At 42.2% G+C, this 72,089-nt stretch overlaps 1 long non-coding RNA gene across 1 annotated transcript; it reads left to right on the top strand.

Moving 5' to 3' along the window:
• Window positions 1–30,616: 30,616 nt before the first annotated feature.
• On the top strand, window positions 30,617–70,786 carry LOC130592609 (uncharacterized). Its single transcript, XR_008970592.1, has 3 exons — window positions 30,617–30,726; window positions 57,104–57,227; window positions 70,315–70,786. It is a non-coding gene; the product is annotated as an uncharacterized LOC130592609 (long non-coding RNA).
• The last annotated feature ends 1,303 nt before the right edge of the window (window positions 70,787–72,089 follow it).

Below are 72,089 nucleotides of genomic sequence, written 5' to 3'. Positions count from 1 at the left end.
AGCTCTTTATTTCTAGCAGAGTGATATTGGGGGGAGCTGACCTTTGTTGTCATTGTAATACATGGGCACTGAACTTTGCATAGATCTGTTGGAAGAAGGTTTAATTAGGAAATACTGTAGCAGTAGATAGGCTACCAAAGATAAATTGTGTCACATTGCAGTGGTATCTTTCTCTGAGTTTGTGACCAAGAGAAATATAGTCGCTCTAATTCATCAAGATTTCTGTAAAGTGTTTATTGCAGGGGTTTAAAACGTGAAAGGAAAGAATTCAGGCTGGAGAACATAGGGCACAATAAATGTAAAGAAATGGCTATAGGAGGATTCCTGAGAACTGAGCTGAAAGGACTGTCAGGGGAAAGCAACAGTAACGAGCAGAGTATATTAATGATCAGTCTTGTGACCCATCTGAACAGTTTTATTTGTGGCCACAGCAGAAAATGTGTGCAAATGCAAAGTCTGTAAGAGACAGAAAGCTGTGAGGCCTTGACAATTGAGAGGAGGACTGACCCTGACAAGAGGAGAAATGGAAAATGGATAAAATTAAGTACTAATAAACCACAAGGTCATGCAGATGTTTTTTTGCTCTGAGCAGGAGGCTCATCAGCTGGAAGAAACACAGAAGTGTTTTGCTGAGTCTCACAATGACTGACAACTGCTGGAGCTCAGCGACAGCAGGGAAGGGAAACATTCCCTGAGATGTTCCCCTGGATGTTGCATCAGGGGAAGCATATCCAGGAAGCACGTGGGATTCCTGAGTACTTTTGTACAAGGCACTGGGGAGATCCAGAAAAAGAGAGTCCAGAAAAAGGGATATTACATTGAAACAGGAAATGGGGAGTAAAAGACTGTGTCTTAAGTTTAGCAAAACTAAAACTGAGTAGGGGTATGTTGCTCTCTATAAATATATCATCAGGGTAATTAGTTCTCTCTAACTGATTAAATTAGGGGTGAACTGAATGCCTTATGAACAATTGAAGGGAGCCAACTGAACAAATGTTCTTTGGAAAAAGGCTGAAGATTTTTAATATCATGAAGTTTTGGAACAGCTTTCCAATAGGAGTCACAGGGGCAAGAAGACTACCTGGTTTCAAGAAAAAACTCGAGGAATTTATCAATAAGATTGTGATGTTCTGATATCAATGAGATATGATGCATCAAACGTAGCAGGGGATGACCTGGGAGGACTCTTCCAGCCCTATTTCTTATGTAAAACTATCCAGTAGAGCCCCTGGTCTCCAGAGTATTTTCCTGTAAGAACACTTCAATAGCAAGCTAGGGAAAATGGCTTTTCCTTTGGATTCTTTCTTTGCCCTTATCTATACAGAAGACATAGATCCAATCAAAGTGCCGATGAATCTTGTGGTAGGTTGGATGCAGATCTCTATTATCTGTATGACAATACCTCTCAGAGGTCCTGCTCATTACTGGGGCCCAGCTATTTTCCATGACCTGACTTTTATGATCCCTGTTCATCTCTTAGCTAAATCCATCTGAAGCTGTTTCCTTGATAGCCCCTTTAATATTTTGCAGGTTTCTTACAGTTCTTGTATTCATACAATCTTCTGAGGTCCTTCAAAGCAAGCCAAACAATCTTCTGCCTTTCAGGGTGCCATCAGCTAGCCAAACCCATGAGTAGATCCCTAATTCTCCAAGACAAGATCAATAGCAAATCGCCCTCCACTATCCTGAAAAGATCTGACAACTCAGCCTGGTTGTAGCAACTGAAAGAACTGTTAATAATGGATGACGACTGACAAAATTCATAGGTGTTAAAGGAGATATACCGGGAGCACGGTGCTCATGCGTGCTGCTCATTGATTGACAGCCCCGCCAGGTTAGAGGTTACCCATGGAATACAGCCTTGATGGCCTAGGATGAAATGTTCCTTCTGACCCTTCTGTAAGCGAGTGATATAAAGCACTGGCTAACGTATCATTAACTTGCAACACCATGATGATGGGATTAAGACCCAGAGGGCTTTATCTCTACCTTATTAATGGCAATTAAAAGCTGCGTGACCGTTTTAAAACTTGTTGATGTAAGGAAAGTTAGTACCTGTCTTCCAGCAGCACAGTAAATAATTGTCTGGTTGCTTTGCTTTTCGTAATCTGCCCGTGCAGCTGTATATTATCATTATTTTGCTGCAAATACAGCTTTTCGATTTATCAACAGAAGAGCAGGTAAGGCTCTATGTAAATAATAATGAAGGACACTTCCAGGTTGGATTTTTTCCCATTCAGACTGCTGAGCATGAAAGAAGCAGAGGATTTTCAAAACTAATGACTATATCTGTTAGAGCTGGGTTTCAACACCTGATTCCCCCCAGAAGTTTTAAACCCAATTTTAGTTACTGCAGACTTCTCCTGGCTAATTCAGAGAGGAGGTATTAAAAACTCTCCCCAACCCTCTTTAGATGGAAGTGAGTGTTTATCCCTTGTTGGGTGTTAACCATTGGTGGAGCTATACTGGTTTCACGGCAGGAAGTTTCATACCTCTTGTCCTACATACACAAGGAAATGTGACTACTGACACAGCAGTGCTGAGTGCTATGAGCTAGAACCAGCTCTTTACATGCTTCTTCTGTTAAAATCTCAGTCTACGTTAGAAAGAAATGATCAAACCTAAATGTGTGCTCTCTCTGGGAAGTCCCCTCCCTCTCAAACATTTGGTGGCTGTCCTTGTGAACTACATAACTGAGTATTTAACTACTCTGGTTGTGGCATCTCATTTCTGGAATCGCCTTACTTACTCCTGTTTCTCTGTCTGAATGTGCTTTGGGTGCTGTTTCGTGAGAACTGGCTGTCATGGTATTGGGGGATCTCACGTCCTGTGAATCCTTCTTGTTCCCTTGGGAAGCACAGGTTTTGTGCTCCCAAAAGCTGGTCTTAACTCTGCAGAGTGACAGAGGAGCAAAAGCATCCATGCAGCCCCCAGAGATACTTGTCCCCACTTGTTCCTCAGTGAGCTGGGACAGAGAAGCTAGCCCTTCCTTGTTCTGTATTAAGATTTGCTGTGTCTTTGCCTCAGTACTACAGAGGCTGGAGAACCTTTATGTATTTGGTATTGCTCTGTTGCTTTCTGACTAGAGAAAAGGAGGCTTTGCTTTTGCCACTGCTGTTCTTTCAGAGGTATTGGTGGATTGGTGGCTGTGGCAGCCTCATTGGCCTGTGCCTGGTTGTGCCAAGGCAGCTTCAGGACTCCCACTGGGTGCTTTCTCCCCCCGGCTGCCCAGAAGCTGTGGGACTGGGAGATGGTGCCTGTCATTGTACCCTCTTGCCACTCTGAGACAGAGATTGCCTTACGCTCGTAGTTTATACAGCCCCAAGCACAATGTCAGCATTACACATTAATTAATAATAGTGGCTTATATTGCTAATCACTTAATTATAAATTATGTGTGCTGGTTATGCCTGCCATCACATATTACTTTGTAGTTACATAGATACACACATAGTGTATCGGGGCTTTTGTAAATCAGCTTGTAGTTGTTCAGTGATACAAAGGCTATGCCAGCACATAAATCCGATGTAAACTGCTAATCATTTTTAACTGAAGACAAAGCAATCTGAGTTTTAAATCCATAATGCAAGAGAATTACAGTGCATGGGCCTGAAATTTAGGGAGAGAACTTGCTTTGCAGACGTTTCAATTGTAAGCAAAATTGTGACGTTATGCACATTACATGGTATTTTACTGAAATCGCACTCAGTGTCAGATTTGCATAAATGAATGTATTGTATTTTTTATAACTGTGAAAGCTTTAATTACCTAAACTCTAATTAGGCTTGCATTTTTCAGAAAACACAAGATATTAGCTTATTTTGTAGTTGGCTCAACTTTAATGTTTTCGTGCATTTGTAACTCATATGCAACAATATACTCTAAAACCACAGGGAAAACACAGAGATGAAGGCAGCCCCGGAATTCTGAAGCTGATTGGTTGTTTCTCCTCTTGGTGGATTTAAGCCTCAATTGCGAAGAGCAATTTTTCTTGGAAAGAAATTTCCTAAATTTCCTAGGGTCAAAATCACTCCTGATGTAAATTTGCCACAGCCAAATTCGGTATCATCTCAATGAGTATATTTTAGTAATTTCTAGGCATAAGGGTGGTGTGTAAAAGGGAGTTATAGATGATATGTCTTCTAGTGGAACTCTTGCGAAGTTCCACAGATACTTTTTGTACAGGGGGTAACAGTGCTCCCCGAGTACTTGACCTGCTGTGATTGCAACAAAGATTAAGGCACAAAACACAGACTCCCACAACAGGGCTCTCGCTTGGCACCTAGTTACTGTGCCAAGTCACTGCGGTGCCCTTCGTAAGTGGGGAAAAATGAATTGTATAAATAAAACTAGCATTAACCATTACTCCCCTTTTTGCCTAACCTATGAAGGAAGAAGTGCTAATGCATCTAGTGCTAATTCTGCTGAATTTTCTCATTTGCTTCCATATCAACACGCCTGCTTGTGCCTCTGTTGAGCTGTCTCGATTTTGCCCTTTCCTCTGACACAAAGCTGTGACAATTATCTATGCTTTTGTCACCGTGTAGCTAGGTTGCTGTAACATGCTCAAACAAGAGCTACTTTGAAAGGCAATTCAGAAACCTGTGCTGGAGCAGAGCATACTGCCCAGCGTTCACTGAGGGCACGCTGCTGAGAGCATGCTGCACCTGAGTTCTGCACTTGCTGTTAATGCAGCCCTACATGCTGTTGACGTGCTAGCTGCGGTGTGTAGCCATCCAGATGCTCAGGAGTTTGGCTTTTCTAAGTCAAAGGGAGGTGAGAATATCTCACCTCTTGAAGGTCTGTGGGTAAATCTTCCAGCTTTACTCTAGATGTTGCTTGTAAGTTTCTGTCAGGTGCAGTCAAACAGCACCACAGCCCTAGCATTGCCTGAACTGAAAAGAGAGACTGATAATATTTCACCTATTCTTATTAATGAGGGTTTCAACTGCATTTTGTCAGTAGGAAAGAAAAAAGGCAAAAGAGCATCATATGCATTTCCGTATTTTCTCCCTTTACTGCTTTTAACCCTTGCACGACTTGCAGCAGAAAGGTTTGCACCTTTCACTTAATTCATCATTGTGCTCTGGGAGGCATTTCTCCTTTGCAGTGCAGGACTGGTGGGAAGATACTGCAGTTTGAGGTGTGTTACTGTATTTGTGCTAATAACACCAACCAGAGTGGTGGACAGAACATTATTAAAAGTGCCCTTCTGATTTTCTTACACATCATAATAGTGCCCTAAAAATGTTATTTTGAACTCATGCATACGTGTGAGACTGCAAGGTAACGCTCAAAATTCTATACCAGAGTGGACCTGTGAGTGGATTCAGTGATTGTGTCGCACCTGCTAAGAGCAAACAGTCTTTAGAGGGGCTCTAAATCCAGAAGCCTCTGTGTCATGCTCCCAGCCGCCTACATCATAGCTCTGGATATTCTGCAGGCTCTGTGTGTGTGTCTGAAGCTCCTGACCTGTTCCTGTATGGAAGCACATGTCCATGCTTGAGCTCTGAAAAGTCTGGCCTTCAGATGATGTAGATACAGCTACTGGGAGAGATGATCCTGGATGGCACGGGGTACACAGGTAGATCCATCTCCTGTTACTCCTCCTAAAGGACTGTGAACGTAGACTTGGATCCACAAGAGGTGCTGTACGTGACTGCTATGGACCTGGACAAGGACAAGGAGCAAAACTTCAGCAAACTCAAATGAGGATTGGTAAGTTGCTGTCTATATTTGAGGTTCTTAGTCCCTGAGAAAATAAGTCTTTTTTGGGGATATCCTCTGGGATTAAAGTACTAAACAGCATGGATGAAGGTTGGGGAAGCGGTCAGGCCTTATGCTATATTATTTGGCATTGATACTGCATATGTTGCTGTTCTCAGTCATTTTCAGACAGGCTTAAGGGAATGGGGAGACCTTTTACTCCAGGATACATTAAACGTATATTTTGAAGAATTAGAAGTAATACTGACATTTTGTGCTTAAGTGGGGTCTTAATTTTCTTAAAACCAGAAATTAATGCCAAATGACACCATCAGCTTGAAATCTGGTCAGTATAAACCAATGAACTCAACCAGATTCAGTTCCTGGACCTGCTTCTTAGGCCTTCCAGTAACTGTTGGGTATTGCGGTTGCCAACTCTTCTTGTCTTTAAGTAGTTTTCTTTTCCATGTGGTGTGAAAAGAACCCAGAAAATGCAGTTCTGTAATGAGAAAGCATTAAGTGGACCAGGAGGTAGTCCATCAAACGCATAGACACATATTTGGAGAAGAATGAGTTAGTCACTTCACACACTTATAAGTAAACTTTTATTTATATTTGTGTGTACAAGAAAAAGCAGTAAGTTCCGGGAGGGAGAGACTGATCCAGTGTTTAAGTCTCAGCCATGGCACTGGGAAGTTTGGGTTCAGATCCCTGAGAACATTTTCTGCAATACTTTTGGCAACAAAACAACAAAAAGTTGTTTTGATACAACACCACGGATTGCCACAACACCAAAGCATCGCAACACCTACCTGCAGTGGCCTAGTGCCTGCAGTGAAATTAGCAGCGGGGGGGGGGGGAGAGGTAGATACATAAATACATGAAATCTACATGGAGTTCAGAAGCTGGTCAGCAAGACACCATTGCAAGCTGCTTCCCTCCAGGCACTATTTGTTGCCTCTCCATACTTGGGTTTTGCAGCCTGAAAGACTCCCTTGAACCTCAATGTCTGACTTTTCTCTCATGAGCCAAACAGAAGACAGCAGTACTTTATCTGACACTTTACTGCTTAGCACATTCATCCAAGACACCTGAGTTCACTATGCTTTTCTCCTGCCTTGATTCCTGCATCTCTTTTCTGGCAGGATTAGATCCTACACATCAAGCTATTAGATAATCTTAGGCAGGATGAGGGGAGAAGACCCTCACTCTTCATGCTTCTTATAACAGTACTTTTAAAATTCAGGATTAATGGGGACAGAAAAGGGGTGTAAGAATAGCTTGACTCTGTAGCACAGCAGTTAGCACACCCATTTAGGAAAGGAAGGCTGTGTGGCAGAGACTGTGAAGCAGGTAGTATAAATCAAATGCTGCCATTACTGTTAGCTATGCCTTCCTCCTGTAGCCGTGGTACATAGGAAATGGAAAGCAATGATGGTTTTGTAGGGAGCCCCTTCCAGTAGACATGTTCCAACTAAGTACCATGTAGCTGCACACTCATGGCCCCCTTCCTTCCCACCTGGTGGGATGGGAGAAGAATCAGAAAAAGTAAGGTCTGCAGGCTGAGATAAGAACAGTTTAATAACTGAAATAAAATAAAGTAGTAATAATAATAATAATAGGAAAAAGGGAAGGAATAAACCCAAAGAAACACGTGATGCACAATACAGTTGCTCACTGCCTGCTGACCGATGCTCAGCCCGTCCCTGAACAGCAATCCACGGCTTCCAGCCTGTTTCTATACTAAGTATGACATTCTGTGGTATGGAATATCCCTTTGGCTAGTTTGGGTCAGCTGTCCTGGCTCTGTTCCTTCCCAGCTCCTTGTGCACTTGCTCACTGGCAGATCATGGGAAACCAAAGTCTTTGATTTAGAGTAAGTGCTACTTAGCAACAGCTAAAACATCGGTGTGTTATCAACATTACTCTCAGACTAAAGCCAAAACACAGCACTGCACCATCTACTAGGAAGAAAAATAACTCTATTCCAGCCGAAACCAGGACGCTGGGGAAATGTAATGCAAACGATTGATGTGCCAGAAGACTCCTGGGTGTTCCGAGGATTATATCATTTCCATGCAGGCTGGCTATAGCTGCCCAAGCGCTGCTGTGGGTCTGGTCCAGAACCTCTGTGCATTGGTGTTTTCCACCAGTAAAATGCAGATAGTGTCCTTATCTACACAAGGAGTTCAAGTATTAAGCCCCATTGTCAGATAAATATCTAGCATAAAAAGGACAAACAAAAGTTAACAGTGTCCCTTTCAGTCTGCAAGCTGGTAGGTAAATCCCTTTCCAACTCAATGGGGGATGTTTTGAAGGGCAGAGAGACAAAAGGGCAACATTTCAAAATCGCAGGTAATTTGTGGGGAGACAAAGTTGTGATTTTTTCAAACTTGGTTCCAAGAGGGCCTGAGAAGCTGCTTCCAGGATTCCCAGGCTTTCTAAGACCAGACCCTAGGAGCTGCACCTGAGTCCCCTAAAGATGGAAGCATCTGAGATCAGTGTGAGAAAGATTTTGGCGGAGTACCCTATGTCACACAGTAGGCTTGTGCTGAAGCCAGGGCCCAGCATCCTTTCTCCAAGTTCTCCTAACAATAAGAACAACCTCCTCAGCAATTGCCTTACAAAAGGTTTAAACATCAGGTTACCCAGAGACATGAGCAGATAGTACAGCAGTGATGTACAAATGAAAGTCCTACACTTTGACCTCCAACCACATGAAGCCCTATTACAATAAATATCCAACAACACATCCCTTTCCACACCACACGGATGCTGCCTTAGGTACAAAGGTACTAAAACGACTGTTCCATGTAATAAAACATGGTGGGAGAAATTATGAAGTATAAAGTGAGGTTATTGCCTTCACTGCTAATTAAAGTTTACTGTATCTTCTTGCAGCTTTGTTTAATGGGCTCCTACGTATCATGGGGTGTTTCTTTAAAGAATTAAAAGAAAGCTCTTTTTAGGGTCACTCACTTGACCTTGATTCATTGTGTTGTGAATGCGGTATTGTAGTAGCACATATTGTATGGGGTACAACACCATGTGCTGCTCCAAGACTCCCGTGGTAGCTAAGCACAAAGGGCTGCGTTAACGATGGTGTGTCAGCCGTAGCTTTGAATTTCCTTGCTCCAGTGCTAGTTTTCATTACTGACATGTAATATATGGTGTTAACCATTTCACCACTGAGCTGTGCACCAGGGACACACCACTGCTTGTGCTTGGGAATGGCCATTTCTGAAGTGCCAGTGGGTTGAGGAACAATTATTATTGTATTAATGACACCAATTAGGGCAACTGTTGTCAACTCCCACACAATGATCTCAACACCATAGTGTGATATAACTACTACAGTGAGCATCATAGCCTAATACTTTGGCCATATAGGGAATAAAAAAGCCTTCAGGTTTTTTTTCCTCTGATTTAGCCAAAAATTCTGTGTTCTTTGCTCCTTCATTTCCTCCTTGGGTAAATTCTGCAAACCTCTTTGAATATTATCAGTACTTTAACATGTTTCCTCCCACAGAAATTCTTCTGAGTAGTAACCCATGTGGCACTGCCTTTTGATGGCTAAATCCTTGCTTATATTCAGTTTTCTCTTGCATCCTTTTACCAGTGTGTGAACTGAGTCTAGGTCTGTGTTTACATCATGCATCTCAAGCTGCAGCTGCTGTGGACCCTCTTGTTCAGTGGAACTCTGTTACTTTGGTATCTTGGCTCTTTATCTGGCTCGGGTTGCTTCCTCCTCAATGCATGTTCCACTCATGAGGCGGGTGATCCAAAGCCCATTGAAGTAAATGGAAAAATTGCTGTTGATTAAATTATTTCACATCTGCACTCCCTGGCTCTACCAGCTTCTTCCATTGTCCACACATCCTGATTCACAAATGTTTTAAATGACAGCTTTAGGAACATGAAAGCCTTTGGGGCAATGGCCTAAAGAGACAGCAGAGGGTAAAATCTGTGAGTATTATAGTGCTGTAGCTGTAGTACTTCCATTAATCAACACTGAGCATCTAACTGAAAAGCCTGCTTCAGTCATGCAAGGAAGGCTTGTATTTCACACACTCAGACACGCAGGCAGCCCCTATCTCAGTGTAGTTCATCAGGAGGATTATTTCCTTCCAAATGCAAACAGCATCACTATGTTTCGCCGGGGGGGGGGGGTTGGTTTGCTTTGCTTTGCTATTTCCGTTTCCATTCTGCTTTCATGTGAATGAAGGGCAGCAATAACACTGACTGCCGAAGAACCTGGTTAAGGGTGTTGCACTGTAGGAATATGTGACAAACACAGACTTGAAGGGGCGTGGAGAAGAGATGCCAAAGCAGCTCTGTCACCCTCCTGAGCTCCTGCAGGGACCATCACTGCTGGGGACCAGCTCTGGTGCTAGCAAATATGTCTAAACTTTGGAACTGATGGATGCTGCCCAGCGGCATCTTGATGGCAAGTCTGAATGAAACCTGGAGGGTTTCTTTGCCTCCCTTATCCCCAGGTCCTGGTATTCACTGGGGAAAAATCTGGGAACAGGGGGAGAGAGGAAGCCAGGTCTTGTACATGGCCTGCTTTCAGGATCAGAGATCCGTGACAGCAGGGTACACACCTCTCATTCAGGTGCTGCCCCCACTTGCTTCTTCAGAGTGACTCCCTTGGAGACCTTTCGTAGGGTGGAGTGTAACTAACTTATACATAGATATCAATGGGCTCCCCAGACCAGTTACAACGGCAGAGAGCTATCAGTAGATGTCGTTTTCAGGTGTTAATAGTGGAAATTCAAGTGAATTTTCAAAAAGAAGGGGCTGTTCACAAGAGTAATTTTTGGAAGCAGTCAGGATGCAACGTGCAATTATGGCAGCTGTGCACATGCATTTGGTAAAGGTCACATGCATTTATAGACTCAACAACTCAAACATCACCCCTGAGATTTTCTAATTTGGTCTTCTTCTCTCCTTTGCTCCCGTGTCCATCCTCTCTCCTATCTGGAGTGTTACTCCAGGCTCAAAGATTGTGAGGCAACTACATACAGCCAAGCAGAGATGAGTAGAAACCCAGTGCTATGAGCTCACCTGTCCTTAGGAATAGCTTTGCAACCATTTAGAGGCTGTTTAAAAGCATTTACAAGTCTTCTGAGGCTTGTCATCTTTCATTACGACATGGATTCAGCTTTACCAACAGAACAGATGCTGGTTTGTACACCGGAATGATATAACTTTGCATCAGACCTTTCTGTTCATCATTAAAAGAATAGCAACGTCATTACAGTTATAAATATAGTTACCAAGGAAACCAGTTTATCATAATTGACTATTTATCCTTGTATCCTTGTTTCATTCTTTATCCCAGTTCTTTCTGTTTTCTATCCCACTGAACCTGAGCTTTTTTTCTCCCTCCCAGTTAAAAAACAAAGTAAACTGCTGTCAGACTGGTTAACTTGCTGATCCACATCTTAACAGACGTGGATACATATCACCTGCAAATATTAAACCTGGATTTTCTTTCTTTTCCCTCTTTAGTCTGGGGGCTAGCAGAGGAGTCTGTCAGTTTATTCTTTCATATTATTGAAAGGTGACTTGGATTTCTAGTATTTCCAAATGTGTATGCTTCCACTGAAAACATAATGAAGGAAAGAGGAAGCAATTCTTGGCTACCAGTTGGAATTGGCTCCCCTGAAATGTCTAAAATAATCAAGGAATGTCACATCCCATGCTAGAGGAAGGAAAGCACTTGGCTTTCTCTGCCAGGACCTTGAAGCATTTCTTTTTTACAGCAATTGTCTGGGCATGACTTTGTTGTGTGTCTTTGGTCCTGATGTCTTACCTGCATGGCAGGTGTAAGCTGTGACACTGTTTGTCAAGATCAGTGGCATTACTTGCCCGAACTGAGTGAACCACTTTGTTGTGTGAGCAATGACGAGGACAGCCCCTTTCCTTAAATTCCCCTGCATTGTCATTTTAAGGTAGGTGAAAGCTTTTTATAAGTGAATATCACATCAATTTTATTATGTCTGAAGGCATCTTTGTTTTTAAAATTCATGACAAGTTCCTTGCAATGCATTTTTACTATGTTAGAGCCACCTGCTTTACCTTGGTGGGTGGCTGTAAATCTGGGACTGTCCTTTAGTGTGCATGTACATGAATGGCTGTTTCTTTATACAGTGTATTAGGAGCTTCCAAAATGTATTCATAGCCTGGACCATCCTGGGGCAACACATGTGCATTCTGTGGATGAGCCTTCCTGTTCTGCCACCACAAAAGGCTCACCTGGGGTCCCAAAGCAAAATCTTCTTGTCCTTCCCATGGGCATCTTTTATCTTGGTCCAACATATGCATAGATAATGCCAAAGTCAGTTCTCTTGTACTGTATGCTGCCATTAAAAACTGTTTGCTCCCAGATCAGCTTCAAACAAATAATTCAGATTCATGTGGCTCTTGACATGCTTTACATTTATTTGTCCATGTCTGATGTACCTGAAGAATGTTGATTATAGCTACTGTGTGTTAGGAAAATAGGCAAGCACCTCCCTAGCATCCCTTTGGTGCTTCTGGAGTTGGATTTAGCCCATTGTGTTCAGCTTAAGCCCTTGGCTCTTGTGGAGCTGCAGGCAGGTTGAGTCACAAAGTCATTTCTGCTCCCTGCAGGGGAGCCCACTGCACCCCGTGAGTCAGGGGTAAAAATGGCCTGTGGGGTGAGGTGTTGAATGTGAACCCAGGATGACAGACGTTCACTTCTGGCCCTGTCCCCATTGTCTGGGTCAAGCTTGGAGCAGCCATCTCACCTCCACATGCCTGAGATTCCTGTTTTCCAAATGAAGATAATGATATTTGCTGTCTGCTTTTTGCTTTCTGTTAGCTTAATTGCTGCTCTTCCTGGTGGTGTTACACCTGAAAAACCTTGTAAAGCTCTTTGTCTCAATTCTGTAACTTTTTGATGCCTGTTAAAGCGCTAGAAGTCTAAGAGATAAGTGCAATCATTTTATTGGATGAGTTGCAAATAAACTAACTCAATACATTATTAGAACCCTTGCTGACTTCAGGTAGAGGTTTATGGACTTGCTTTGCTCATAGCCAATGCAAGCTCCTGGGAGCAGAGTCTTCTCTCTCTGTACATTTGTTTTTAAGAGCTGTATGATAATATCATTATGCAGAGGCTGTCCAGTTCCTTGTACAATATTGTAACCCAAATCGTGGGCCACATAGAAGGCTCGAGTTGATAGAAAGTGGTCTCAGGAGTCGATGCTGCAGGCTAGTCTTTTATTAATCTCCTGCAAAATGAGGTCCCAGGGCAGCAAATCACCCAGCGCTGACACATTTAGTGCTCGTCTTCCCCAGTTCACATAAGGGGAAGAGCTCTGCGTCCCCATTTCTGAGAGAACGAGGTGCAGCCTGCGCTGTGTCTAAGGAAGAGGTTGGGTTTGCCAAGAGCACCAGATGAGACATTGATGAAATCCTGGGAGCGCCTGTGTACTTCTGGTGGTGTGGATTGTAAATCACAGTAAGGGATGTCGATGCTTTAATTATGTGTATGTGATGGTCTATGTGTTTGTGCTTGTGGGTTTTTTATAAGGACGGTAAATGGGGAAGAGAATCTGGCCTGGCTCTGAGGCTGCTGCTGCTACTGGCGAGGCAGGAAAGCATTTTGGCAAAGCAGTATATTTATTTTTTTAAGCCTCCCTCTGCAGCCCCTCCTGCTGTACTATCTTTTTCTTTTTGTTTTTAAGGATATTTTTTGTGTGTGTTCCTTATCTGAGGTGCTGCTGGGACTGGCCGTGTGTTCCAGCCCACTGAGCTCTTTCCTATTTATCTGGTGTGGTTCCCAACCTGTGATTTAACAGTGGTGTGTGCACCAGAAAGGGAAAAACAATCTTTGATCTGCTAAAACGTACCTTAAGAGCAAACACATACACATTGATGAAGGTATCAGCTGGGTTCTGCCTACAGTTATGTCAAACAAAGTATGCTAGGAAGTGCCAACTTTCCTTTTGTGCTGTGACACCAAGCGCTGCCAAAAGATATTAAAAAGCTTGCGTGAACTAGGTGATGGCAGCTGTAACTATCTAAGTTATTGCCTGGCAGCTGTAATGCTTCTTCAGTGCTGCTGGCTGCTTTTTATATTTGGTTCCCCATTTGTTTGCCCTTATTCTAGCAACCGATACCACCAAAGCAGGCAATCAGTGTGTTACAGCACATGGCCACTTGCTACTGCAAAATAGGCAGCTTAGTAGTGGCAATTGAGAGACTCTCATGCAGCAGCTGATATAAGTCATATTTCTTTTGGAAGAGAACCAACCTAGTGGTTTTGGGTTGTTGGTTTTTTTTGTTATGTGTCAGCGTGAATCCAAGAAACCTTTGCTGAGTCGATGGCAAAAGGCAAACACACACACATGCACGTACGCGCACACATTCACATGCACACACACACAAAAATGCAGCTTTCCGTGTTCTTTCCGCGTTGGCTCTCAATATGCTAGGACAATATAGCCAGCTCCCAGCCCCTGCCAATCCTACATCTGCTCTCTAAAACCTCCAGCAAATAAGAATTACTGTGGGGTTGTTTAACCAACGCTTACAATATACACACTTTTCATTTTTCCGTCGCTTCTATCTGTACGCTGGTGGCAAAGGTTTGAGGGATAATGGAGAATGATACCCACTGGGCACGTGCTTTTTCAGTGCTGTGAGGTGGGCAGCAGGCACCTCGATCTCTCTGCTGGCAACTCTTGGGGCAATAGAAAATGTTTTTCATTGCCATGGGCTTTTGGGAGATTGTCTGTGCTGGGGGGGGGGGGCGGGCAGGTTTCTGCTGCTTTTAGGGTGGTTTTTTTTTGTGATGGGAAGGCTTTGTATTCTGTGCTCTTCTTTTGAATTCCCTCTTTTCAGTCGTCTCTTCAGTAATTCCTACAGTTCATGAATGTCATATTTCTGGGAGATGCGTTTCTCCTTTTCTCCTTTCTCTTCCTTGTTTCTAACCCAGACTAGTTTTGAGAGAGCTGTAATACGATAACAATTTTGCAGCGTGATACAGGCTCAGAATGACTCCTCCAGCATGGAAAATGGACTGAAGTAGGAGCTGCATCTTGCAGAGGACAGGGCAGAAGATCTCACTTGAGCTTTTAGATTTTTTCTCCTTTAGTGTTTAGGCTCAGCTGTTACAGAGACCTGAGACAATTGCATGTTGTCTCATAGTAATAAGACACCATAATAATTCTTTCCACCAAAGAGTCCCAAAGCATTCATGAGTGTTTAATTACCTATTCCATTTCACAGATGAGGATGCTGAAATGCAGAGCAGTTAAGTGATGTGACAAAGGACACCTAGGTATTTGATCATGCAACTTGAAAAAGAAGCAGCATGTTATTAATCCATTTCTCATCACAATGACTGGACTGGACTGATGTGCTTAACCATCAATGGGACTGAAGAAGTTTGCATGGCTTTGGAGCCTTGCTTCCAAACTTATTGCTTAACTGTTTTTTGTGGGTTTATTCCTTTATTTATTTCTTTATTCTAGTATGCTGTGAGTTTGAAAATCCCCAGTTACCTCTGAATCTCTTTTGTCTGCCTATTTTTCAAGAAGACAAACACACAACTGTTATTTCAACGTGTTGAAGAGATTTACACATCGTGCTGTACATGGTAGTGTGTTGGTAGGACTGGAGGCAAATTTGAATTCACCCATATAAGGCTCACATCTGGTATTACAGATTATGTCAATCCTATGCCCCTATGTCAGTTTTGGCCCTCCAAATTGTCTGTGAATTTCTCTCTGTAAGAAGAGATTGCTGGAAGAGTGTAATTCCTTCCTTCTGTTGCATCCCTCCCTGCAATAGTGAAGCATACCGAGCAGAGGGGGCACTTTGAGAATTCAGATGGGATATGCTAGCCCAAAGTTCCCTTGGACAAGGTGATAGCCTGCACATGCAAAATAAGTTCATGTGGAAAGGCTGGAATAACTTGAAGAGACAAATCCCCTGCGGAGTTCGTGAAGCAGCCCAGTGTTGGTCAACCTGATACCTGTCATCTCCCAGAGGGTTTGCACTGCAGAAGTAAGCTGACCTGTTCTCTAATTGCTCCAGAACTTGCTTTTTTGCTATCTATTTTTTTGTGGACATGATGCTCGGATGTGCTCATAAGCAACATCTCCCACAGAGCAGCAGTGGCATGAGCCCGTGTCACACAGACTGCAGTGAGTGTTACTCGTTACATGTTAGCAGGGCTGGGAGCACGTACCCATAGGCTCCCAAACCACTTCTGGCAGCAGAGAAGATCTTTACCTCTTGGTATGTTTGACTGCCTGCAGAAAACCATGCTCCTCTCCTTGCTGTTGCTTTCAATTTAGAGGGCTGAGGCTCCTGTTATGTATTTAGAGTTGCTCACCCACAATCAACAGCCTGTTCATCAAATCTCACCTGGGAAGCTTTTAAAGTAATATCCTAGCATCTAAATTAGTTACCTAGAAACTAATAAAAGAAGGTATTTGGTAGGGAACAGTTACCTGGTTTAGGTTTTTCCCCTGTTTTCCTAGTTTACCTGTTTGTTTTTTTTTGGCATGGTTGCATTCTCTAAGGTCATAGAACAATCTGAATCAATGTTCACCATTACTTTCTATTAATAAATGCAAATAGGTTGCATGGAACCGCTTGTATCTTATTTTTTATTTTCTCAAATAATACCATAGACTTACATATAAATGCATTCTTCCAAGTCTCTTATACCATTCAGCCCCAATGAATGAATTCTCTTTTATTTTCTTTTTCTCCTGGAGGTTGACTTTAGCTGTCCCTTCCCTCAAGATGTGTGTGTCTGTGTGTGGAATGGAAATGCTGACAGACCCTTAACTATAACAGCACGAAAGGCGCCACTAAAATAACAGTGGAACAGATGCTGTCACCACTGCCCCTGGTGGGGAAAGAAGATGAAACAGAAGGGCATTAGAGTTGGTAGATGGCAAATTAATCCTATTGTACTAGCAGCTGCAACCACCAAGATGCTAGCATTCATGCTTAGACACTTCCAGTACACCAAGCTCTAGTAGGGGTGATTGGAAAGGATGAGGCAGTGAAAGGTCACTGGAGCTGTTTTCAGCTGAAGAATAGTAATGATAAAGAATGTTGGCGTATGTTTTCTATTATGACCAGGCTTTATTTTTTCAGTGTGGCAACTGAGGATCTTGCTGGTATTTTAAGACTCTCAGTATTTCCCAAATGTTGAAAGAAAATCCTAATTAATTTTGTTTTCCTGTTCATTACTCCCTCCCCCCACCCCCAAGATTTGATGCCGAAACTCTGATTTTTGAACATGGCAATGGAAGTTCAGGTCTCTTTCTTATGCTTATATTAGCAGGTAAAAACACCCTAAATCACTGTTATTTTTAAACAGTGAGTAAGGAAGTTATTATTGTCATTCCTAAGACAATCTGGGTGATTCTGTGGGGGTGTTGTGGAAATAGAAACCCAGAAGGACCTGTGACCTGAAATGGTTGGATTAAAAAAGGAATCTTGTTTCCAATGCAGGCCGAGTGGAGGGTGTAAATCAGAATTTTAGGGGCTCAATTTATCCCTACAGGATTTTCTTTTTGGGGGGGGGGGAACTTGTTGAAGAGATCTGTGCAAACAATGGCTTGTGCAAGCCAAAGCTGGCATCTAGCAATTCTTAATGTCTGAATGAAAGTGCTCGCTTCCCCCCCCCCTTCATAGTACATGTTGCCAAGAAAACAAGGAGTAGTTGCTTTAAGCATTTACAAATGGTAATGCACCAACAGCTGGTCTCAATCCAACTGAGCTATTGTAGGGGTATTAAAAAGACAGGCCAGAGTTTGAGATCTACTGCCAACCTCCCTTGCAGAGTTAGGGAACATTTTACTTGGAAAAAAAAGGTCTTCTCTTCCTGCAGAGATCCACGGCTGTATTCTCCTGCAGAGCCTGAGCCCTGCCTGGCAGAGGAGGCAAAACTACATCGGTAGGCCAAATGCTTCATTGACATGAAAGTGTGCAATCCAATAGGTCTCCAGCTAGATTATTTATCTCAGTCTAATATTGTAGTCTTCATCTGTGATTTTCACATGCTGTTCGGTAGAGGAACAGTTGTCTCATGTGACTGGGTTTTTATAAATATTCTTTATATCTTTATAAATTTTCCTGGAAAAATCACTGAATGAATATAATGCCAGTATTAAAGACATTAATTTTTGCGAAGGGAAGGATTGTTCTGAAGGGGGCTTAATCTAAAAGACTTTTCCACTTTCTGCAAAAAGTGCTCACACTCTTTTCCCCATCCAGCAGGAACTGTAAAATATTCTTTTGGTCATCTAGGTTTGTAGGTAACCGTAATACTAAGTAGTGCTCCTTTTTGAATGCAATTACAGATGAAGCATGTTTACAGCAAATGTCCTAAAGAATGAGCAAGAAAAATTATTATTTTCCATTCTAAAGGCCTCTGTTATTAGTGCATTTTATATATGCTGCCTTTTCTGAATAGAAATGCATTGCTTGGCTTTTCCCTGAGAGCGAAATGAACCTATTTGCTGATGTGCCACACTTGGGCTGGACATTTATGTGAAATAAAAAGGGCCGAATTGATTTTAAACCAAAACAAAGCACTCCTCCACCCTCCTGCAACAACAAAACCCCAGCAACGCAGCATCACGCCATCCCGCAGGCAAACGTGGAAAGTACCTTTTTGTTCCTTGCTAGGGATATTTGTATTTCTTGGGTGTTCACAGATAGTGGCCCAATGCCCGCTTGTTTAGGTTGGGGTGTGTGTGTATTTATGTACTTTTTTTTACAATCATATGGCTTGCTTCTGTTTTCCAGATCTTGTCCGAGAGCTGCTATTTGAAATAAAAATGTTTGTATCCATTTCCTCATTAATCATTGTAATACAACCTGCTGCAGCTAAATGACAAAACAGATGCAACGATGAAAATTAAAAGTGATGGATACTTATCTTTGGCTATAAAAGCTGCTAACAATTTAGAGAGCTAGAGTGCCTTTTGGAGCTAGAATGTGGCAAATGAGAGAAGCAATAATAGGGGTAAAGAGTTTGCTGTTTGTAAACCAGATAACTATGGGGAGGCTGCGTCGCTGTCTAGCACCTGTTTTATGTGGTTTGCCTTTTCTATTGAGTAAGATCAAGTGAGGTATTATTTTAATGTCTGATATGCCTTGTATAGCATTGTTGGAACTGGATGTAACCCAACCCCAACAAAACTGCTGGAAACATGACCTTGCTTTTGTGTGATGTTTTGAACTTGAAAATAGGCCTCTTTCTTTTTCTCCACCACACGTACTGGCATGGCTTGTGAATTTTTCTCTGTAAAATGGGTTCCTTTCCCCTAATGAGAGCAGATCTATCCTGATATGAAGCATGATTTTGAACCGCAACACTCTAAATCTGACTTTCTTATGTTTTCTTTGCCAAAATGACATTTTTTTCTCAATGCATTTTGCGGGGATACTGACCCTGAAAGGTGCAAAAATACAAGGGTCAGACTCTTACAGTGGAAATATTTATGGCAGCTCACTTGGGAACACCATCCCTGTGTGTAGTAAGAAGTATTCTCTCATCCATCTCTAGTTGCTCTCCTGCTGCAGCTGGGATTCAGTAGCTGTGTTGTTCTGTGTCTGTGATCTGGCTTATGCTTCCAAAATGCTACTATACAGCTCTGCAGTTGCCAACCAAAACCTTCAGGTGCTTGCAATGATTGTCCAGATGAAGCTTTTGAAAAATGCATGGTAATACCTATGCCCATGCTTCAAACCTGTACTGTGAATATTCTTAGATTGGTCCGGTATGAATATTGTTTGCATGCTCTGTTTATGCACAAGAAAGTACTCCCCATTCACCCATGGTTGAGAGACTTGGAAAGGGGGGTCTCTGGTATGTGGGATTTGAGGTAAATGAGGAAGCAGAGTGAAAGAGGGAGCTGTTGGGCAGGTACAGGGGTTGTTAGGCTAAATCATGGAGTGGGAGGTAATGCTTTCCTCCATCCTTCCATGGAGGAAATTCATCTTCTTTGGTTTCCCTTCTCACCCCACACCTGGGACTCTTCTTTCAGTGAGACTCAAGGTGCTGTTGGTAGTTGTTACACACCCTGTGGCATTTTTGACAGATGTCAGGTATGTTTTGGACCAAGTTAATGAAGGGTAATTGCAATTTGAGCTGAATGGATGCTTCTCTTGTCTTGAACCAAAACCATTCTCCTGTGCTGTTGCAGGCAAATGTGAGGCCCACAGGTGGTCAACCCCAGAGGCAGCAACACATCAGTTGAAGAGAAACTGATGTTTCATTTATTTACTTGTTTATTTACTTATTTTGCTTATGAGACAGTCCCTGCTGACAGGGGATGACAGGCAGCGCGGCAATGCAAGTTCTCCTGCTCACTGATCATGCTCTGTTTCAGATGCAGTTTATCTCAAGACATTGCTTCTATCCATAAGAACTCAAGTTTCTCTTGCAAATGTAAAGGGTCCTGAGATTCAAAAAACATTCTAATTTCTCCATGGTTTCCTAATATGATTTATTTGTTTGCTGACTTTAATGATTCCCATGTTTGAAAATAGAGCAACATTGCCTTGCAATGCAGACAAACTGAATAGAGGAAGGGCAAAGTAGCTTAGGGTGTTTTTAACAGGCTTAAAAACCTTTTTCTCCAGGTCATTAGTTGGAATCCACCCTGGGGAATCTAAGGTGGTGAATGTTTACCTGTCAGTAAGGAAGAAGTGATACCAGATACTGAGCAAGGAAGTAAGAGGATGATGTGCATGGGAAATGATTAATAGGAGAGGGCAAGAGGTGACAAGATGTGACTCAAAGCAGGAGGCTCCTTCTTTTACTTCCCCATCTGTCGCTAGGTAGTTTACACTGTTCAGATTCCTTTCACATCAGTTCCTAAGTTGCTTATTTCTCCATGCATCACCTGTGGTCTGTTTGAAACATGCTGATGGTCTTACTCCTGGCTACAAAACCAGAAAATCCTCCCTGGGAGCAGGGAACAGAGCATCCCTCAGGATGTGCAGCAACTGTACCTGTGAATGCTGAGGCTCTCGTTAACATTGTCATTCTATTACCTTCTGTGAGTGCCCTGCCTCCCATGGCAATGTGTGAATAAGAGAGGTCCCAACATGAGGCTGCTTCTCCATTCCCCTTGCATCAAATCATGCCTGCAGCACTGTGTCAGCAAGCACCTGCAGTCCTACAGCCTGGGGGTATGCTCAAGCTTGGTTCCAGTATCTCTCCAGGAAAAGAGTGCCTGTTCCTTTCCTTAGCAGCACCGATTTCACTCAGGTGAAGGCAGTGAGAGAAAATGCCTGTGCTCAGTGAAGCCAGTCCAGTGTTAGTTGATGGTGGGTAGGAGTGTCCCTGCTGGAAGCTACTCTGCTCAGATCCTGCCATTTAGAGCTGATGGTGTTAAGACTTACTAAGCATGAGAAGCTCCCACTGAGTACTGCTTTATTTATGCTTTCAAAGCAGATCTTAAAAAAGGGTTGCCAAAATACAAGCCCCTTCCCTTTTCAGCCTCTGCTCGTTTTAAACTTCTAAGCAATTTGGGGTTTGTGTTCAGTCACTGTAACTCCCTCAGTGTAAATGGAGAAAGTCAAGGTGCTAAGCGGATGTAAATCCAAAGTTATGCTTTCTCAGATTCAGCAGCAAGTTGGGGTTATCCTGGCTTCTAGAGCTTTGGCCCCAGTAATCAGTACAGAGAGCATATATTTTTCAGGGCAGAGAACACCTCTTTGTTATGTGAGTAAATGCTTAGAATAAGAGATACCCTGCTTATGACCTTTGAGGGACAACCATAATAGAAAGCAATAACAGCAACGCCTTTGAAATCTCAAAGAGGCACCCCAAAGTTTTGCGTTCCAAGCTTTCAACAATCAGGACTTTAGGGACTTCCTGAACTGCTGGCTGCATTGTATTTAATAGTTCCCAATAACCTTATTTCTCCATTAATTTGCCTAATTCCTTTTTGAATGCCTTTATACTTCTAGATGTCACAACATCACGTGACAGCAAATATCACGTGACAGCAAATATCACAACTTGATGGAATTGAGGAAGAAAATGAAGAATTTCCTTTTGTTTGTTTTAATTTTGCCACCTGATATTTTCATTGCGTGCCTCCAACTCTGTGTATTACAGTCGTTCCCCATTCACCTTCTTAATAGCATTCCTGCTTTTGTAAATGCTCTTACATCTTTTGCTGTTTTCTTTTCCCAGCCTGAGAAGTTACAGGCTTGTTCCTCACTGCAGAATAGCTCTTCTGTGTCTATGGTCAGCTTTTCCACCCCTCTTTATCACCTTTCTATGCATTCTGTGCTCTGAGATAGAGACGAGAAGTATTCAAGGTGCAGGTGCCTCGTAGATTTATCCAGCAAGATGGCAGGTTTTTTCCCCATTCTGTTTTTCTCTCATCTTCTTTCCTAGCAGTTCCTAAAAGCCCCTCTGGGTATTTCTGACAGCAGCTGAACACTGAGGTGACCTTTCCTAATTATTCAAAGTGACTCCAAGATTTCTCTCCTGAGCAGTGCTGATCATCATGTTCATACAGTTAGTGTCATTTTTCCCCACATGCATTAGTTGGCATTCACAACCACCGAGTTCCATCTTGGTTCACGACTTCCTTCTGCAGCTCTTCACAATTAGTTTCAGCTTTGACTGTTCTGAGCAATTCTTTATCATCAGCTAACTTTGTCCCCTCACCCATACTGCTTACCCAGGTTGTTTATGAAGATAGCAAACAACGTATTTGAAGCCTTTTTTTCACTGGGGAAACTAACTGTACATTTTATTTCCTGCTACTATGTTCTTCTTACTCTGGGAATGCTTAGCTTCATTGTAAGGAGGGATGTTCACACCGTATTAACCAGTAGTGTCCTAGGCCATGTGCTCACTGAATACTTTAAACCCGTGAGACATGGCTACCTTTTGCAGAAACTGTTGGATCCTTCCCCAGCATAACATATTTATATGCGTAGTCTGATTTTACTCTTTCTTTTGGTTTCTAGGAATTTATCTGCTGCAGGAGTCAGGTTTATTGATCCAACATTTCCTCAGGTTTTTTACGGAGCCCTTAGGAAAAAACAGTGTTTTCATTCATTTTCCACTTCTTCTTTCTCAAGATACTGAGGCAGAATTGAGGACTTGGTTACAGGCCTCCATCAGTAACTCGGTAACGTCCTTGTTTTAGAGCTCTTGAATATGTATTTTCCAAACACAGTGACTGGTTACTATTAATCTATTGATTTATTTTAAACACTTTTCAACTCACTTTGAGTTTAATCGTTTTTCATTTTCTTCAATCATTTCACATGAGATTGGCTGAGGTAACAGCTACTGATGGTCTTCTGCAGGCCTAGAAAACAAGAGGTGCTGTCCCCAGTATGCTGGGAATGTTTTAGACCTTTTCTAGACATCTATGCTTTAAGAGTAGTGATTATTACAAACACTTTATTACGCTTAGCAACATCTCCTGTTAGCCTTTCCATATTCCCTGGGGGATTTCATAACCTCACACTCTGCTTGTGCTGTTTGGGAGCAATTACATGTATCACAAAGTGCTATTTTGTCTGTTATCTAAACACTTCATCTCAGGCGAGAACATAATCTCTTGCTTTTTGCTTACATTTTTCATCACGTTGAATATTGCTTTTTATTTTAATGCCCATGTGTTTTTCCAGCACTGCTGGAGAAAGCAGCCTCTTGTTTTCAGCAAACATTTCCCCAATAAGTGAGGAGTGCATCTTGTTTTGGAGTTTAATTCTGTTGCTTCTCTACGCTGTCTTTGCAAAATTATTACCTACCTCTCTGTGCTTTCTAAGGCAGCCCATTTGAATAAGCAAGAGGTCTGCACTGTTACGTGTTTTGTATTTGTATACACTGCATTGATGGAAGATGGATCCCTCTCCAAATGTGCAAGGGGTATTTTTACACCCCACTAGGATTTCATGCTTGGACTGTATCTTCGCATATTTAGCATCAATTTTTGAAACAAACTCTCCATTACTTTCACATTGGCTTCTACAGTTATTTTCACTCCTCGAGCACATGCTATGAGGATTTAAATCAGCTGTGCACAATTTCTAGCATCATAATCTTAATCTTCATGCTTCATTTAGGGACCTTAATGAAAACACAGCTGGCTGCTCCTCTTGCATATGGACAGCACCTAATCATTCTGAGTTTTGAAGGCACAACTTTTGGCAGTGCAACTGGTTTAAGTCATGATGCGTCTGATGCTGGTGGATCAACAGTCCGTCTTTACGTTGTCCAAATATCTGCTATAACTGTACCTTCCATCAAGCAAAAGCACTTTGTAACATATCCTTAGAAGAGTGATGAATCTTGCCAAATAATTTAATGTTATTATGAAGTGCTATAGATACCCCCTACTTTTTTACGTACATTGATTACCAGTTCAGATGTTCTCTATGTCAGGTAAAGTTCGCATCTCTTAGGCCAGCCTTTGCCAAGGTAAAAATGGACAGTGGTTGACAAGCTTGCCTTTTTTATGAAACTTTTTCTTTGGTTTTGTTTCATTCTGCAAACTTTTGAGCTCAAATTAAGCTTGCACAGCTTGTCATGTCACAGGCCATGCATTAACTTCTTGGCATATCCCATGAGAGTTAAAGAATAAGCATGTGTCATGGTTTAAACCCAGTATTGTCCAACATTGAGCCTCGTTTAGTATTTCTGATTAGGGATAAAGCCCTATGTAAAGAACTGAAATATTTCAATTTCTTAGGACTTTTCCACTAAACATTTCCTATATTTCTCAGTGCCAAAAGAATGTTCTGACAGTTGAGTGAACAATTTTCCATGAAACTATTCTTGCACACCCAAATGACAGAAAGGAGATGTTTCCAGCTTTGCTGCAGTGATGCACGTAAGAACAGAAATCTCAAGCTAGTAAGAGAAGGGCTTCCCTGCCTACAAGATCGAGTTTGAGCTTGTCCAGACTTGTGTGAAACATCTTCAGAGCCTGAGAACAGGTCTCTTTTTGCCTGAAATTCCTCTTTTTAATCTCAGTACTTTACATACTGAACTCCTGACAAGTGCTGAAGAATCAAATTTGCACTTTGACCTAAGGATTACTCTGGGAATTATTGAAGAGTAAATAAGTCTGCCTGTCTTCATAGAGACAGAGGAATGAGGAGGCATTGAAATTAAGTGATTTACAAGGGAAAATTCCGGTGATAGTATTGATATTCATGCTTTCCTGGCTCTCAGTCCTGTAACTGGATCCTTAGGCAATTCTTCTTCTGTCCTGTAATTGTGCTATCCTAGCTAAAGATGAAGCCAAACCATGAGTCTGAATCTTAGCATCCCCAGAAGTCAGGAAGTAGCCTGTAGGTTCTCTTTTAAATAGCTTCAGCGTGAAGCAGAATGTCTTCAGATCTCTGAAGGGTAGCTTGGGTTTTTATTTTCTCTACTAGATTTTAGTTACAGTACTATTTCAGATCAATGTCTAAGCTGTTCGATGATTGCAAACTGGGGGAGGTGCTGGAAGAAGTGAATAACAGGTTGGTACCAACCAGTGACATTAGCAATTGCAATGAGAAAAATCCTGATGATAACTCTTCAGCTGGGCAGCCTTGGAGGAAAAACAGATGAAATCACTTTGGCTAAAATGGACGTCTGCAGCTTCATCAAATCTCTCACAAAGAAACAACCCCTTGCCTAATAGTTTTTACAAAGGCAGGAGCAGCCAGTATGCCAAGAGAAAGCTCAGTTCAGACAAACACTCCAGTGGTATTTCAGTGCAGAAACCTTGCTTTCCTCCTCATGCTGCAAGAATCAAGAACAACACAAAGTCTCAGGCTTAGAATTCGGTTTGGAGTATCTTTTTGCCCATGTAACAGTCAGCTTAAACTCAGACATGAGGCAAATGCTGGATTTGAAAATGCAGCTTTCAGTGAGCAATGAATCTGGCATCCACACGCTGCATTGTGCTGCCAGTCCTTTTTTATATACCAACTCGTGTGCTTCCTACTGCCTTATGAGCTGGGGCTGCCTGTGCCATGATGTCGCTGTTATGACAATGATATCGCCAGTTGTCTGCACCATCCCATCCCTTTAGATTTGGAATTCTAAGAAACAGCAGATTGGGGAAAAACAAGTAAATGTCAACTCTCTGGACTTAAAATTAGTCCTTTCTTCTGAGGATCTCATGGCACTTTATATACCCAGGCCAATATTCCTGAGAATTATGGAATTAGATGTTCTCATCTCACATGCATGAGGTACCACAAAGTTGAGCAGCTTGCCTGGGAAAATACCTGGAGCATGTTACCTCCAAGAACAGATTCACTGCTCCTTATTCCCATGCTGTGTGCTGGCCAAATAGCTGTTCTTGTCTAGCAGTCCTTCAAGCTGAGGCCTAATGCATCCAATTAATGAATAAAAATCCAGTCTGAAAGTTATTCTTTCAGACAGAGTGATGCAGGACAGCTTTTCCTTGGAAAGCAGGTGCCTTTGATAGCTGTAAGAGTTACGATTGGGATCTCGGGACCTCTGGAAATCAGAATGTCTGCTGAGATATAATGTCCTGTTCTGAAATACAGATTGCACTGGCTTGGAATCTCCAGCTCAGCTGTGGAACAATTCTCGTGTGCTATCATCTGCCTGTTCTAACAGTGACAAAGGCTCTAACAGGGAGAAAGGAAAAGAAATATACTACATACCCTTTGCTGCTGTTTTTCTGAACCTGAAGAGCTCATTCAACTCTCCTGATCTTCACGGGCTTCACGATTCCATGGGGCCATCTCTTCCTCTTGTTATTTGCAGGCTTTGTTCTTCCATAACCTGCTGGTTACCCACAGTTACATCTAACTTACCTGTCAGTTTTTGGTTTTCTGTTTTTCTCCTTCTCTGCTAGTTCCCCTCTCTCCATCTTTCTCTCTGCATGGTTTCCCTGTCTCTTCCTTCATTTGCTTTTATATTTTTCCATCTCTTCTATGTGCTATGCAGCTCCCTAATCCCCTCTGACTTCACCCTGGGTACCTCCTCTTATATCCTGGGCCTTCAACCTGTCTCCTGAGGAGAGCAGAACTGTGGTGATGGGACGTCCTTTGCACAACCTCCCAGCTACTTAGATGCCTGTCAGGGTCTCTTCAAATGCCCCTGGGAAAACTTAGGAAGTAACTGGAGCAGGGGGAGATCTCTGTGAGCACATAGTTGGGGGTCAACAAGCTAACATCTGTAGTCATGTGGTAACGGGGTGCTGCAAGCACTGTAAATGGTGAGAGCACTCCCTGAACCCTAGTTAGCCATGTTGTATTTGCAGACTTTCAATGTGCATCAGCTGAAAGTGGGTTATGCAAGGTATTTTGCAAAATGCTCTGAACAAATGAACTTGTATGATTAGCAAATAAACTTTTCCACTGACTTTCCAATAATCCATTTCATTTCCCTCCAGTTGTTTCGGAGGTTAGGTGCAAAAGTAGTCATTTCACTTGAACCTGCTCCTGATAAGCTATGGTTTCTGATTCGTGATACAGTCTACCTATTCACATGTGTTGTTCTCACCTTTCCCCCTGTCTTTTCTCTGGTCCCTGGTCACTGTTTTTTCTCAGGACAGGATGTTGGCTCGGGTGTTATTTGCAGGGCTGCAGGAAGACACCTGAGTTAGCCTGGTAGCTCAGGTAGTGAAAGCAGTTTTTACAGGTAGATTCATAGAATGGTTTGGGTTGGAAAAGACCTGAAGGTCATCCAGTTCCAACCCCCCTGCCATGGGCAGGGACACCTTCCACCACACCAGGCTGCTCCAAGCCCTGTTCAACCTGGCCTTGAATGCTGTCATCGATGGAGATGTTGCCTTTCCTGGGCTAACAAATTCTCTCTCTCTTTTTCTCTTCACAGGGTGTGCTAACCTGGTAAGGCGGTTTCCTGTCCCTGTGCTTCATCGCAGAGTTATCTCAGGTATTGCTCTGTTCTCTGTACAGGACTATCCCAATAGCTGGCTTCATCTTCTTCCTTCCATACTCTTTTGAAACTTCAAAGACCCTCATAAGTGATAGTTTCAGTGATAGGAAAGTCATTAACCTGTTGATAAAATTAATCACTAAAAAAAGAAACCATGTTCTATATCCTGAAAACAAGCCCATAATTTGCTGCTTTTCTTCCTGTATTTCTATGTTGTCCACTCTTTCTAGTCCACACCACGGCTGAATCTGTGTTTATTTCTGTGTATTTTTGTGTATTATTGATGTGCATGGGAGTCCTGATAATGCAGCATGATTTAGAGAATATATGCATGTGAATATTGCCTTCCAACTGAACTATATCCAGCCAGAGAGGCTAGAAGGCAGATCTTCTGCTCCCTCAGCTAGGGTGCATATGCAAAGCACCAGACTGAAGGAGCATCTATATTACTGCTGCTCAAAGCAGCAGAGACTCTGTCATACATAATACAGAGACATCATTACTAATATAAAACACTGCTGGGGAGAAGGGACACATGGGCGGGCCAAGATGGCAGATGGCTTTTAGCAGCATGCTGCTTTCAGTCCTTCTACCTTTGTAATTTGTGCAATTTAAAGCCTTTGGTTACTGTTTTTAGTCTGCTGTCCATTGGCCCTGGTGGGAGTTTTTGTTGTTGTGCAAGAGTGCAGTGTATTTTTAGTGAGGGCCACAGCCAATAGTATGTGCTGTGTTCTCCTGGCGACTGGTGTTACAAAGGCAGGCTAGTCAAGAATAGCTTTTATGATCAGCTGGTTTGCTGAAGAATTGATGAAAATAGCAGTTGTCTTGGCTATATAACCTCTGCTCTGCTGTACTGCAGGATTTTGTGGTTGCTCTTTAAGGCACTGATATTGAGCTAGAAAGCTTTTTGGCAGCCAAAGAGGGAGGATGGAATTAAGAAATACCTCAAAGAGAGGCAGTTTGTAAGTGGGGATAGGGATCTATGGGAATAGCTTCCCTGATTTGCATAGCGATGGTAGAATTCTTTGTGGGGGTGAGGAAAGTTGAAGGAGCCAAGTGGCTCTTCCTGTGCTTCAGGAATGGTGTTCAGGAAATCTGAGGTTACTTCTGGCCCTGTTGTGTGGGCCAAAGTCACACAGGCTCCTTCAGCCTCAGCCTCCCATCTGTAAAGTGAGAATAACATTTTGCTATTTGAAAAGGCATCAAGTCATTCTCCATCCCTTCACTGAGACTCCCTCATGGATGATGCTGGAGGAGGGCAAGGCGCTGGAATACTTGGTGTCAGTGATAGTTCCAATGGGTAAGCCTGTGAATGCTCTGTGCATAGCTGAGGAAAGTTTACCTTCCTTTGCACAGGGGCAATCACAGCCATAAATTCAGCCCTTCAGATCAGTGCCTGCAGGCAGATGCAGCAAACGAGGTTGACTCATTTCCTATCCCCAAACTCCTTTTTGGCTCACTTCAGAACCATAAAATTTAGCATCTTATGTGGAGTGGGCTGCTCTCCTCTAGCTGCTACAGTGGATTTAATTCTTCAGGTGGCTGAACTGCCTTGCTGTGGCTTGGCCTAAAAGTGGAAGCACAGGAGAGCTTTGAAGGAACCCACTGCAAATGGGAGAAGCAGGAAATGGTGGAAATCTCATAAGGCACCTTTTTTCTTGTGGATAGATACCTGCTTTAATTTCTAGACTGAAGAAACGGAAAGAAGCAACCCTTCTTTCAAGTTCAAGTTTTCATGGATGCTTCTGAACTAGAAAGAAGCCCAAGATGCAAAGCCTGAAATTTCTCTGTTTTTCCTGCTTTTTCACAACCCTTCTCAATTTTCTGATGCTTTGCTTCCGTATCTCAGTATTTGTTCCTTTGTTTGCTGAGACCCTGTCTAATTAAGCAGGTAAAACCAGCCCTGCTAAGCCCAAGCTTTATTGTGCTGCAATAAGTACCAGATAAATTCCTAAAATAAGTTTAGGAATTTCCTACATATGCTTTTGGATTAATTTTTAGATTCCCGCTTCCTGTATTTTTATCCATTTCCCTATGCTCTGAAACATACATTGTAACTGGATTTTTTTATCAGAATTTGAGTGAACATGAAGCATGAATGTAATAGCCTATTTTCAACTCTATTTTCAGGAGCTGTTTTCATTCACAATGCGTACAGTAGCTATAAAAAGACATATTATATTTTCAAGGTCTGTCACATTATTTACAATGTGAGAGCATAAAAACCTCTCTGATGTTTCCTGATAAACAGTCAGAGCCAGTAGCACAGCTGAACAACAGGTTAGGTACATCAGGTGCACCACCAACGTCAGGTGGAGTAAAGAAGCCAAGGGTATAGGAACACATGCTTTCTAGAGGACAAGGGTGTACTCTGATAGCTGCACTTTCAAATGCTGGAGCATGTGGGTTAACACAAATGTTTCTGGTGTTTTGTGGCTTAGCACTGCTACCTTCCAGGCAGGCAGTCATCTAAGCAAACTTTCCACATGGGTGGCTGCTGAAAAACACAATGCCCCTTACCCTGGGGTGAATCCTAGTTTCGTTAAAGTCAATGACAAAGCTGCCTTTGACTTCAGTGGGGTCAGGACTGGTGATGTCTATTTTCCATTCAAGCTTTGGATTGGAGATATGCAGTAAAAATAGGCTACCACTCAGGGGGTGGAAATTCTCCATGGGTTTGCAGATCTTTCTCCTTTATGGCCTCAGATTTTTCACCTTTATGGCCAAAGAGGGTTTATTTTCCTTTGTATCTAGTGTGCCAATAGAAGAAATTACTGTCCTTCTTCTCAAAGATTGCTTCTTCCTGACTCTTTAAATTGATTAAGGGAAAATTAGCCAGGTTAGTTTATACAACCAGAAATTGTGCTTTCAGATGGGATATTTGACCTCAAGTGAATTGGGGAGTGCTCACAGATGCTATGTAGCCCTCATCAGGGTAAAGCAAAAAACAGGAGGTAAACAGTTGGGTGTGAGTGTTAAACCCTGGGTCAGGAAAAGGCCATGTGCACATGGTTTAGGTCATTAGAAGAGTGTGGCTCCTTCATATGCTTGATGTGGCTAAAGGGCACTACCTGCCAGAGCTGTGTGCCCATGAAGTGAAGGTACAATGGTCTAATTATTCTCAGGAAGAACCTTAGAAGGATAGGGTGCTATATGGGGTGCAATAGCTTGCCTGAACCAAATCTTATTCCTAAGGATAAGTGAAGAACTTTGATTTCTGGGGCTTACATTCATGTTGGAAAAGCTTTTCTTTGTGTTCCTTCCCTGATAGTCCTGGTGTTCCCAGAATTGCTGCCACAGGCTGGGGCTGTGAGGCTGTTGCTGTGAGGTCTGCTTGTGGGATGGGTTGTCAGCCAGTGATATGTTCTTGAGCTGTGGGCTTAGTGCACCTTCAGAGGGTGTGAGGTACTTCTCAAGCAAAGGCCATATAAAGTTCTTTTAATCTTAATGTAGCTTTTATGGTCTGCTTGGTTTTCGTAGTGCTCCAAAATGACATTTCAGACCTTTGATGCTGGCTTTCCACATTTACATTTAAAAGCCACCCTCAGACTTACAAGGTGCTTGCAGAAAAATGTGGTTTCGTACATCCAATGAAAACAGGAGCAGCACTTACAGTGAGGTGTTTTCCACAGGTACGTGCAAGGCCCTAGTGGGCGTAGCTGGGTTTAGGTATGCCTTTCGGTGCTGGTGAATGCTCTTGTGATGGTTCTAACCGAACTGATAGGTTGGTATTTGCTGTCTGCCATTTTAGTGTCCCTGCCATATTTTGGTTTTCTCTAATGGATGCTGCTGGGCTAAATCTTTTGGAGAATGGTATAAATCAGACAAACCCAAAAGAAACAGAAAGTATCAAGAAGATGCTGGAACAACACCAAAGGACTCCTTCAGCAGGGATCAGAGCTTTAATTTACTTCACAAGAAACTGATTCATTTGGGCAATACACTCTCTGGATCTCTTACATGTGCAGATGGATGACAAAGGCAGGCTTCTTGATTTTCAAGTGATGGAAGTGGTTTTGTTATACAGTGTGAGGTGCAGGACTTTGTGCTCAGCTGTGCTTTACAAAAAGAGAAGGCTTCCCTTAATTTTTTATTATATAGTGCTTCCACACTTGAACAGCATCTTTTGCTGTGTGCCGCATACCTATGTACAAAGTGAACAGTCCTAGATTGCTGACCACAAACAGCATTGGGTACCTAGGATCTGTGTCTCCTTGTCTGTGGAAGAATTCTAACTTTATTTACAGAAAGAATTATGTGAACATTTATGCATCCTACAGTTTACTTTTGAAATTATTCCATAACTCCATAATTCACAGACTGCGCCACTTTGGTGCCAGCATTTCTTTTGCATCTTGTTTGTTTGCAAGAAGGTTCTTCTGGCATTTTTTGAATTATAAGTTGGCAAACAAGATTTTTTTTCCTCTTGACTTCAAAGCAAACACAACAATAAAGACTTAACAGCTAGATCCTCGTGGGAAGCCTCCTGACACCTTATTAAGTATATTTAATGTCTGATTTTAAATTATGTTTAGAAATGAAGAGTCAACTTGTTCAATATACTTTGTGCCATTCAGATTCTGACTGTGAAGTCCTGTATCCTATGAGAGCAATGGAACTGCAGCCCTCGTGCAGTTCAAGGCAGCCGGGATCTTAGGGTTGGGATGATGGTGAGTGCACCACAGCCCTACAGTGTGAAGCTGCTGACCCCTGTGTACCCAGGAAAGACTTAGGGCTTCAACAGAGCGATTTGCTGAGGACACAAGGTGGCAGAGGGGGCAGGAGTGATGCTACACCTTGTTTTGTTGTAGCTTTTACGCAGAGTGGGTAGATCTGCAGGCTAATTTCCCAGACAAACAACTGAAAGAGCAAACTCACAAGGGATGTTTTGGACTCTTCAGTGATGGTTTTCAAGTCCAAGTTGAATGGCTAAGCATCAGAGAAGGTCTAGGTGTAGCTGATCCTGCCCAGCTGCAAGGAGCTGGGCCAGCAGATCTCTTAAGGCTCTTTTTGGCTGTAAACTTGCCTAATTTTGTTATTATAATGATGAAATTCAGGGTAAGAACAACTGAAAAGGAGACAAGAAATTCTATTAGCTGGGCAATAACAGAAAAGGGAAATGCTTCTCATTTTTCCTTTTTCTGTCAGGCGATCACTCTGAAAACGAGCAGTTGCTGTAACACTGTCATCCTTTCCGTTATAATTTCCTTTCTTACTTATTGCTGCTGGGTCAAAAGGTGGCCCAAAAGGCTAGTGGAAATAGGTGACTTACAGATGGCTTCACTGGGGACTCAACTTCTCAGCCTTGAGTAATTCAAGGGGGTTGTTTTGCATTACTTGTTACAGTTGTGCAGCTGTGATTAAAGTGCATCAGAGGGCTGGGCAGCCCATCTTTTGATTTGATCAGTTTTTGCGCTGGTCTGTGCTACCATACTAGGTTGCTGCATATTTTTGGTAGAGAAAGCTTTATTGCTGTCCCTTTCCTGCCCAATTTGATTGTTAGATGCAGGTCAAGGCAGTTGAGTTGTCTTGAAGGTTGGATGGATATGCCACAGCTAAAGTGTCTGGATCCTGCCTGTTTGTTGGAGCAGAGGGTCAGAGGAGGTGGACTTGAAGGCTGCAGGGTACTATTGCTAACATGGAGGCTGAACTTTGCCTGGGGAGTGCCCTTAAACTCTCAAAGTGCAGCATGCCCAAGACACACCAGCCTCCCGCCTCACTTGCCGTCTGGGACGAATAGTTCATATGGAAGACAAAAAAGCAACTAGTGGAAGGAGGTGTTCCACCCCATATGGATGCAAGGTCAGCCTGCCCTATTATCTATTTCTGTCTGAGGTAAGCAAAATCACTTATTACCAAATGGCAGCATCCATATGGGTGATCAATATGGGGACCTCTGCAGCTTGTTCCTTTCATGAGCGTAATAGTGTCTTCTGTTTTCTCTCCTTTGATATTTTTATCAGGGTAATTCAGTCTGACAATGTTTTTAAGTTAGGGAGAACAACCAAAGGATAAACAGTTCAGTCACCTTGGCCTCTTTCTTCTCCTACTATTAAAAGTGAGGCTAGCTGTTATTATGATATAGTATTTTACTCATTGACTTTCTTTTGAAGGTTCATAATGTGGAAGCTGTTTCGAAAAATCAATTTGCATAAATGCTTTTTAATAACAAAAATGTGTTTACTCTTCCTTGACTCATTAATAATTTTTCTGCATAGCAATTATATACAAAAGCTTGTGTGTATGTGTAGATACATGGATCTATATTCACACGCACACATATGTATACACAAAAGTTGTCTCCTGTAGCTGGAAAGAGCTCAACTGAGAAAAATAATGTGCCCACCAAAACAATTGCAATTTTTCAACAAGATCCCAGTGTTTTCTTTGTAAAAAACTAGGATTGGAAAAACATGAGGTTTTCCTGCCAGATTCCATTCATTTTCAGCAGGAACAATCTGCTCCTCTCAGCTGAACATTTTACAGCAAGAATGGCTGGAACTGAGGAACCAGCTCCTGTTTGGAAATAGTAATTGTTTTTAATGAAAATGCCTGCCTACCATTTGGAGCTAATACTAGAACCGCGATTCCAGTAGGACAAAGCATCAGCTGGACAAAAATATACAATGCAAGAGGGCAAGATGTCACTTTACCAGGAAAGCGAAGGAGAAGCTTGCTCTTTTTTCCTGCTTTTTCTTTTTCTCTCCTTTTCTATTGGTTTCATCTGTGGTTCCCTAAGAGATACCAGATAATAAAAAGGGCAAGGGCCAAAAATCACCTGGTGGTGATTGGAGTCATGCCAAACCATTGTATGTCTGAAAACAAAGCTGATGGTAAAGGAGCAATGTGTTAGACTTCCCTGATAGTTAGGGTTTGCTTGGGAAAAAATATAACCAGCTTGGCAGAAATAATCTGATGTAGAAGGAGATAGATGTGATTGAGAGAACCTGGGAGCTCTGCCTTGTACAACCATGTCCACTCACTGCAGAAACAAACATCTGAGGACACAGTGACATTTTCTGAGCAGAGGCAGAGATTCAGTGATGTCTTAAATGTCTCTATTTAGAACGAGGTTTTGCTGGGTTCTTATGATGGGACGCAGACTAGGAAATCAGAAAAGCACAGTATGTCTGGCTGCATTTAAAGCCAAATGAATATTTGCAGGAAAAGTAACTCCCAAACTCAAAAATCTATGATGGTGCAAACCCATTAATGGCAATACCTGGCTTTCACATAACATATGTGCTTGTCAATCTCAGCTTCCTACCCTCTACAGCAATGAACTCTGGTAAGGTATCTAATGCATTTCTTGCCATCACTTTAATGGTGTGAGTTGCCGTCACTAAATATGAAAGACATCTCCCGGTTAACATGAGGAAGTTAAAGCCTACCCTTTCACCTACCCTTGCTGTTAATAAGATTTTCAGCATTTACTGGCTTTGCTGGCTCAAGCTTGGTTTGGAACACTTGCTACCCCTCTTTGACATAACTTTTCTGTAATTCAGTTTATGCCAAATTGTTGACAAGCTCAGAATGTGGTCTATTAGCATAACAAGAGCAGATTCTTTTCAATTATTTATTTAGGTTTATTTTAAATGAGAGGAGTATATTAGTTGAAAAGACAAGAAGTATAGAGTTATATCTGTGATAGTCTAAAAATATGAGAGAGAACTGAGGGATTCATAGAGAGATTTGTCTTAGATGAGCTGATATAATAAAAAATAATAGATAAGGTTTCGGACACACCAAACTTGCTGTTTGACCAAGCCAGTGAAATGGAGTGTCTAGAATTTAGACTTTGATTCTGTCTATTAGGGGAAATATCTATTTAGATACTTTTAAAATGCCAAATACAATCATCACACTATTTATTTTCACAGCAGATGCAGGATGGCTTTTCATATCAACGACCATTGGAAACAAAGGCAACCAGGAGTGTGAACTCATTCTCACCCCAATAATTCCACTGTGATAACACAGGTTAATGCTGAAAATAATTCAGGTCACTGTGTGAATCTACCAGACCATAGCAGGTTCTTTACAGGCGTTTCAGTTTATCATGCTGTGTTTTAAGAAGTCAAAAATATGCCCCTTAATCTGTAGCTGCAGCAGAAAGCTGTCCCACTGACAAATTTGAGTTTCACTTACAAATCTTCAGCTTGTCTTCCTATATGATCAGTGGGGCTTGGAATAGCAGAGAAGGAAATAAAGGTTGCAGCCAGCTTTGCAAATGCCCAAATTTCATAGTGCCAAGGGTCGGTCTGGTCTTGTTGAGGACCTGTCTGTATTCTTGGGATGTTCCAGGGGCCACAGTATAGCTTGGATGGTTGCAACTCAGGCTTCAGGTGCGTGGTGGAGGTCTGAATGGGTGCATGTACTGGAGCATTAAAATACATTCTAGGTTGCCCAATTTGCTCAGCAGTTGACCATCTTTTAGTGATTGGGATTAAAATCTGTTGCCAAAGTAGATATTCATAGCTATTTTTACAAGATTGCTGCTTGGTAATATAAAACCTTAGTCATACTCAGGGGGGAATCCTGAAGCTAGTAAGACAAACTGATGCTTGGCACTGTAGATCTAAGCCATAAATCCTTTGAAGAATCAATCATCTCCTCTTTCCTGAGTCTGCTAGCAACACAGAAAACTCTGGGGGCAACAATATATACACTGAAGCATTTGTGACTGCATTTTCATAGGGACTTACAGAACAAGCTCAACTACAGTTTGGTGCTTACTGTTGCTTACAAATCTGACTTGTTGATTGAGAATGCAGGGTTTTGCGATTTAAGCCCACATCTACAGAAAGCTGCTCCTAGAAATCTTTAGTTGAAGCTACTGGTGCACCAGACGTGCTGGGCTCAGATGAATAGCACACTGTCCTGCAGAGAACTGCCGTGTCTTGGATTCGGAAGGAAGACCTTTCAGCCCAGATTGCATCTTCAGCCCTGTGCAAATGTCAGCCAATGAATTTGTTTCTGTGAGAGCTAGATGCTGCGTTCAAATAGGATCTGGCGTTATGGAACATGTATTTTAGTCTGGATGCTTGAGGTAGATCCTTGAGTTTCTGATCACTACAAGAGTACAAACTTGCAGATCATCTTGTGGTCAAACAGTAGATAATAGTTTTCTTAGTTTTAGTGAATGCTGGTCATCTGGAAAGGAGTTGTTCTGCTGCTCATACGCAGGTCTGCCATTCAAGGAGGATGAAGAACATGAAATACGGCTTTTCTAACATTTCCCTGTATGTTTTGTTCATAAATCCCGATTTATTAGTCACTTCCTGTTTTGCTCTAGAAGGATCTATTAAAAGCCTCTCCATTAATTTCTAAATGGGAATTGGAAAAGGCGGTAAACTGTGCAATTGCTTCTTTGAGTTGGAAGAATTAGATCTGACACTATATTCTTGTTTGTGGGGCTTACTGGAAATGGGTGTTTCTCCACTGAGTGCTTAGAGATCTGACACAGCTGAGCATGTTCAGATCCATTCATAGCTTTGAGCATGGAGCAGTTTTATTATGTGAAACAGAGTAATCTTAGATTTCAAAAGCTTGAAGTAGATTTTAAGGGAAATAATGGTGCAAAATGACACGGTTTTATGCATAGTATTTGTGCGTGTTCTTTGAGTTGTGTTTGCTTCTGACATTCTCACACCAGTTTTGAGCATTTATTGCTGCATCACTTAGGTCTGCTTTGATACTTCTCTTCCATGAGCTCTCTGAAAGATCCAAGCAACTGAGCTTTAACCAAAAAGACTTTCCAGATCCCAGCTATTTCCTTGAAAGGGAATAGAGTAAGGCAGCGTCTCTGTATCAATCCAAATCTTACCCATAAGGTTTGATATATATTAGATGTTACATACAGGAGAGCATGTAATGGGGCCATTGCATTCACATCTAGAAACCTCAGTAAGATTTGTGGAAGAAGTAGCTTTTGCATGACTTCCGAAATCGGGTACCATGTCATCACTGTTGTATATAACTTTTGCTTTGTTGCATAGCTTGACTGGACTTTTCCTGACCGTCTTTTCAATATTCCATGACTACAGAATTTTTGAATTCTCATTATTCTGCTGTTTAACATGCCTGAAAATTCTGTCTTATTTCACTTCTTTTAATTTACATTTCTACATTTTGGGGTATGAAATCAGTTTTCTCGTTGTTTCATGTGGTTATTAGAACTTAACTATATTTCAATCAATTCCTTGGTCCTCTGTGTTACCTGAAGCAGTAATAAAAATGTTCAGCCATATACATATATATATATATGTATTTATATATGTACTGAATACCAACATTTATCATAGGAAAATATGTTTAATTACTAGGCAGAATTAATGTTTATTTTCCTTAGACTTCATTGGAATTTAAATTTGAATTTAAACTTAAAGTGTAAATTTTAATAGTTTTCAATTTTCCTTCCTTTTATTTTAATTTTTAAATGCAGTTTGAAAATTGCAAAAGGAAAAAGAGAACCAAAATTTAAAAATAATGACAGGAATTAGAGGTAATTGTGGAACATTGGAGTTAATTCCTTTGAATGGTCTTCTAGAAGAACCTATTTCATTCCTCTCCCTTGATTATATAGGGTCTTATTGCGGGCACCTGAAGTTAGATTTTGAAGTTAAACAGTACAAATCCCTCCCGTACTGTTTCACATTTATGGTGAATTCCTTTGTGGATCAAAGTTTATGGCCATGGCCCCTAGTTAGCCGAGTTTTAAGAAGTTTCTGTAGAATAGCAGGGGATATTGTGCTTTTAGAAATAGGATTGTAAAGTCTTAGACATCATGGGGAGGCTACAATAGAAAATCCTGGACATAGTCTATGATGCCTGCATTAAAATATGAGACCATTTCCTCCTGTTGGAGTTCCTATGGATGTTTCTACAGTTTTACGTTAGTCATTATAAGCCTAATGCCCTTCTCCAGGCTGCTTTCACTATTGAATTTGCTGTCTGTGAGCTAAATCGGGGTTCATGCTGAGGGTTAGGATGCTGAAGTCCTTTGTTTTCCAAATGGCTCTTTGTGGACAGCACAACTGTTCTGCAGACTTGCTCTTTGTTTTGTGTTTGGACCTTCCTACTGACACTGTACACTTCATCATTAAGGGTCAAGATATGCTTCTCAAGTTTACTTAATTAATAAAAAATAATGTATATGCAGTCAAGAACCATTAAAACAATTTAGACAAACCTTCCCATACCATTATAGAATCCCAGACTAGTTTGGGTTGGAAGGGACCTTAAGATCATCCAGTTCCAACCCCCTGCCATGGGCAGGGACGCCTTCCACTGGAGCAGGTTGCTCCAGTTCCCATCCAACCCGGCCTTGAACACTGCCAGGGATGGGGCAGCCCCAGCTTCTCTGGGCACCCTGTGCCAGAGCCTCAGCACCCTCACAGGGAAGAACTTCTGCCTTAGATCTAATCTGAAGTATTGTCATAAATCAATGTACTTACATATAATTACAAAATAGTTGGGAGAACATGGAACATAATCTGTTATTCAGCTGAACAGCTCAATAGGAGTATTATCCTTCAAATCAGCTGAAACTGCTGGAATACTCAGTGCAGTCATCCCAAATGCCCTACAAAAGGGCACACGTATGTGGGCACTCTTTGCTGTACATTGCATGTCCTGAAGCTTTCTTACCCCCACATCCTGAAATCAGTCAACCCGTCTTTAAAGTATTTGGCTTTGGGCAAGTACAAAGTTGTGTGGCAGGTGAGGGGTTAATGACATGCATGCAGCTGCTAATACTTCACTTCTGAGGCAATATGGTCTTCAGGGGTAATTTATCCAGGCAGGCTCTGACATGAGATGTGACATTTACCATCAAATACAGCTAGGGCCACTGCACATTTTCTTAGGGCTATCAAGACCTCCTGGTGGCCTTCTTTCTTTTTGCCTGCTGTATGGATTTTCATTAACCAGTTGGAGTCTCTCTGTTTCTACATCTACTTCTGCTAGGCATCTGCACACATGCTTGTGACTCTGAGCTTCCCTAACTACCTAGAGAAGGCTATTGTTACTTGACAACTGACCAGAGAATATCGAGTCGTCTTTCCACAAAACGAGGTAGGCTGAAGAGAGGTATTTGTGAGAGATGTTAGCAACTATATATATACAGACTCCAATTGTGAGAGCACTAATTGTAAGAGGTGCTCAGGAAACAGCTGAAGGTTTAAATATATACCTGAAAAATACCTTAGAAAGGTTTGGAAACAAATTAGAAGGTACAAAGAGATAATGACTGTAAGTGGTGAAACTGAGGCGCAAGGACAGGGTGATAAGAACACTTGAGTCTCATACAGATTTGTTTGTCTCAATCTCTAGATCCGTTAGTCATAAGGCAGGTCTACCATACTGGTAGCATACTAAAGGTGGCCTGTGGTATGACTCCTGTGATACTGAGCAGAGGTGGTTTCACCCTTGTAACTGGTGTAGGCTGGGTTGGCTCTATGTTTGCTTGCAAGGGTTACCTCTGCAGTGAATGGACCTCAGCCCAAAAGCAGCCAGAGGCCATGCCTCTGCTGTGGATTAAGGTGGGCAGGTACGCTTGAGTAGGACATAGGTGTAGCTGGTTTGGGTGAAAGTGCCGGGAAGACAGGAGCCTCATTTGCAAGTGCTAGAACCCTGGCAGTCTTGTTTGGCATCTCCCGAAGCCTGGACAGTATATGCACAACTACAGCTCTTGAACACTATGGTGCTTAAGGGCAGGTTGGACAGAGCCTTGGGTGACATGGTTTAGTGTGAGGTGTCCCTGCCCATGGCAGGGGTCTTGGAACTGGGTGATCTTAAGGTCCTTTCCAACCCTAACTATTCTATGATTCTTTCACCAAGAGGAAGGCAGGAAGGTTCTGCAGTCCCACCCTTGATCACAATGCAGATATGTCTTTCTTTGTGCCACTATCTGGCCTATCAGTTCTGCTCTCTGTTACCGTGAGTATAAATAAATCCACAAGCACTCTGACATTCAGTTCGTCACACAGATGAAGAATTAAAAAAAGTAAAAATGAATTGGAACAAAGGGAAGCAAGGTAATTACACTCATCTTCACAATATGCAGTTCAGCTCCATCCAGATCTCTAATTTAAGGTCAGCCCAATAATTCAGTGAACAAAATAGAAGTGGATGCCATTAAAAACTGAATATTTACCAGGCTTCAGTGCCCACTGAACATAGCTGTTCCTTACCTTGGCAATTTGATTTTTTATTTGCCTGGGTTAAAACTATTCTCCAACTATTATACAAAGTATAACTACAATGTGGATGTGAATGGCACCGGTGCCGGTTCTTGTTGGTTTTCACGCACGGGCTTACCATTTCAGCTTCATTCTTAAAGGGAACATTCACACCTATGCAAAGAATTTCTGTTTACTTTTCTCAGGACCTAATTAGGGATGGATTCTAGAACTGCAGCTGGTTTAGTCTTCTTGTAAGCCTGAAATGCGTTAGAGTGTATGAAGGTTATTCATTGAGGCAGGCAAATGAATGGGTGGTCTCTGTTCAATTTTTAATCTGCACGTTCCTTTAGCTGCTGTCTTTGATGATGCTCTCACCAGAGAGGCCAAGGGCTAAGCAGATAGTGCTACAGAGCAGCCTTTTTTTCTACATTAAAATTTCCTACTGTTACTAAATAAGCCCAAGCACAGCTCCCAGAAATAAAAGTGATGCATAAGCAAAGCAATGTCATCCAACCTGGGAAACAGAAAGACTGGAAGACATGATCATAAAAATGCTGGCAGTGATAAATGTTTTGTCCACACTAGAGCTCCTGTCAGCAGTAACAGCAATGGGAAATTTTTAGGGAAATCTCAGATACAGAGGCATTAAAGTTGGTTCTTGTAGCTCAGGACTGAGGTGTGTTTCTGCAGGGCTATTTCAGACATGATTACTTTGTTCCTGGAGTACTTACCCTCTGGATAAATCAGGTTTTGATTTTCTTTGGTCTGAGTTCATTTATGAGTACAGCCTTCATTTATAAACAGTATGAAGCTGTTTATTAACTGATGCAGGCCCCTTCTTCCTAGTGATGTGTCAATGAAATTCCAGTGCTTTCTGGCTGTGATGTTCAAGGTGTCTCTTTGCCAACAGGCTATACTGCAGCATGGGTAGGACTCTGGCTCTCACTGTGAGATCTACATGAGAGAGAAGGAGGCTGAAGGGAAGAAAGTACATACTCAGGTATTAGCAGCTTCAGTAACTAGCAAACAATAAAGAGAAAGCCATGTGAAACAATAGATCAGATGTGAGATCTGAAGTTTCTCTGTTTCAGGGCTTGTTGCAATGTGAAAATTGAGTCTTTGAAAGCTCTGGCCAAGGAGTCTTCCAGCTAGAAAAGGCTGCGTAAGATAAACAGGACGTAAGAGCCTGGCTAGTCTCAGGTGCTGCTGAGCAGATACCAGCAGGTTTGGGGACTTCAATCTGTAGGAGGGCAGCTCCTTGCCCGTGCAGCTGTGGGTGCTGATCACGCTCCTCGCTGTGTTGCCCAAGGCTGGTCTCCAAGTGCTGTGTTGCTGAGGTCTGTGGGGAAAAGCGTGAGGCGGCCTGTTTCAGATACATGGCATCACCTATTGCAAAGACAACATCTGGATTTCAGAGGGATGCAGTAACTTGTTTTCTGGCCTAGCTGACAGCAAACAGTTCCCTGAATCTGTGGGAACAAGGAACATAAAATACTCTTTCCCACTGGGGTAAATTCATAGCATTCTAAGTAAATTCTACGTATCTCTTTCCCCTGAAAGCAGCAACACACCTTCTCTTCATTTGTATTTAAGGGCTAAGTGCAGGTGAGGAGTGATTTTATGGGATGGAAGGCTTGGGGGGAATTCTCTTCTTTATGGGGGTGTGTCTGTATGTATGTATATGTATGTAACTGAAATAGGGCATTTCTGCTAGCTCCTGAACCTTAGAGTCCATAAAAAGACCTTATGACTTCTCCTAACAGTCACTAGATCTGCAGCAACAGACATCAGAATAGTTTAAATGGTTTGAAACTAAGTATGTGGCTACAGCACCCCTGATGAAAATAACTTACTTACCAGCATCAAAGATAAAGTTTCAAGTGTAAATAGGTAACTGGGTGTTCCTCAGGCCATGTTTGCTGATAAGAATTTCACATTTTTCTCTCTCTTTCAAAACGCTGAGGCTTTGCTCAGTACTTGCTGTTAATGTGGGTGAAGTTGGCCATATGGCAAGCAGAAAGCAGTGCTGGGAGAACTTTCACACATAGCTAGTGCAGTGCTTCCTTTGCTAAATGAAGATTTTCTTCCTGAAGTCCAGATTTCACATTCAGATCTCTGGGGTAACGCATTAAACCACAGACAAGACTGAGGTGTTTGCATCCAGCCTGTCTTAATGCCTAGGAGAAAACCACCTTCTCTTTCATTCTATAGAGCTGCTTGTCTTTTGAAATCTCTCTGTTCCAATCGATATGGGAGCCGGGGGAGGGAGGTGTTCTGTTAGATTTCCTGTTAAATCTACAGCAGGTTCATCAACAACTTCTTCACCAGTATCTTCTCTTAGCATTGTCCCTGAGGAGTTTCTCTGAATCCTCCTTCAGCTTTGCTTGCAAAAGTGCATTATGTTACTGCAAGTTTTAGACTAATTTTTCCATTTCTCAGATCTAGAATGTGTTCCTCTAAAATCACCTATTTCAGCCAAAGCATCTGTTCGAGTGTGATTGTGTATACATGTTTTTCTTTGTATGACTTAGTTTGTCATGTTTATTTCAATCTCACTGTGGTAGCTATCCATCCATATGTCAAGCTGCAAACCAATATTGATTTCAGAGGCCATATGCTATCCTGATGTCTACAAGCATTTCTCCTGGTAGTATCAATGGGAGCTCTCCCTGTGGAGCATGAAGGCTTTCCAAGCTTGGGCAGTGCTGTTGATAGTTTTTGTGTTGGCTGATCAACTTTTCCTCATGACAGACAGGAATTCAGGAACAGTTCTAAGGAAAACTTGCTTAGTAAAGTGACTGTTTGTTGGGAATCACAGTTTTCCTTTTAGCAAGATTTAACTGCAAACTTTATGAACAAAACCTTGTACTTATGTAATAGTAATCAATGTAAACAGTATCTTTTGGCCTGTTTGAGCATGGTGCCTGGTTTAAACGTGCTGAAGTCAACAGAAGGATTAATGTGTGCTTTAGGAAGTCAGGTTTATAGTTACCTAGCACCTCTAGTTAGAGAAGCACTGTATACGGAAGGTATGTTTCTTCCCGTTCTGCCTTGGGACAATTTGTTCACCTCTATGAAGCTCAGGGACTATTGAGTGGGACTGCCTCTCCAACAACTCTTGTGTTTGTTTTTGTTTTATAACCATATGGGCTTCCTTCATTATTTGGTCATGAAGTGCAAATGGGCTATTAGGAACTGTCTTGAAGGTCACAAATCAATTGGACTCTTATGTAGCACCCTCCCCAGCTAGAGACTATGTTAGCATCTCAGAGTATGTTAGCATGTTATCTTCTCCTGTGAATGTCTTTGTGCTAAAAGCACAAAGTTCCCTTTCAGTCCTGTCAGAAAGGTTCTTTGGTGACCCCTTTTCATCTTTTTTTTGCATGATTTTAACATGTTTTTATCCAGTAAATGTTAAGAAGTGAAGAAAATATATATTTCTTCTGATACAGACTTCTAATGTGCTGTCCTTTAGAAGCAGCACTTTCTCAGAGGAGGTTCTGAAACCCAAGCAAAAATACACGACCTGCACTGCAAACGCTGGATGGAGGATGGCAAACCATATCACAGAATCTTAGAGTAACTCAAATTGGAAGGGACCCTAAGGATCATACTTTTAATAACCAAATACATACCTATGCACAGACGCAGGATCTCAGTCAGAAACGTATGGGGAAGGCTAATGCTGTCCTTAGCCCAGAACAGGACAATGCTGGGAGAAATATGTGGATTTTGACCTGTCTTTCCATCAAGGCAGAAATTGAGTGCTGAGTGCTTGTACCTGCCCTGGCTAACAGTAGTACCCAGCTCTTCTTGGTCCTACCCACTGTGGTGGGCATCACAGTTGTAACAAATCCAGTGGTTAGAATGGAATGGCTGCAGTGAAGCATCTTTATTCATGAAAATTTGTTTGATCTTGATTTGTTGGACTGTGTGGGGAAAATTCCTCCCAGACAGTGGCAGAAAATTAAACTGATACTTCTTCATAGTGCACAAATGGTCATCTCTATCTTGTCAGTTTTTAGCTTCAGGTGGATGCACAGGCCACAGGCATGTGAAAGGCTTCACAATCTTAAAACATAGTCTCCAGAGAGACCTAATGCTTCAATAATGCAATAAGGTGTCATATAGAACCTTTTTTCAGCCATAAAACTAGTGGCCTTTCTATAATATTATCCGTTTGAAGATTACGATATATCATGTCCTTCAGAAAGTGGTGGCCTCTTACCAAGAGGGCAAGCATGTTTTTACAAGTGTCACTACAGAGAGGTTTTCCTCTGTACAAATTAAGCCTGTCAAGAAAATGAAGCCTTCTTCTGCAGAAGTATGAAAAAACATTGATTTTTTCCTTTGCATTATGTTGCTATTAGCAAAACCAGCTTTGCTTTTACTGCACAGCGAATGGAAAGAAGTTTTACCTTTAAAATAAAGCTTCCAAAGAGAAGAAATCCTAAGATGCTTTCTTCTTGGTTTCTTCATCTAGTCGGTCATAAGCTGCTAACTTTGTAGGCTTTTATTTATTGCATTTATAGTGTTCACATTGCTATGGTAGCCAAGTACTCTGATACAGTAATATAATAATGCTGTATGAGAGCTAGTGAGAAACAAATGCAGTCTGCTTAGCTTATTTTAAAGCATCTCTCAGGTTTACCACAGGTATCTGTGGAGATGAACTGAAACCAGGATGAAAGGAAATCTCCCTGAAAGGTAGCAGAAGTTCTGTCTGTCTCTGAGTGAAATGTGATGAAAATACTGTCCTGGGTTTGCTTATCTTTGCTTACGTTTTCATTTCTTTATCTAGGTAAAGAAAGAAAGTGCTGGTGGTGGAGGAGGATGGAGTGGGTCTGGGAGGTGGGGGGCAGGGAGCAGAGCAGACCCACTGAATAACATGCTCAAGAGCTCTCCTGCACAATGAGATTAGCAGGATGTGATCGCTTTGATGCCAAGGTGCTAACACAATAATACAAGCGAGTTTGCCAACTTTTCAAATTGAATGTATTTGATTATTTGCTTTTAATTAGTGTGAGTTTTGGAGTATGTACAGGATTGTTAGAGATACATGAAAAGCCTCCTATGGCAGGAGAGTGTATTCTCAGTAAAGACGGTGCAGCATTGTTCTTTTTTAGCTGTGGAGAATGAGATTTAACAGCTATGTTAAATGTTTTAGCCCGTTTCTATTGTGCCTTCCTTTCAACCTATTGGCAAGCCCAAGTGACGAGAGAAAATAAACCTCTCATTTGATCTGAATGTTGAGCACTTTGCTGCAAGAACTCCAGCCCAACTTCAGGATACAGGAAATATGACTGGTTTATTTACAGGAGGCTCTTACTCCCTCTTTCCCTTAATAAGATCTTGAGTAAACTCATGCTGTCATATTTTCTTCCATGCAGTGCCCTCCTTTGTGTTCATTTATCTTGAATGCCTCTGTCAAGATTGTAGATTTAAAAACTCCTTTTTCAATGGCTGAAACAGACTGCAGTTCTGGAGGAAATATAACAAGAGAGAAACTGTTTATTTTGACCTCTTTCCTTTTTATTCCAAAGTAAGAAGGCAGACTGGAGGTGCCTTGGGCATTCTTTGAATGATTTACTACTGGCTCACTTCATGACTTGCCAGTCACTGGGAGTTGCTCACCTTCCCAGGCCATGGAAAGCGTCAGCAAAAGGAAAAGTATCTCTCATTGTTTGGCACAGATTGTAAGTCAGTGTCCATTTCTCAGTGCTTGGCATTACCTGCCTTTGCAGTTCAGGCTCTTGGTTTTCCACCATCTGAAAGACAGAAATAAGAAAGACTTAATACGTTCTATGTGCAGTAACACAACCTTCTACCTATGCTGCTCTTCAATCACTTATGCACGGTTATATATGCACACACACATATATATATTTTAAATACTCTCCCCTTAAACAATAGAGAAAAACAAATGGTTGACAATAACAATGGCAGCAGCTCTCCAACAAAAGCATGCAATTATTACAATTATACTATCCTTGATTAGGCTCCCATGCATTGCATTTCAATGTAATTGATGTTGTAGGTTGACACATTGGACACCAAATATTCTCGCCTGTCCCTTCACTCTTTTGTTTCAGAGCCTGATTTGCATTTTCTATGCTTTTAGTAATGAAGACTTAGCACTTTTCCTCCATTAGAAAAAAAAAGAGAGACACAATAATCTGCAACTCGGCACTTGTTTAAGGATTCTGACCCTCAAAAATACCACTTTGCTTCACACATTAGCTGCTTACAAAGAAGGAAGCTAATGTATCATCTAATTGGGCAAACCACTGCATCTGATTTCTCTCAATCAGACTATTAGCTTCGTAATTACCCATCTGCCTCATGTGGAAAAACGGCAAGGCGAACACCCAGCTAATAACATTCTCAAGAGCTCTCTACCACAATGAGATGAGCATGATGTTGTGGGATATAGTCCCTAACCATTTAAGTGCCAAGGTGGTCTTACAATACAGTGGGAGTCTGCCAACCTTCCCAGTCTGAATGTGCTTAATTATTTGTCTTTAATTAGTCTGAGTTTTGGGGTCTGTTCAGGATTGGTGATGAAAAATGAGCGGCAGGAAAGAAAGCCCCTCGAGCTCCCTGGCAGTCTGCTTTACATCCTCTTGTCTGCTAAAATAGTAGTATGGAAAGTGGGATTTATCTCCTGAGCAGCTCCAAGTTTGCCCTCACTTCTTTTTATGGATTAGAAAAAGTTGTCTGGGTATCTAAGCTGGGGAATAGCCAAGTCAGAATTCAAATGGACGATGTTCAAACAAACCTCTGGCTTGAACCCTGTATTTTCCTGCAGTTTTATACTCTTGACCTTTATGGAGCTATTGCCAAACTGAACTAATTTAAGTGAGGAGGTGCTCAAATCTAAGATTTCCTCTTCAGCAGTGAGAGGTGCCATCCTCTACTTCCAGCCCTGGTTCTGCCCCTCCTAGATAGCCCACAGTATCTCTGAGCATGTCTCCCACCCGGTCAACTCGCAGATTGCAAAAGGCTGGAATGCCCTTGCTACCCGACTCCAAGGTTGAAACCATATGGTCAAGTGGCAGGTGATTCTCTGAGAAGGGCCCTTGGCTCTGTTTTCGCTCCCACATGTGGTTTAGTAAAGCCCACATCTGGTTTCAGGTAGAGCACAGAGCAAGATGCATCTGCCTGATCTATTTCCTTTTCATTGATTTGGAAGCTTAGCGGAGATTCAGTAAAGATAAATCCAATATTGACCCATATTGACTAATTGCAAATAAGTGAGTCTCCTTCATGTATCCTACCGAAGAGCATACAGTATCCCTCATTTTATTGTAGTTTTTTCTTTTGTCTGGGTATATAGAATGTCAGTTATGGGCTTGACCATCCAAGTGCTAATGATCCCAGGAAGGGAATTAAGAAGAACTCTTAATGAAAACCTTAGAGGATAAGGAAAAACATTAAATAAGGCTTAAAAATTATTCACATGAAACTGTCACAAAATTGTCACATTTACCAAATTATTTTGCATCTTGATATATTACCGGTCAGAAACGTTGCGATTTTGGCCGTCCTCAGAAACCAGTGTCTGAAATGCTGCCGCAACCATTGGTGTCAATAATGGTGTATAAGACACAAAGGCAACTATTCATTAGTAACTCAATCCTCCAACAACCCTCTCTGACTTTCTAGCGGCAGGACTAGCAAGATGTGTACACAGCAAAGGGAAACAACCAGATGGTCTTGCAGTTATGACCCCCACTCTCTCCTCTCCCATTGTTTGCTGTTATCGCTCATTGTACGATGTCCAAACCCCTTCACAGGCCTGCCAGCATGGATTGCTGGATAGAGGCCCTAAACTGCACATTCTTCTCAGGCCTATTTCTGATACCCCATAAACGCTGCTTAGGCCATCGCAGATGATGCGTGAGCCTGATTCTGTAAGGCTTAACTCAAGGTAGTAGTTCTTTGTCACATAAATCACAGTATTTCATTTCATGGGTGGGTTATGCAAGTAATGTTCACATAGGAAATGCAGACTTGGGTCAAGGATCCTCAGCAGCGTGGGCATCACTGAATCGGAATGCCCATGGTGTGAGCAGCCAGGAGAGGCCTCCCTTGTCCCCAGAGGGAGAGAGGCAGGAGAAACAGCCATGCAGGGTTGATTCCAGCCATGGAACTAGCTCTTCACAGCAGGTCTGGGAGGAGTGGTGGCTCTGCCTGGGGGAACCCTTTTCCTCTCCTCAGCAGCAGCAGCAGCAAATGCCCTGGGCACTGAGATATTCCTCTTGGGAACACAAACAGCTGGTCTGGCTTCCTGGAGATCTGATGTAGCCAAGTCTGTGCTACCCTTGTTTGCCTGTTTCGCTGACCCTGGCAGTCTGTTGCCACAGACAATTGCCTGCCTTGCCTTTGCACAGAAGCAGCTCTGGTTATTTTGTGAGGTCCTGTGTTTTTTGCTGCTCGCTGGTTGTGTCATGATAAATGAAAGGCACCTGGTGGTTTAGACTCTGAAAACCTTCACTGAATACCATCAAGGGATTCCCAACTGCATCTCTGTAAAACAGTGTCCCTGTTTTATCAACTGCAAAACTGAGGGAAGGCCTTGGGCAATGCGGCATAGCTATTTAGCTCTGTCAGCTGCTAGAGTTTATCAGAATGAGTACAGGGCCTTAAATAACTTTGTCTCTCTTACTTATTATGCATGTCGTCCTCTCTCAGGTGGCATTCTGCTCTTCAGGGAATGGCTTGTATGTGTAAGGACTGCGAGACCCTTATTTCGGATGCCTGCATTCCATGTGTTTTATCTTCACCTTCTCTCTAGTGACCTCTCCGAGGGAAAGGCTGTGCAATCTTTGGTGAGGCACATCACTTTAGCAGAGGTGTTGGCTCACTTACGGCTTGAGATTAAACTGGTATGGTTGAAGTGTCACCCACCCTTCCCTATGCTTCCTTCTCCTGCGATTGCTGGCTTCAGAGCAGGGATGGCCCAGCAGCTCTTGAACCATTTATAGACCATCATAGTACAGTAAACTGGCATTGGCTGTAGTTTTCTTTCATAGATTGGCCTGCAAATTGCAGCAGTTCAAGAACTGATTCTTCTCTCCTCTGAGGTTATTATTCTCAGAGATTGTGTAACGCTGAGATGAGGGACAGGCAGGTATCCTAGGCCAGGAATCGTTACTCTGACCCAGCTGGAGGTGTCAGCAAGTACAACTCAACTTGCTCTGCTTCTTGCTGCATTGCTGTGTTAAGCCCCTGCCAGTGGTGAGCAGGGATTAATGCTGGCCATGAATAGGCCTGTTGTTTGGAAAGATCAAAGGCTGAGCTGAGAATGACATTATAGGTGTCAAAACCATGCTGCTGGAGTAACAAAAAGTTTCTTCTGGGTCACTCTTCAGGTGTTGCTGCTGAATATGACTCCCCTCTTCAGACATACATGCACATTAACTGGCATGTATGATGCTGTGGGAAAGCTGATGATGGGAACTGTCTCAGGTGTCTTGAACTGCATGAATGGCCAGTGTTACGGTTGAGCAGATACTGCCTGTGCTGACAGGGAGGTGAACTATGTGTATGAATGAGAAGCTGACATTTCAGGAGTGGACATGCCATGTCTTCTAACATTTTCTATCAGACCAGAGAGTTCTAAGCAGGACAACGTGAGGTGATCAAAACATATAGTGACTTGGTGGTTATTGAAGACTGGAAAAGCTGTGCTGAATCAGGTTCGGGGAAACAGCTCTTGGTTTGAACTGAGAACCTGTGGAATGCTTCTCTCCTTCTTGGTCTCCTCTGGTTTAGAGAATTTATGGCAAAAGAGTCATCTTGGTAGGCCAGCCTCTGTACTCACCTGGCAGTTGTGTGTTAGTCAGGGTAAATCAAAAGGAAACCAAATAGTTTTTAATGACTGCTGACTTTGAACACGAATTGATCTGTTGCACCAGGTTAAATGTTACAGCTCTCATTCTTCAGCCCCACGCCTGTCTCGTAACTCACTGAAAATGTGTGTTCATCCTTCATCTGCCGCACTGAGCATATTAGTGACTAATATTAGAGGTAATTAAAGGTACCACATCAAATTCCAGCAGCTAAGGGGCGATGCTCATCCTGCCCTGAATGTCTTACATGAGATCAGGAACTTTGCCGGGGGAGTCAGTCAGGGAGAATGACCTTTTTTTGCAGTTCTGTAACGGGGGAATGGTTGATGAGGTAGAAAGGAAAATATTCCAAGGATTTAATCTTTCATGAGACTGCTGGAAAACTCTCAGCACACCTTTCTCTTCCTTCTTGAGCAGGAAGAGGCTTCATTTTTATAGATAAACTCTCAGAAATTAAGATTTCAGTTTCAGGTCTAAATTTTTTCCTCAGGCAGATGTCTGCTGTCAGTGGGATTTTCTTGTTGAAGAGGGGTTGAATTGTTCCACTCTGACTGGATGTTCATGCACTCCTTGTCCATGCAAGAGTTTACCATTCCCTAAAAATAAGTGATCTCTTTCTCCTGCTTTCCTGCCTTCTGGAAACTAATTTTTCCTCTCCTTTTATGAATGAATGACAGGTGGGCTGGCCTTTAGAATTAGCAAGGCAAGGCAGTGGTTCATCCTCCTCTTTTCTTGCTCCGAGTTCCCTATCAGTTCAGCTACCTGTTGGCCATCAGTATTTCAGCTGTCATTAGTATAACAGCTAAGACCTGTTCCTTACAGCTCTGCAAAGTTACACCCTTGATGGTATAGTTCAGTTCCCTGTCTGACCACAGTGTTAAGGTGTTGTCTTGGGGTCCTCACTTAACTCTTGGAGCATTCTGATACTTTTACTTTTCGGAGATAGTATACATGTTCCATGTAGTTGGGGTGTTTTCACCCTAGATATGCCTAAGAGGGACCCTAGATATGCCTAAAACAGGTGAAAATGGGCTGCTTTCAGAGGTAATAAATATAAAGGGCATAATCTGAGAGGGATGGGGGCATGACGTATGTATTCCTGCAGCCCTTTATGTCTGCTGCATTTTAGAGGTCCTGCAGGATTTGAACATGTTTTGTAAATACGGACCATTGCCATAGTCCATCTTAGATGATCAAGCACCTTTATCATCCCCAGATTTTCAATGAACAACCCATCAGCAGATCCAGTGATGTCCTTGTTTAGTTTGACTCACACAGCACACTGGTGCAATAAGGAACTCAGTCAAATGAAAGTCTTTTCCATTATTTCTTTTTCCTCTTGCAGCAGAGCTGGCAGAGCAACTGCCCAGCACATGTGAATCAATGTATTCATCGTTCTGGGAAGTAATTTCTTTCTTTCATTATTTTTATCATGAGAAACTGTTGGTTAATTAGGCTGAAATACAGAGTGGACAAAGGAACCAGAAGGATGTGTTGTGACTTTGGGCAGAGCAAACTGGGTGCTGTTCCCAGGGAGAGATTAGCAGCTATCTTGCTGAGAGATCCTGGTGTGTAGCCAGTTCTGAACAGCCAGTACTGCATGCAGCCACCTCTGGAGTGAAGAGGGAGAGAAAGTAAATGCAGGAGAGGAGGCCAGGACAAGTCTCTATTCTTATAAGTCACATGAACTGTAACGCCAGACACAATTTGGTCAGTTCTGTTTGAATACACAGGATCCAGCATGTTCCACTAAACTTGTGTTGGGTGCCAGGGTACCAGGTTCCTTCATAAAAATGGGGCACTGTCTCTCTCATAACCTAGACCTATTTGCAATTCACCTCTTTTACCTTGGCTGCAAAGCTGCTTGTTCTCATCATGCCATAAGCTGAATCTTTATAATAATAAGCCTTCATTGAATGGTGGTGTCCAAAGCCATGGTATTACTTGCAGCAACACTTGGGGTAATGAAGAGTTCAATATTATCAGTCACAGATTTGGTTTTGATAGCAGTGTACTGACTTCTGCTATGGGGAGAGACTAATGTGGTTGGACTGAAAAGGACTCTATAAACAGCAGTTTTGCTTGGGGCATCAGCTGTCAATCATGCTGTGTGAAACCTTGCAAATGAGGTTAGGATGCTGGGTAAGCATTTTATCTGTTGTTTAATCAAGTCCTTGATGCAATCTTCATGGTCCTTCTAGATTCCTGGAGGAGACTCTGGATAGGGATCTAAAACAATTGTCAAGAAGTACACCTGGAATTACAGAGTGATAGAAAACTCCAGTCAGATGACATCCTTAGAGGGGTTAGTAAGATGATGCTGGTGACAGATAAACTGGAGGGTGATGTCTGATTTGAAAGAGAATGACTTTTTCACTTTGACAAAATGAAGCTGAATGAACTGGAATTTATGAAAGATATTCTTCATAAAATTTGTTTTAATCCACAAAGAATTTTCCTGTTCCACTGAGTAATATTTCCACAGTTTACACTGCAAATGGGCTCCTATTCAAACTGTGCTGCAAGGACATTAATTAAAGTGTGATGAGTTTTATAGTGGCTGAGTTGAAGAGACCTATGTCTGCTCATGTTACATTTGCAGCTACTTCCTTCTTGATCGCTTTAGGATGCAAACACCCCCCAAAAATTACCAATTAGGTCTTGTGAGGAGGGAAAGAGCCCAGCAGGAAAGTTGCATTTTCTCTCTGTTTAACAAAAAGGGCTGAAGACCTCTCTCTTCATCTCCTTCTGCCCTTGTGCAATTCCTTGATGAGACTGTACTTGGATACACAATGAAACTGGCCTTTTGATCTGCAGTGAGGCTCCAGGAACTTGCATAGTAAGAATCACTTTTAAAATGCATAGAATCACAGAATGGATTGTGTCGGAAAGAACTTGTCACCTGACATGTCACCCTAGTCCATGTTGCTCAAGGCTCTGTCCAACCTGGACTTGAACACTGTCAGGGCTGGAGCATTCACCACTTCTTTGGGCACCCTGTTCCAGCACCTCAGCACTCTCACAGGGAAGAACTTCTGCCTTAGATCTGACCTGAAATTCCGCTGTTTCAGTTTGAACCCATCACCCCTTGTCCTATTGCTGTGGTCCCTGATGAAGAGTCCCTCTCCAGCATCCTTGTAGTCCCCTTCAGACACTGGAAGCTGCTCTGAGGTCTCCACACAGCTTCTCTTCTCCAGGCTGAACAGCCCCAATATTCTCAGCCTGTCTCCATATGGGAGGTGCTGCAGCCCCTGAGCATCCTTGTGGCCTCCTCCGGACTTGTTCCAACAATTCAATCTCTAACACAAGGCTGCTATTTTGAATCAGAAAGGACTACTTGTTGGGAAAGAAAAGTGGGTTTGGTCCCACTTGGACAACGACTTGGAGCTGCTGCATGCCTGGTGCAAGGGGTGTCACCAGGAGCAGTAACCCTTGCAGTGGCTGCGCAGTCACTGGCACCCAGGGAATCGGTGGGTCTCTGCCTAGTTTCAGTGGACAGGTGTCACTTCCACGCGGTGGGAGAACTGCTCCTCAGAAGCAAGCACTAATTGGCTCCCGTGTTGGCAATCTCAGCAGAGATGCCAGAGTGAACGGGCATGAAATCCCACTCAAACCCTTTGTGGTTTTCTCCTCAGGTCAAGGTTGAGGTGCTTTGGCAGAGCACTGAGAGGAAAGCTGACACTGCTGCTGTCAGTCTCCAGGTCTGCCAAGCTGCCACCTTTTAAAGCACTGAAACACAGGGGCTTGAGCTTTTAAGATGTGTTTTTATTACCATGTTCAACTTTGTGCTTTTGGAAGCATTGTCCTTTGGAGGGGTTGCTGTTAAATGCTGGTGAGCAAGGGAAGGTTCTAACCTGCTCCTAAGGCAATACATACAGCAGTTTATTACTTACCTAGAGTCTGTCTTCCCTAATGTTTCAAGCATGCACCAGCGTAGCCCACCACCGTCTTACACAGAGTAAGGGAGACCCTAGTGTTTTATATGCACTTTCTGTGACTTGGAATAGTTCAGGCCTGCAAGCTATACTTTTTTAATAGATACCCTACAGAACCCGAGTATTTACCATCTAAATAGGAAGTCCATCAAATACATTACTTCAGCATCAACTATGTCAAGCGTAGGAGCATTTTTAGTCAGTCCGATGATTTCAGGGAGCCTAAATCCAGATACCTGAAAGTTTGTGAATGACAGCATTGATCAATGCAAGGACATCTCTGTAAAAAGACTCGGTGATGGTGTAATACACACAGATGGTTCGAAAGGCATGTGAGTCTTTATAACTCCTCCAGATGATTTCATTGCAGCATCCCCTGGCACCGCACAAAGGCTTTGGTTCAGTTCTGCATTTACACACGAGCTAACGAGGGAGTCTATGGGGACAGCACACAGAGCCCTCAGTAAGACCTATGACTCCAGCTTTTGCAGGGCTTGCTTTCATCCCTGCAAGTTCTTTCCTAGGAAAGACAAACAACCCATTAAAAACTGTAAGCATCTTGGCCACTTCTGTTTCCTGAAAGCTTCTGTAGAGAGGCTGACAGTCACTACTGGTGCTGGTTTAGTCTCAGTTTCTGGCCCAGGCCCCGAGGGCTCTTTACTTGCTGTTAGAGTTTTGTTTTAATGTTGGTTTGTTGTTTTCTTTTTCACTAATGCTTTGCAAAACCACAGAGAGTATTAGCTCAGCTGAGAGCAGGTAATGCTGCAGACAGAACTGTTTTTAGTGTCATTTTCCTCCTTAATGTTCTTTAAAGCTTCTGTGCTGCAACCAGCTCAAATAAGCACTGTGCTCTAGAATTTGTGCCAGATAACAGGTTTTCCCAAGCTTAGTGCTCTGTACACTGACTACATTGAACATTTGCTTCCAGATTTTGTTCTTTTATACTTTTTATCCAAAAAAGTAATGGGGAACAATTGAGGTGGGGGGGTTACCAAAGGGGATGCTGCATATGTTCAGGTTTTGGTGCTTGCAGGTCTGCTGTGGCTCCTTCCACTGTAACATTAGGAATACAAATGAAATAAGCCCCAAAGATGCAGAAAGCTGCTTATAAACTGCACAGCTGAGTACAGGATAGCAGTGGGAAGAAACCAGATGCACAGACTTGCCTTTCTTTCCACCTTTCCTTCTGTTTCTTTTTACCTGGCTCTTCTAGCAGCCAAAATCACGTTACTTGATACTGGGAATGTGCTGAAGCCCCAGCACAGACATTCAGGATTGCAGGTGGGCAAATAGCTGAATGTGGCCAGAAGAACAAATCCCTGTTCTTGGAAATGGGGAAAAGCTTTGAGGGGAAGCATCTGCTACTGCATCTGCTCCAAGGGGCCACACTTCACAAAGATGTTAAAAAGGTTAGAGTTCAGGGAAGAGTGACATAACAAATTACCTGAATGGAAACCTGGTTTGGAATGCGGGAGTCAAGGATCCTCATACATTCTGTTCATCAAATAGAAGGTTAAACAGTGATAAAAATATCTCCGGGGACAGGGGGGGGAATACAAGCAGTAACATGAGCAAAAAGTTACCAAAGTCCAGAACTGGAAGGCAAATCTTGACTAATTCAGACTAGATACAAGGTACATTTTTATCAGGGAGGATAATGAACTGCTGGAACAATTTAAGGGCTGAAGTGGTTTCTCTGTCACTGGAAAATATTGCATGTTGTGCTGTAAGATGCGCTTCAGTTGAATCATGGCTTTTGGATTCAAAATGGGCAATAATAGATTCAGATAGTATGGAAGAGATGAAAGTAAGAGATAACACTGGTGCTTGTCTACTGTTTAAAACAATGAATTTTATCAGATCTGATTTGCACAATATATATTCTTTCTTTTAGCAGTATAGTCAGAAACAAAAAATTCCTTTGTTGTTATATCTTTACGCGGTTTATTTTGTTTTTATTGTGTCTCTACCTATCTGTAATAATTCTCTTTTAAGAAGTTATGTTACTTAAGAGCTGACCTGTTTTAGTGCCGAATAGTTTCAAGGCACTGAAACTGGAGAGAAGGTTTGATTCCAGGAGTTTAGATAGCAACTGTCTCAATCTTTATACAGCAAAGTACAAAGCCCACCAAGTATATTGCACATAGAAATAGTCTATATTTGTATGTGGTACTCATTATAAAGATAGACATGCTGGAGAAAACACCAGTAGTTTTAGGTAACATAAAAAGAATTCAAAATACAATTCTGAAATTAATAAATTTTTATTGTGCCTTCTTTTGTTGGATGAAGGTTTTACCAAAATCCACATATTTTTTGTATTTGCATCAAGATGGGTATGTGTGTGGGAGTACCTACGTGACAGTATAATTTGGGACAGCTCTAAGTGTGACTTTTCTTTGCATTTGGAATGGTGAGATCTGCATCCCAAGGATTCAAACATCTTTGTGTCCTGCTTGAAATCACTTGTACCGTAGATAGAATCCCACTTTTATTCTTGTTTAGGTTTGTCAATTGTTAAATTTAATTAACAGCAGTTTTGAAAAAGAAGAAAAAAAGAAGTGGAAGGATGAAATGCTGGATGAAAGAGGACAAAGGCTGGGAACCGTGACTGCAAAGCTAGAATCAGGTAAATTTAAGTAAAGGTGACCTAGACAGCCCCAGGGAGGGGCTTAAGGGGACAGTTATCATACTGATGGTCAGAAGGCAACCAATAGATGGTTCAAGTGCTTCGGGCTCTGATCTGTTAAACGAAATGCCCCTGTATTGGTGTAACTGCCAGTAGACATCCTCAAAGCAGTATTTCCTCTGGGCTTCATCTTTGAAGTATTTATGTGACTTACGGGGGTTTCATAGTTTTTGCATGTAGAGTCTCTCTCTGTTCTTCTCTTTGGGCTCACATGTATGATCAATTTACCATGTTTTAGATGGGCTGTGATTACTGTGGTTTTAGTTGAGATGCTTTTACCTTATTTACCACAGGAGAGGTACCTTTCTCATCAGGTACCATGGAGTAGCAACACTAAGGCTCACCTACTCCTAAGTTGAGCAGTGGAATAGCGCATTGTAAAACTTCCACGATGTGTGCTTTGGTCTGAAGTGTCTGAGGATGTTGTCTAGAAGGTCAGTGAATGTGATTTAAAAGTAGGTGTGACTGCCAGTCACTGGAGCTGTGAACCAGCCTAAGTACATCTTTGTATTAGCTCTGATAAAGCAAATAATTCAAGGTTTTACTGGTGATCAGTAAGCATTTAAGGAAAATTAAATTTCTATTGATTTAAACAGAAAGGAGATAGGAGTGGTATGAATTACATAAGGAAGTATAATAGGAGTTACACAGCTGCATTAATTTTATGTACTGGTGAATGTATGAAATATAATTTTATTATGCAATGCTTTTGGGTATAGCACCATGAATAAACTCCCTTCCACTGCAGGGCCCACAAGACTATGCCATTTGATATATATTTTGGGTTTATTTTGTTTGTTTGCCTTTTATTGTCACTGCATTCTCTTTTGAGTTTCCTCTCCCCTCTCGTTTGATTTGCCCCTGTTGCATCTGGTTGTAACCAGGACTGTAAATTAACCTGAGGTAAGTGGCCATCCGTTTAGTGAGTGTGTGTGTAGTGGTTGATACAGTGCAGTAACACAATCATTATTCTTCCTGTGAGGGTGCTGAGGCGCAGGCACAGGGTGCCCAGGGAAGCTGTGGCTGCCCCATCCCTGGCAGTGCTCAAGGCCAGGTTGGACACAGGGGCTTGAAGCAACCTCCTCTAGTGGAAGGTGTCCCTGCCTGTGGCAGGGGTTGGACCTGGATGATCTTAAGGTCCCTTCCAACCCAAACCTGTCTGTTATTCTGTGAATAATGACATCAGTTGTGTTGGAGTGCAAGGGACTGCTAAAGGAGCTCTGCCTAGGGAGGAAGGTTTGTAGGATTAGGTTGTTAATATTCAGCAGAATACACAGCAGTTGGGAAGGAGCAGCAGATCTATAGTAAATATTGCCCAGAGCATACAGCTTTGGCTGAGAGGGTCAAAGTAGGGAAGGGTAACCAAGCAGGTCTTTTCATAAAGGTCCTAACTTTTGCAATCCCATTTGGAGAAGGAGATAGCTCTGCTTGAGGTAGAGGATTGATTTGGAAATGTATCTGAGAGCAAGCTGAGCTGTTCTTCTAACCCTGTACCACTGAAGTCAGTAGAATATTTACCTCTAATGTCCATGGATGACCTTATGGATCAGGCCCCTGGGAGGAGTGCCACTTCGCTGCTTCTTACTGTATGGTTCCTGGCAAATGGTCTGAGCTCCTACACACCTAGATCACATGGGGCTGCTCCTTTCCATAATAAAAGTGTCAGAAAGGTAGCTTTGAATGGTGACATATAATTGAACTGCTGCAAAATTGTGGATTAAGTTGGGAACTTTGAGCTTTTCCTCATTTAAGAATCCATGAGAGAGAACAGGGCAGGGACTGAGCAAAATCACTGGCCTAAATGTTGAGAGAGGATTTCTGAAGCATGAGATAAAAATACCCTTCGGAAGCAGTATTTACAGCACTGGGTTCTGCAAGGAAATACAGGTGGAGGAAGTTTCTAGAGAAAGCACCCTTTAAAAGTACTACAGTTTATGGTGTGGCAAATAGCATTCAAAGCAAACAGAACAGCTGCAAAATATGATACAAATCACTTGAAAGTTCATTGATTTTGCAGTAAAACTGTAAGTACTTCACTTTATAATAATTGTTCCTCTCATGCTTTCAAATCTTGTACTTGAGCTACGAGAGTATTCAGGTCAGGGTTGCATTCAGAAAATAGGTGCAAAAAGACAATGAAGCTCAACTAGAGAGATACTTTAATCATGAGCTAATTTACAAACCAAAGCAAAACAAAATCATTTTTGTCTAAGATTATTAGAAGATGCTAATTCTCTGCCTAAAATTATCTTTTTCGTAACCTAAAACAACTCCCACAGAAATAAAACCCCATCTCTTATCTTCCTAATTAAATTTCGTGACTTGGCTTACATGGTTGGTTGGACTTTTTTTTCCTTGTCTGAGGACAATGCGCATGAGTTATTTGAATATGAGCTCCTCTGTAGTATAAACTCATATAAACATTGTCTTGATGATGCTAAACTAATGATAGTGCTCTTTGTGATCATTTACTCTTGGCTCGTAGCTATGTTTAAAAGAAGTGAGCCGCTTTTATGGGAGAGAGACACGTGTGAAAATGGAGCCCTGGAAAGTGTATGCAGCCTTGTAAAATTTGTAAGAGACTTAAAACAAACCCCAAACCACCCCTCTCTAAACCTAGCAATTTAAAGCAATGTTGGGTAACAAGAACATTTCTGTGATTATACGATAAGGACACTCAGGATCAAAGCTAGGCAAGGCAAGAATAGATAGGAGTAATTTGAATTAAAAATGTGACTATATCCTTTGTTGCCTGTAATAATTTTTGTTCTCTAGAAACATTTTCCAGACCATTTTTATTTTCTTTTAAAAACCAATCACAATGACTCCGTGTACATGTGCACACACAAATACTTGCACGCACTCACTTGCCAACACTTCATATAAATAAATCGAAGCATTTTGCTTTACATTTGTAACTTTACATTAGAATTTTCTTCAGAGATCCTTGCATAGCCTATTAGTAATTTGTCTAATAAGTGAATCTTTGGCTCAAGGGGCTATTCACGTGCTCAGTTTAGACACAGGCTTAAGAACTGGACTGAATTTGGTCTTGTGGGGTTGGACATCATCCAATCTGGGACAGTAATGACATCATCTGCTTTAGGACACCCTTATGCACTATGAGCAATGGGGTATGGAAAGTTAGCTGAATGCACTGCAGGCAGGAAGAAATACTTTGCATGAACTATTAGCCAAATCTGCAGCACTTCACCTTTCCCAGTCCATGAACACTGGAGTGTGCTGGCAAGCAGAGGAAAATAGGGGTGAAGTGACTCCAAGAGTGGCTTAGTTTCTGAGGGCTTTCAAGGTTTTTAAATCATACAGCCACATGGATGCTTTTTTATGATTTAAAATGCTTGATGGTGTTCAGTTCTGTCTAAATATGTGGCTATAGTAAACAGTAGCAGACATTTCAAGTCTTTCACATTAGTAAAGTTCAAACATTAATAATATAGCCCTTCATTTCAAAAGACTATGCTTACACCAAGGGTAATGTCATCAGAGGTACAAGCCCGTTATCATTCTCTGGGGTTTCTTTTTTGATAACTCATAGCATCTTTTTGTGAAGCTGCTCATCTTGTTTTGTCCTCCTCTTTGTTTACAGGCTATGCAGTCTGTGCCTGCTCCAGCACTAGTGCTTTCGGTGTGATATCTCCTTCTTGCCATCACACAGGGCAAAGATGGACCTAGATCTTGTACCAGCTGCCTGAGCTGGGTTTCCTGGGGAGTCTTTGTCTTCTCCAATTTGTTCTGACTGCTGTGCTGCTGCAGGAGATCTGCCCAAGGAGGAAGGGTTGTAGGATTAGGCTGTTAATATTCAGCAGAATCCATAGCAGTTGGGAAGGAGCAGCAGATATATAGAAAATATTGCCCAGAGAATACAGCTTTGGTTGAAAGGGTCAAAGTAGGGATGAACTAGATGACCCTTAAGGTCCCTTCCAACCCAACTCTATGACTATGATCTGCCCTTTGAAGGACATCTATACAAAATCAGACCAGGCCTTGCCATTGCCTGCAAATCCCATCTCCTCTTGCAGCAGGAAGTCTACAAGCATAATGCAAGCACAGTACCAGGGTTCGGTACCACTAATTTCTTTAGTGCCAAGGCAAAGCTCAGGGGTGCTGGGGAGGGACTCTTCATTAGGGACTGTAGTGATAGGACAAGGGGTAATGGGTTAAAACTTCAACAGGGGAAGTTTAGATTGGATATGAGGAGGAAATTCTTTCCTGTGAGGGTGGTGAGGCACTGGAATGGGTTGCCCAGGGAAGCTGTGAATGCTCCATCCCTGGCAGTGTTCAAGACCAGGTTGGACAAGGCCTTGGGTGATATGGTTTAGTGTGAGGTGTCCCTGCCCATGGCAGGGGGATTGGAACTGAGTGATCTTAAGGTCCTTTCCAACCCTAACTATTCTATGATTCTATGATTCTATAACAAAGTAGATATACCATATGTGTAGTGGATACCAATGCCCCACCTTCAAGACTCTCTCTTGCTTGCTCCTCTTTACTTGACTCATTGACTAGTGCTCTCTGGATGTTCTTGTTTAGGCAAGTGCTTTCTAGCTCACCAGCTGCATCCTCTTTCCACATTTCTGGTCAGTTATTCTAACCGTATGGCTCTACTTACCCCATACTCAGTAAAATACATCTCTCATTGCTGCTGTCAGCAGCCTGCAATCCTATTCAATGATTAGTCAGGTTTCCCAGGAGCCAGAGCAGTCATGAATTTCCAGTATTTTTTAATGCTTCTATGTGCACATCAGACAAAACAACAATGTAAGTGAGAGTACCAGATGTTGGAGAGCTACTATTGACTGCTGGAAACTCAAACCCTCTCTTCTGCTTCTTGTCATTTTTGACTTCACAGTGACGCTCTGTGCACCAAGTTTCAGAAGTGAAAGGCTGCAATAGACTGCAAAGAACCTTTGCAAAAATCTATTTAGTAGAATACAGTTAAATGAAATGCGTGAGCCTGTGTTTTTATGCAGAGAAGCCAAAGGAATGGGATTATACAAGGTCATGTGTTTATATGTCCTTTTTTTCAAGGTCTATCTGTAAATGTTTGAGGGCAAGTTTTAATGATGCTGCTGAGCCAATCTTCCCCTCTCTTTTATGAAGCAAGGGGTTTGACTACTCTCAACTAGCATAAAACCATTCTGCACTGGGAACAGCCAAATACTGCCTGATCTGCAATGAAATCTGATCAGTAGATTTTTGACTGAGAGTGTGCTGTTAATTTTGACACTGGAAGCTCTCTAATTTCTCCTCCCTCTTGTCCACATGTTTGAGTTCTAAGCATGAACATTTGTACTTTAAACAGGTTTTTTTCCCTTTTAATTTGGTCTTAGAATGTATAATACTGAGTAATGTCAGCGGGCAAGCATCTCTCAATGCACTCCAGATTAAAACTGCCTGGGCAATGAGTAAATCTGGCCTCAAAGTTTTCCTCTCTAAGCTGAGTCTCTTGATGAAGAGACTGAAACATCTACAACTTGTTCATTTCCATGTTAATCTCATACTGTCCTTTCAATAGGCCTTCAGCTATTTCCTGATGTGTATGCACTATCTCTGTGGATTGGTCTGTCCAGAGGCTGTATTAGTTACCTCTCACTTCAGGGCTGAGACGTGGTTACAGTTGGCTCAGTGTTTCTGTTGTAAGCCGTTTTGTAACACTGTCAGTGGAGTTACTTCTCCAATTTGAGCAAATGTTGGCTCTTCTTTTTCTTAATTTAAAGGGATAAGGCAGTATTCTGTCTTCCAGAACATAACCAGTCTTCCAAGCTTTGAGAAAACTTGATGAAGCCAACACATCATATCAAAAGCTGTGGGTTGTAGTACCTCTGATGAGAAGTTCTTAAGATTCAGTTAGTAATAATTTTGTAACCTTTTGACTTAACCATCACTGGACTGTTTTCTGCTGGATTTATTTTTGGTTAGCTTGTAATTCACAACTGGGTAGAGTTTGGTTCATTAAATTGCAAGAGTTTTCAAGCCAATGCTTACATTGTCCATCAATATGATGGCAGAATTATCCATGATTCTCCTTAATTGAGAGAAGCGGTGAGAATGGGCATCCAATTAAGGCATTCATTGTCTCAAACATCCATTCCTGTTTACGCTTCTTGGAAGCTTTCTCAATGTGCTGTGTTGTACTGGCCTGAGAATCACACTGATCCTGACCTACTTGGCCTATTAATTTCTCTCATCCTCTGCCTGTCCCTTTGTTGGACTTTTGTAGTCCAGGATTCTGGGACAAAATATGTAGATGTCTTTGTCCTTTGGGTATTCCTTGAAATGCCAAGTTTCTGGGCACTCTAAAACCAATGAGCTTAATGGGTGAGTGACAAAACAAGCCTCTTTAGTTATTTCTCATAAGAGAAGACTGCTTCATGAGGTATTTCTGGAGCAACCTGATGGCATGCCCCGAAGCACAATGCAGTGCACTGTAGAGATTGTCCTACTGCCTGTGCTGCTGGGGCCTTTTTGCCTTTTATTCCCTAGATGTCGAATCACATCTCAGGTAGGATGCCCTTGCACTGAGCTGCATGCAACAGCACTGCAGTGCACTGCAGGGATCCCTGAGGACCCTTAGAAGTCAGTCCTTGATCACTCACAGCAGTCAGACAGCACCTCATACCACAAGTTCACTAGGATATAGGGATCGACATAGACCTGCCCTCCACACGGTTGCCCATCCCAAAGAGGGAGTGTGGTTGCCTGGGCCTGCCCCCTCCCCAGGACTGACCTTTTCTACACTAGAGTTAACATAAAGGCACTGGTATATCTGCTTTTTGCAAGTACATTGCTAGCTCCTGCAAGGACAGGGGCTGGGGAGCAACTTCTGTTTTGGCCACATTTATCATTGATAAAATCAGCATTTTGTCCTTTACCACAGGTGTCTAGAATGCTTGTTTATCAATATGCACAGGTTAATAAGATTGAAGACTACTTATTGCTTTAATAGCAATAATGATAATCCCCCATGCTAATTTATGGGTGCCACAGCAGCCTGACATTGCAAGGGAGAGGAAAGCTGTTAAATTGCGTGAGCTTGAGTCCCCACACTGGAGGCAGCCTAAATGACCACAGCAGAAGCACTGGGCAGAGCCCTATGGCAGATCAACACATTGAAAAAGTAGGTTTGTCAACCCGTTTGCTTTACATCCTGTGATTTGGGGGTATTTTGCTGGTGTAAACCAGCCTAACACAGACTCAGATCCTAGCCCTGTACAAGGGAAGCCAGATTTGGCCTCGTGATGAAAACCCAGCTGTCTACCTATAACCTCGTGTTTGAAAATGTGACTGCAACATCCCTGCTTGCAGCTATGTAAGTGTGCTTTTAAAATACCTCAATTTGAAATGTCCTTCTTAAGTATAGCAACAGTCCTATAGCCAAGGGATCTTGGTTTAGGGGAGGAGGGTTGATTAGAAATAACAATAAATTCTGTAGGATATGTGGCCATGCCACATTCAATCTGGTAAACCTCTTATGTCTCACAACCCGATCACGAATTTTCTGTGTCAGTGGGTGTGTAATCACTCTTAATACAATGATTTACAGTTTGTGTGCAGACAACAGATAGAGACACTCAAATTAGGAAGGACTATCCAGAAAATGTTAGATGTAGAATTAAATAACTTTCCAACATTTGTATGAGCTGTGAGACTAAAATCTGTTAGAAATCAGGAAAATGTAGCAGTAATTTTCAGCTGAAAATCTGTATCATTAAGGAATTGTCCAAGATTAGACCCCTACAAGCATTAGCTTGTGAACACTAGGGGGGGAAAAAAAGAGCAACAGCTTTAAGCATTAATGTGGTTAATCCCACAGCGTAGCACTTGGTTAGAGTCAGGATTTGGAATTATAGCTCAAATGGTGATATTTCAAGGGGAAGGTCAGTTTGAATCAGTGATAATACTTTGCGTTTTTACAGTGCCTTCCAAATAAGAACCTCAGAGGGGTTTATAGACATTAGTGAATTAAGGTTCACAGATCTCTGCCAAGACTGCAGGTTTTTCCCTGTTGTATAGAGGCAGAAAACCGAGTCATGAAGAATTTAAGTGGCCCTGTTGTGACAGTAAAAGGTGGTGCTGTGTGGGGTGCTCCTGGGTCAGTATGGCTCTGTTAGGGAACTGTAGGTACAACTGTGGGGAGCAGGATGTGTCACTTGCAGCAGCAGGGATATGGTGAAGGGGAACCTCAGGAGGGTGAGTTTGGTGTTGGTGGTTTCTGGCTAAGAGTTAGTTTCTTTCATCTTGTCATTTTGTGATGTGTTTTACTGCAGCTCCTCTACATGGGCTTCTTACGGCATTTCCCATTCATGGTGGCAGAGCTGCTCCACACTGTTCTCTGTCCTAGGAGAACCTTCTTAACTTCTACTCAGCAATGCTTTCTGAGAGAGATCTTTAACTATTGGAATTTTGTGGGAGACAGGTTTTCCAATCTTCTTTGACAGAGGGGAATGGAATCCCATGATGAACAGGAGTGCTGTTCTTACACGGTGGGAGGCAGGGATATAAATTGAGAATACTGACAAGCATATCCTGCCTTGGAGTTCCATATTTACTTTTGGGTATTGACTCCATTACGTGGCTTACAACACAACCTACTGTTCAGAGTGAGGCTCAATTGAAATCAATTGCTAATTAAACTTATGTCTGCATTAATAAATCACAGCCATTCAGATCATGTTTATAGGAATAATTTCTATTATAGTGAACATAATAGAAATTATTAGATTCAACATTTAATGGACCATATTGTTCGACATGGCCAGCAGGGTCAGGGAAGTGCTTGTCTCCCTGTACTTGGCACTGATGAAGTTGCACCTTGAATCCTGTGTTCGGTTCTGGCCCCTCATTACAACAAAGACATTGAGGTGCTGGAGTGGGGCCAGAGAAGTGCAACGGAGCTGGTGCAGGGCCTGGAGCACAAGTGTGATGGGGAATGGCTGAGGGACCTGGGGGATTCAGTCTGGAGAAGAGAAGGCTCAGGGGGGACCTGATGGCTCCCTACAACTGCCTGACAGGAGGATGGAGTGAGATGGGTGCTGGTCTCTCCTTCCAAGTATCAGGCAATAGGCAGAGAGGAAACTGCCTCAAGTTGCACCACGGGAGGTTTAGACTGGTTACTAGGAAAAGTTTCTCCACCAAGAGGTTTATCAAGCACTGGAACAGGCTGTTCAAGGCAGTGGTGAATCACCATCCCTGGAGTTATTGAAAAGACATATAGATGTGGCACTTCAGGACGTGGTTTAGTGGTGGATTTGGCAGTGATAGGTTAACAGTTGGATTCAATGATCTTAAAGGTCTTTTACAACCTGAATGATTCCATGAAATTCTTGTGACAATTGGGGCTAATAGAATATGTTAACCTTTATTCGCCTCAGCTTGACACCGCATTAGACCATGAATTAATATATGAACGCCTAGGAGAGTTTCATAATTAAGTAGCCGTTGTGACTCCTTTGGCCTGTCAGATGAGTTACTTATCCTACGTCCTTTCTTCAGGAAGCAGCATTTGAAGCAAAGCAATGAAGGTCTGTGCAATGCGAACAGGGTGTTGTGCTCTTTGTTGTCCCTCTGCCTCTGCAAGTGGCATCCTGGACAGTTTGTGAGATTCAATTATATGTGTTACCTCCCATAAACACTTCAGCTCAGCCTCCTTCCTCTCCTGCCGTAACCTTGAAAGAAACTAAGAGTTTCCAGTCTCTGCAGTTCCCAAATATATGTAAGTTCTAACAACCACTGTGTGCTAAAAAGATATTGTCCTGAAAGGCAGGTTTGCAGATGTGCTGTCACAAGTACATTCCAATGTTAACCACCTTTGCCTATTTTCCCACTTACATTGCAGGGAGGAAAGCCTGGAAACAGTTTCTCTTCACCAGGCTAGAGGGCAATAAAGGGCATAAATAAGAGGGAACCAGGGGGATGCAAGTCCAGGTCCCTGTGATACACAGCTCTATGGTACCTCATGGGCTCAATGGCTGGAGTTTAAACCCATGCAATCCCGTGGAAAGACTTGAAACCCCACGTGTCACGTACTAAGGGACTTTGATTAGAGACTTTAATGTGTCTTGTTCCACTCTGAGGAACGTAATCCTGGCACTAAACACCTAAAAGACATTTAGTACCTGTAAGGATATTTCCAAGTGAAAATTTTTGTGTTCTGGGAAAAAAACCCAAATGGCAACAACAAAAAACTAATGAAGAAATTGAACCAGAAGCACGGAGCTCTGCAACCTAGAAAATGAAATCTAGGAATCCATATAACTTCATTCACTTGATCAACTTGCATTATGCCTCTGTAGTACGCTGTCATGCGTGTTGGGCTCCCAAGTGTGGGCATTTCTCAAAAGTTAAAGAGGTGTCCACAAGACTTTCCAGCAAGTATTATTGCTCCTCTCCTTTTAAATAACAAGGAAGTACAGGATTATCATCATAGGCCTATTTTTATAGCTGGAGAATCAAAGTCTTAAGGGATTGCTCAAGTGTAATAGAAGTTTAGCTGAGATGCAATCAGCTCAGGATCTGAGGAAATGTTCTCCATTGTTCTTCTTTGCAGAGTGCCAACAAGTCAGGAAGAAAACAAGAGAGATGCTTATTTGTTTCTAGGTTCTTTTCTGTAGCCCAGACATATATGAGCAGCAATATTTTGTGGCAGTTGCTTGTAGTCTAGACTAGCAAGTAATAAGGCCCCGAGAAAACAATTTGTTAAGTAGAAGGAAGAAAGGCCAAACTTGTTAAGGAAATAATGTTACTTTCAAGGTTCTCAGGGGATATTAGAAACAATGGAGAGTAAAGCAAATATTAGAATTGCATATAAAAGGTACTTGACATTTTCTATCTCCAACGGCCCAAAAAGCATTACTACAGAATGTTGTGATGTTATTCTATTGGCAAGAATACAAAAGGGAACAGGCTTAGGAGATGCCAGCTATTCATTTTAGTAAGAACTCAAAGAACAGAAAAATGAATAGGTAAATTAAATCGTAATAAGAGCTAAAGAAATAGCAATGCATTTACTTATTAAAGCCCGTTTAATAGCAGAACTTCCATAATTAAAGTGACTCACCCTGCAGCTAGCAAGAACACAGTGCCACTGCATGTGGTTTGTGTAAAAGTCTTCATGGACATGCCATACTCCTTACTCAGACTTGTCCCCATAGAAGATGGAAGCTTCCTACTCTTATCTGTCAACACAGTTTCTTTTTCTTCTCTGTTTCTGCAGGTTCTCTGCTTTTGTGCCCCAGCTTCTGATTCCCCAGCTTCCTTTATGAGCTCTTACAAAGTCAGCGGTGGGTGTGCAGACACCATTTAAAACCAGTTCTGGGAATGAGTGGGAGCAGAGAGCAATATGATGGTGTCCTTTCTTAGGTGAGTTTAAACAAAGATTGTGAAAATAAGGGCTCAGGTACGTGTACCAGTGCAACCAGCTGTGCTTCTTTAAGGAATACTGTCCCACACTCTGGTGAAACAGAGTGTTTCACCCCATCCTGCTCTGTTCACACACAACACTTGTATCTTTAACAGCAAGTCTGTCTTTACATGTCATTTCAGGCCTTGGAGTAAGGTGGGCAAGCATGGTGGTGAAACCGTACACTGTTAGGTTGGGTTATTGTTGGTTTTGAGGCTCTGTGCGTGTGGTTTTGTCAATACCTTTCCTTTGGAATCCAGGGCTGGTAAGTGAAGACAGAGAGGTGCCAGTTAATTCCTTTGCTCAGACTCAGTTTGTTGCAGAGGCCATGTTTTTGGTGTGAAGAACAAGGCTTTACCCCAGAGCAATGAGAGTAGGAGTGATGTAGAGATGAGTAGGACATAGAAAGTAAGCTGCCCTCATCCCATACACCTTCCATTGGGCAGAGGCTCAGGCTGGGTGTGTGGCTGTGGTGCCTGCATGCCATGAGACATACTGAAATAACTTCCCAAAGTCAGGGAGAGCATGGCAGAAAATGAACTTGCTGAGTTGCAATATGCTTTTAGCAGAACAGAGATACACAGCATCCCTTGCTCAGAGCAGATTGTACAGTTACCTTTGAGCCCTTTGCTAGCTGTTGACAGAGTTTGCTCTGTTCACACTCCAGTACAGGGCCATCAGCTCACAACTTCCTTTAATGATAAATCCAGAAGTTTAAAAATAGAAGGCAGATGCAAGGATTCCATAAATATCTTGTTATTTATGAATCATATCAAATATATCTATTATATGATACACTAAGCAAGGATATTATAATACAAATGTCTGTCTGCACAGCCCTGGAGACTTGTATTTCCATCTTTTCCACAGGAGATGGCCTGACTTTTATGGCATGACAATTATTAATCATTAATGCTCTTTCCACTGGAGTTTTAGGACAGATCTGATGGAATGGAGGACTATCACATATTTAAACTTTCAGCAGTACTCTTCATTTAACATATGTGGTCCCACAGTTTCTTTCTTTGAAGTCTGATACTTGAACTATTTTGTTGTTATTAGTTAGTATATAAATTTCCCTGTTGATTTACCTGCAATCAGCTTGGTAATTTATTTGGATATGTAGAGTTATTTGGGGCCAAATATTGCTTGATGGTGAACTGCTTATGCTGTTGCAGTGAAGCTGACTTGTCCCAGTTGAAGGGATGCTTTTTTCTGACCAGTGCGTACCAAGAAGTGATGGTGCGCTTGACTTTGTCAGCTTCTGGCCTATGGTCACAGGCTTTCAGGCTGCGACAGAGGGACAGTTGTATAGTAACTAACAGTTTAAACCCAGTTCTATATGCCAACACTGAATGCTCTTCTTTTCTTCCTCTTTTTTGTATCAGACAAAAGGAGAACTAGGTTGTTATTTTATGTGCTTTAGATCTATCTCCAGCTTATTAAACAGCTATAGCATCACTTCAGAATTGAAGAAAAGTGGTGCCATTTTTAAATTGAGATCCTACATTCCGAGGGAAAAATGAAACCTCCATTTTATGAAACTCTCCATTTCCATTCTCTTTTCCCTTGCACTTCAATATATGCTTAACTTATATTCATCTCCAGCTGTCAGATGGAAGAGGAAAGGATGGCCATAAGTGCCTTTGGAAGCTGGGACAGGGGGCTACAGGGGTAGAAGACCTTCTTGGAGCAAAGACAATTTGTGCAAACCCAGAGCCTGCAGTGGCACCCGTAGTTGATGTGGTCGTTACAGTTCTGATTTTGTTATGGAGGTTGCCTAGCCTTTGAGATTGTCTTCATTTCTGTATGCAGAAGAAAGAAATATTGCACGTGTGTGTGACAAGCTAATAGTTATTTGGTTTGGGGTTGTGGCTGGATCTTAGGCTCAAATTCTTGTTGTGATTCGGTCTCTATATTACTCTATGGCCTTGAAGCAGGCCTTATCCATTCCACCTCAGTATCCCACCAGTAGAGCTGATGCTAATTTCATGAATCAGTAAATGTTTGGAAAAGTCTGACTCTCCTTAAGCATTAAATATCAATCTCAAGGTGACTGCCTCAGCCCTTAGTTTGGAATATGTTAGAAGCTGGAGTAGACTACAAATATCTGTTTCACCGTGGAGGCCCATGGCGTATTTGGAGGGCTGTAGGTATGAAGAGCAGGCCTTTCTGCTGGGAAAGATGCAGCTACCTCCTGCATCCCAGGAAGGAACTGCAAGACAGTCTTGCCAAACTGAGGGCATGCTCTACTTGAACTACAGCGGGTCTCCCCACATGCTGTGGATCTCTAACCTGTGGCTCATCCAAGATCCCATCTGGCAGCCAGTTCCATGCCACTCTGTGCCGAGGCTGAAAAAGGAGAGCTCTTTGTCCTCTGTGTTCTCAAACGGGTGCTGCCCACCAAATCTCAACACCTCCAAAGCTCACTTGTGTATGGAGCCGCCCCTAAGCCTGAGCTACACACCCAGCTGCTTCCTCTAGCCTGCAATAATGAATTTTCATTGCCGTGGAATTTAGATAGGAATTGCTCTGATTCTAAAGCTCATTGGTCACTAATAATAATAACAATGAAAAGAGCCATTTCTTAAGGACTAAAAACTAATCAGCGAATGTGTAGTTTCTGTGTCTCCTGCAGGTTCTTGTCTTGTGGGGCTGCCAGACTGCCTGTGTCACATGTCTGCCTGTCTGATTTCCGACTCAAGCTTTTCATTTCCTAAATGATAACGGATAAAAGATGAAATCTGGCACACACAGGTAATCTTTGCCATCTTAATATTTGTTAAGCTTTTTGATTTACTGAGAAGTTAAAGTCACTGCAGGTCACAAAACCTGCACATTAGATCTGCTTCATAAAACACTGTGAGTGAATGCTTTAGTCATTCATTTCACAGTCTTTAAACCAATGTAGCTGAAGAATTGCACCTCCAATTTATAAATCTCTCGATTTATTTCTGATTCCAGTTTATAGGATGGGAGTATATCCAGCTTTCCCCAGCCATTTGTGCATAGCTAGAGAAGAAACCTAACATATTTCTTGCATAATGGAGACTTGATCCAGCTTACATTTGTTAAATCACCCAAAGGGAAATGTTCTCACTAAGAAACTTTTGCGCACTGTTAATGTATCAAATCTGACCCGTGTTTCAGATTTCTGCTGTTCTTCTGCATCTAATCTTTCTCCCTCCCTACTCCAATGCACACACTCATCCCTCCCTTCTGTGGAAGAGAAATATGACTGTCATAGTCTCCCTCTCTCTGTTTTGCACATCTGCTTCCCACCCTTTTTCTGAAGGAGATCTATAACCCACAGAGAAATCAGAGATGATCTGAACCATTTTGGATACCTACTGCTATGGGATGTGTGGAGGCCCATGGGCAGC

The sequence above is a fragment of the Pezoporus wallicus genome, unplaced genomic scaffold (genome assembly GCF_028554395.1).
Source record: "Pezoporus wallicus isolate ANWC-B61680 ecotype Strahan unplaced genomic scaffold, APGP_CSIRO_Pwel_v1 contig_14703, whole genome shotgun sequence".
NCBI lineage: Eukaryota > Metazoa > Chordata > Aves > Psittaciformes > Psittacidae > Pezoporus > Pezoporus wallicus.
This window is presented reverse-complemented; position numbering and strand designations above follow the sequence as displayed.